We start from the raw sequence: 72,089 nt of genomic DNA on the forward strand, positions 1-72,089 counted from the left end.
GGTATATATTCAAGCACTGGCATGATGTTAATCCTTAAACACGAACTGGAAAATTGCAATATTCTTATACATGTATACTAACACATGTCTATGAAATGTTAAAATCCACCAATGAATATTATTTAAGGTAATATTTAAAGACTTTCGAAATAAGCAGATCTGTTTTAGATACAGTATGCCATTGGCACATGAGAACAGAAATAAAACATCATTAGATACAATACAGTCAACTGCTTTATTGAAATAAAGCTCAAGTACACATGTGCATAAAAAGCGCATGCTTTGCTAAATTATCTATTTATTATAGAAGAATCTTATTCTTAATCTTTTAACAACCATAGCGTTTTTGTAAAGGGTATCAAAGGAACATCAAAAGCAAATTTAAGTTTTTATGGTTTCCTACAAAAATATTTTTAGTTTCTTATAAACTGGAATTGATTTTCTATTCAAGCGCCTGTAACAATATTCCCCTCTTTAACAATATTAAATATTCTCGCCTGGAACAATATTCCAAAGTGTAACAGTATTCGCGCCTGTAACAATATTCCCACCTGTACCAATGGTCCCGCCTGTAACAATATTAGATATTTTCGCCTTGAACAATATTCCTATATGTTACAATATTTGCGCCTGTAACAATATTCCCGCCTGTAACAAAATTCGCGCTTGTAACAATATTCCCATATGTAAAAATATTCCCACCATGAACAAAATTTCCATTTGTAACAATATTCCCGCTTGTAACAATCTTCCCGCCTGTAACAATATTTCCATTTGTAACAATATTCCCGCCTGTAACAATATTCCCATGTGAAACAATATTCCCGCCTGTAACAATGTTCCCATTTGTAACAATATCCTCGCCTGTTACAATATTCACATCTGTAACAATATTCACGCCTGCAACACTATTCCCATCGGTAACAATATTCCCGCCTGCAACACTATTCCCATCTGTAACAATATTCTCGCCTGCAACAATATTCCCATCTGTAACAATATTCTCGCCTGCAACAATATATCCATCTGTAACAATATTCCCGCTTGCAACAATATTCCAAACTGTAACAATACTCTAGCCTGCAACAATATGCCCGCTTGAAATAATATTAGATATTCTCCACCGTAACTATATTCCCACATGGCACATCGTTTTTAATTGTGCTATTTAACACTTATTTTCTCACTTTTTCAGACGACAACAGTTAGGGGTCATATGGTGACTTTCAAGTTTTGATGGTGGAGGAAGGCCCTAGATGCCACTTCGTAAAACATTAAATGCATGGGTGTGCACCTGGGTAGAACCACTGACATTCTGTGAGCCAACTGGATAACTTCCTCACCTGAAAGAATTCTACACCCGAAGCGATTTTTGGACTAACCGCGATGTGGGGCAAGTGATTCAGTGTCACCCTTATTAACATGAATTTTCAGACCAGCATATATAATTATGATAAAAGGTAACATTTTACCTCCAACACCGATTTTAATCAGATTTTTTGCTATTTAGTTCCTTTTGTATGTTTTCTTTTAGAGTGAACGCTTTAAGTAAATCAATACAACTACAACTTCTTTCCGTTATTTCCATTGTTTACCATAATTTGTGGCTTTCGTCACCGCTTCAATGTAAAGTAAGAAGTTATTTACAGCACCTTTCATATAAGGAAATAATATATCGTTCAAACCAAGATTCTGGGAAACTTACAGAATTAAAATTGAAACTAATAAATAATTTATTAGATGAGAATATAATCATCATATGAAATGAACCAAAACTATTTGTTTTTTGTTGTGCATACAAATGCACAAATATTATTTTGTTTGTTTTGGGTTTAACGCCGTTTTTCAACAGTATTTCAGTTATGTAACGGCGGGCAGTTAACCTAACCAGTGTTCCTGGACACACTTGTTCTCCGCAAGTAACTGCCGAATACTCCACATGAATCAGAGGTGGAGGACAAATGATTTCAGACACAAAGTATTTTATCAAATCTTCACAGAGAACATACGCCACGCCCGAAGTTCGAACTTGCGACCCAGTTATATGTAGATCTGCGCTCTTCCTATTGAGCTAACCGGGCGGGTTACAAGTATTGTAATATTAAATTTTCTACTCATATTTACACATTAAACGACTGTTATACAAATACATATCGTATTAAACTCATGGAATCTCTTTGATTTTACTTTTGTGGTTACAATGACAAAAGATACTAAAGATCAAGAAGGTGCTTTTGTAGAAAAGCGCATGTCTCCCACAATGCATAGTAGTAATAGACAAAAAGTCTATAGGGAACAAGAGCGAAAGTCAAAGAGGCACTGATGGTTGGCTGCAATAGGGATCATCTATTCCGCATGTCCAATTATCCCAGGAAGTTTCAACATTCTGAGCCTAGTGGTTATGGATTAGAAACTTTCGCTCCTGTTCCATGTTCTGGCCCCTGTGACCTTGACCTATGATCGAGTGACCCCAAAATCAATAGCGGTCATTTACTCTGCATGTCCAATCATCCTATGAAGTTTCAACATTCTGATAAAGTGGTTCTCAAGTTATTGATGGCAAAGTATGTTCCATGTTCAGGCCTCTGTGACCTTGACCTTTGCTCAAATGACCCCCAAATACAATAAGGGCCATCTACTCTGTAAGTCCTATCATTCTGTTTGAAGGTGCTGGGTCAAATGGTTTTCAATTTATTGATCAAAAGCTGTTTTCCATGTTTTGGTCCCCGTGACCTTGACCTTTGATCAAATGAACCAAAAATCAATAGCGGTCATCTGCTCTACATGTCCAATCATCCTTGAAGTTTCAACTTTCTGGGTTAAGTGGTTCTCAAGTTATTGATGGCAAAGCGTTTTCCATATTCAGACCTCTGTGACATTGACCTTTGCTCAAGTGACCCCAAATACAATAAAAAGCATCTACTCTGTTAGTCCTATCATTCTATGAAGGTTCTGGGTCAAATGGTTCTTAATGTATTGATCAGAAACTGTTTTCCATGTTCTGGTCCCTGTGACCTTGACCTATGATCAAGTGAACCAAAAATCTAAAGCGGTCAACTGCTCTACATGTCCAATCATCCTATGAAGTTTCAACCTTCTGGGTCAAGTGGTTCTCAAAATATTGATTACAAACGGTTTTCAATGTTTAGGCCCCTGTGACCTTGACCTTTGATCTAGTAATCTAAAAAATATTAGGAATAATATACCCTTTAAGCCCTATCACCCTATGAAGTTTGAAAGTTCTCTAAGTCAAACGCTTCTCCAGTTATTGATCGAAAATGAAGTTTGACAGACGGATGGCCCCTGTGACCTTGACCTTTGATGGAGTGATCTACTCTATAAGTCCTATTACCCTTTGAAGTTTGAAGGCTCTAGGTCAAATAGTTCTCAGGTTACTGATCTGAAATGGATTTCCATGTTCTGGCCCCTGTGACCTTGATTTTTAATAGAGTAACCCCAAAATAAATAGGGGTCATCTACTCTGCATGTCCAATCATCTTATGAAGTTTCGACATTCTGGGTAAACTGGTTGTCAAGTTTATGATCGGAAATAGTTTTCCATGTTGAGGCCTCTGTAACCTTGACCTTTTATGGAGTGACCCCAAAAACAATAGGGATCGTCTACTGTATAAGCCCTGTCATCCTATTAAGTTTGGAGTTCTGGGTCAAATGTTTCTTCAGTTATTGATCTGAAATTAAGTGTGACGGAGGCGTGGGGATGGGAGGGTAGACATGAAAGAAATATGTTTTTTAGTTACACACAAAGAAAAGAAAAGAAATGATGTACCAAAATTATTTCATTATCACAATTGCTGCGATATAATCGCTTTAAGATGCCGTTGCGCCTCCAGTAACTTGGTGTATAACGTTTCATAATAAGTCATGCATCACGGTAAACAAAATAATATATACGTAAACGATGACGTTAGGACAGATTTAAAAGAATATCATTAATGACCTGCTTATTGGTAAATTAGACAAACTGAACAGATATTTAAGGAGGTGTACTAATATTATAGTCTCACTTGGTGATTATGATGATGACAATAAAGGTACTTCTCTTTTATACGTATTAGCTTTTCTCATTTATATCTTTAACTTTATTAAAGACATCTGTAAAATGAATTATATATTTCTCAAATGGCTTAAATACACAAGTACATTATCAAATCGTTTTTATTAAGTGCTTCATTCGTGAGGCACAATATTATGATATACGGACTGTGTGTGTGTGATTGTTTTAATTTACAATTCCATATACGAGTTGAAAACATTTAACAAAATAATTGAATATATAGGTATAACATACAAATGCTTCAGTTCATTGTTTTTATCATCTGATGATATTATATTTTGATGGCATTAGATATACAGACATTTCAAGATAAAACCTCTATACATAGCAAAACGTGTTATATGTTAATCAAAGTTAAAAAAAGATCGATGTAACATATAAGTTAAAAAAAGATTGATGTATAAATGTTCAAGTGGAGCGTTGGCCTTAGTTAAATCAGTACTGGTATTTCTAGGAGCTCCCAGCCTATCACAATCGAACTACAAATCAAATGAGTATAAACTATCAAAAACTTTTATATAAATTTTGAGATTACATCCTGAACACTAATTTTGTAAGTGTAAGGGTGAATTTTGCAAAAATAATATTGTTCTTAATTTTGACACCCGTGATGCTTACTGAAAAGGTCACTGCTATATAATATTAGACTTTGTTACTTTGGTTTTAAGTTTTATTTCGTCGTTATATAATTCGTTCATTATATGTATTTTTGTTTTTGTAATTGTATTATTTTCTTCCTTTACAAAAAACTGCTACTCTTGTTTTCAGTCGATGTTTTTCTAGGAGAGAGAGTGTTAGCTTATGTTTTAACAAAGAGATCACGCGCTGTTAAAACACCTTTTAAATATGCGAACATAACAGGCACGGCCCTGTTACGCATAATTAACAACCGATCCCTCGGGATTCTGCAATTTTTATGAAACGAAAACAACATGTGTCATCTGTACATTTTTGTTGCGTTTCATGCTGTTATTATTTTTAAACATTTTCATAAGCTAAATATTTTTTGAATACAAAGAAATAAACGTTCGTTTATTTTCGTAGAAACAACATTAGTGCAATAATATCAGAATGCCCTTTCCGCGAGATTGCATACAAAATCTAACGTCATTCCCCAAAACTCATTAACAAAATTGCGTCGTTTGAAAAAGTCTTTTAAAACTCGGACACTAAATTGTCTTCTAGCATAAAACTGCTGTTATTGTCACTTTTTGAGGGTGTTTTAACAGGAGAGAAAACGTGTTTTAACAGAGGGATTCTCGCGCTCACGTGCTGTTATAACACCTTTTTATATATGCGCGTTCCATGGCAAAGCGTAAACGGCCCGAAAACGGATAATTCAAAAGGAAATGACGTCAAAGTGAAAAACAACGCAGACGTTCCCGCGCATTTCATGGAAATTTACGGGCGTTGAAAGACAATGTATTCATTTACATGGTTTTACGCGTTTTATGCTATAATAGCGTTAGCGCATGTTCTTTTCGTGTTATAACATCTTAGGAATCCCTCGGGAATTGTTGGTACCCTCGCCCTACCGTACTCGGGTACCAACCAGTCCCTCGGGATTCTGTAGAAAAAACATGCGTTATCCCTACAAAAGAGAGCATTTAATCATAACTAAAACTTATTTTTTCTAATGGTAATAATGAAAACTAAATCGCCAGGACTAAGTGTTTTACTGCATTTACAAATGTTTCAAATAAGACACAATAACTGTTTTTATGGAAGGCGAATTACAATTAGAAACAAGCTTTTAGCTTAATGGATTATCCATTTGGAACATAGTTAAAAATTTTCATTTTTTATATTCATTTCCCTTTTAGGTGTGTGTGTGTATGGGCATATGTATGAATGTGTGTATATATATGCATGCAAATATATTTATTATGCATACACGGAGTAAAAGTAAAAGTACGCTATTAACTTGGGGTTTTATAAATTTAATTTATATAATGTCTTGTTTTAAGTGGTGATTCTTAATATCTGCCACTTTTGTATGTGACATTTAAGTTATTTGTTTGTCTTGTTTGTATTGTGTACTATGTCCTAAAATAATAATAATAATAAATATGCATCTCCGGCTGTTCTGTTTAGATGTTGAAGCAATATAATATTTTGATTTTCTGACGCTCACTGAAAGAAAACGACTTATGTCTGTAGCAAGCAGCAATAAAAATGTATACGTACTTATATATGTATAAGGATAGCATGTTATTTTGTGTGTTTGAAGTGACTAGTGGAGTTGCAAGAAGTCCAAATGAGGCTAAGAACCGTCTAAAAGCACCAAAATTATATCTTATCTTTAGCATTTAGCCTGCAGGCGGCAAGTGATTCTGCCTTTGCGACCAGTGCAGACCAAGGCGTGTAGGCTGATCATGGTCTGCACTGCTCGGTATTCAGTCAGTTAATTTTCAGTTAACGCCCCTTCGAACAATAACTGGTATTTCCCAACCAGTTCATTTTACAAATTCAGCATGGTGAAGGTTAAGAAATGAGTTGTTGTTAGTTTAGTTTATACTAATCTATTTTAGCTCAATTATGATTAAAGCTTAAAGCTTATTTGAACCACTCTCGAGTCCGCTTCCTTGAAAAACCAGTACTGGTGTCAAAAGAAAAGTCATGGGCATGACCACAGTGGGGTTCGAACCCATGGTCCCCGGGTTAAGCGGCCGACACCTTAACCACTAAACCACTGCTACCCTCGTTGTTATCATCGTAACACGGGTGGCGATACTATTGCACTATAGTCATGTTTTCCTGTTTTCGTCTATTGCCATACTCTGATGCTATTATTATCTTTAGATACTATCTAAGGTTATACTTTGTTTATAATTACTGTAAAATCATTTAATTTCGTGTGCATGAAATTTCGTGGTTTTGTTCAAAATGGTAATTTCGTGGAGATATGAATTCGTGGATTCCAACTTTTAAACATAAAACGAATAGGAATTTTACTTGTTCGTTGGGATTAAATTTCGTGGATTGACTCAACCACGAAATCCACGAAAATTAGTCCCCCACGAATATTAATGATTTCACAATACATTAGTTATACAACCGAACTACTTTACTTTCAGGTATTTGTGTGTATCAGCTTCCTATGGGCTGCTGTCCACATCAGGGAAGGCAATGCACTGGTTGAACCCCTTGAATATTTACCACAAGATCTACAGGATAACCTGAATATATGTCAAGGTTCTGGCGATTTGACACAGCAGTCAGGTTAAGATTTATTTTTGATGTTTTCATTTATATCTGTTGGCTATTACGCACATATCAATACAGGGGCCGCAGGGCCGTGCCAAACACCAAAACGAGAGTTTAAAAACTGTATTTAAAGACATACCACAGAATAAATATATTCCGAAGTTTTTTTTTCGTTCATGACGGAAATTATACATGATTTGCTACATAAGATTGAGAAGTACGAGTATTTATTTACAAATTGACAGAGACATATATATTAGGCCGAGACAGTATGTTTAATGTCTTAACATTTTAATGAATAAACGTACCGCTGGGCACAGTACAACGTGATATAGATATTTATTTATGTTTTATAAACAACCGAATACGTTTAAAGATGAAGTTGTGAAAATTCAACAATTCGGGAAGGGTCTAAATTGACCACCTGTCGTCTTGTAGTGTAGCTGTATTACACTTGTATTATCAAAACGACTTTCATTGCAGATTTGGTGGGTAGGGGGTGGGGGACAGAAAGTAGGTCACTAGGTTGTGGTGGGTATTTTAGTATACACGCGCAATATTTTACAATTACGTCTACTCAAAGTCAGACATAAAGTCGTACTAAATTGTCACTAAAATAAAACATTGACCCCGTCTTGGAAATTTAAAACGATGGTAACACTTTTTTTTCTAAATTTTAAATGTTAACATATGAAATAACTCCATTGTATTTTTAAGTCTCAAACGCGTACGGCTAAATGTTGAAACCCTATATAAAGTTATATACTCTTATCAGTCGGCTGAAATAGGTACAAATTATTCCACAGGTGCTCGTAAATGCATAAATCTGTTCGTACTAAAACGTATATTTTTCACGTCTGCGCCATTTATAATCATATTTCGTTTCTTTTTGATACTGGGCAAACAGCTCAAAAATGTGCACGCGGACATACTTTAAAAATCACGTAAATTTATAAGCAGCAAATCTATGAGAATCTTCAGTGTAGATTTTTCATTTGCAAAAAAAAGCAACAAAAGACACACAAAAAAAAACCCAACAGAATTTTTTTTCTCAGTCTAGCAAAATGAAATCAAGCAATCTGCTATGTACACTCCTGTCCCCTCTAAAATTATATATTGTAGAGCATTATTTGATTCAAAAATGCAGAACTACCTTTTAACCATATTAACGATCGTATTTGATTTGAACATACAGAACTTCCTTAAAACAATTGTTTTGCATGCCAATTAGGTGTGAGACATTTACTGTACGGATATGTATATATTATAGTGCACTTAAAAAAACAACAAACATTTGCGGTTTTCCTGTTAAAAACCTTTAATTGATGATTCGAGGATTGAAGTTTACATCCCATTAAAGTCGTGACTGTTATACATAAAAGAAAGTTTATAATAATCTAAAACCAAAAAAAAAAATAAACTTATTTAAAATTTTATTTCCTCCGTAACTGACGAGTATGTACATTAAACAATACTTGAATGAAAATTGATTCATAAAGTGTACATAAATTAATGGATTTGAAAACTGAATTTTGCAGACATTAATAATATTAAACAAGAACTAACGTTTGTGATTGTGTACGTGTTGAACCTATTCAGTTGATATTTTGAACACATTTTGACAATTTGAACGTTTAATTGATTATTTGAACACATTTAACTGACGATTTGAACACATTTAATGGATGATTTGAACACATTTAATGACAATTTAAACATGTTTAATGACCGATTTGAACACACATAATTGGCGATTTGAACTTAACTTTAACTCATGTGAGCAGAACTGAACAGAAAAAAAACTTAATCATTTCTATGATAAAGTAAGTACTTACAAAAAGTTAATATGTTGCTAGGCTGTATACATTAAAAAAACACCCATTTATAAATCCACTTTATTATCAGTATTTTAAGACATTTTTTCTTTATAACTGATTAATAGTGATGTTTTCCTTTTAGTTTTTAAAACACTTATATATGTTTGTCATTGTAGGTGAATTATGTCTTTGATGTCATATTGTCTCTTATAACTCTGCTTAATGTGGCAATGTACTTTTGTATAGATTCATATTATAATTATGATGTTTTATATCGTGTATACATTGATGAGACGTAAATAAACACTAAAATCTACCCGTAAAGTCTCTAACGTTAGCCATAGAAAGAGTGAAGCATGCTCATAAGATATTTATATAGGTTATTAGCTTTGTTTCAAGAAATAAGTAGGACTTCTGCTACGAAGATACTATTCAGCGAACGAGTGAATCTATTGTACTCGTACCACATGTATTGAGTGTTAAACAGCAAACACAGCACCCGTTTTAACAACTGTGACAAGTAGACAAATCAAAATAATAAGAGAGAGTAATGTAAGGCCTCCGATAGATTTTAGTAAGGTGCAAACTGTACGTAGATTTTAAAGAGTTCTTTATCAGCTTCGGAAATGACCGTGTAGGGCTTTTATGTCAATGTTTGTATGAGCCGCACCATGAAAAAAAAAACACGAACAGAATACATTTGCAACCATCATAGATTCAGACCAGCCTGCGCATCCATGCAGTCTGGTCAGGATCCATGCTGTTCGCTTACGGTTTTTCTAATTGCGATAGGTTTTGAAAGCGAACTGTATGGATTCGCGCAGTCTGGTCTGGATCCATGCTGGTCGCAAATGCACTACGCTGGTTTTCTCATGGTGCGGCTCATATGTAATGGATAGCCAGTGAAGCTCTTTCAATACGACGGTAATACAACCATGGAGGGAAGTACTTGTAATGTATTCTGAGCTAGGAATACAAATTTACAACGCTTTGCTTTACTCTTGTAATTATTAACGTTATTAACGCTTGAAAAAGACGTCTACTCTTACTATAATTACCGTCGTTTATATAATGGAAAAATGTTGAAATAGGCGTTAAATCCAAAAACACACTTACTAATCACGATTTCTATCGTTTATATGACTAAAAACTTGACATGTTGAAAAAGACTTAAACCAGAAAACTCACGCTCTTTTCATGGTTAACATTGTTATGAGTGAAAAAAAAATACTGAAAAAGACGTTAATTAGACCCGAACATACACACCGATTGCCGTCGTTCATATGGCTGAAAAATTGTTGAAATATAAACATTAAACCCGAGCATACACTAAGAAAGTTTTCCATTATTAATGTTAAAAAGACGCAACACATACCCTAATTATAATTACCGTTGTTAATATGAATGACACTTAATGTGAGGAAGCCATTCAGCTGGCTTAGGTAAAGTCGTAGGTTCTACCCAGGTTCCCGCCCGTGATGAAATAATGCACGGAGGGGTACCCTGGGTCTTCCTCCACTATCAAAGCTGGAAAGCCTTCATATGACCTATATAATTGTGTCGGTGCGACGTTAAACGCAACAAAAACAATAACAGCAATAGAATAGCAAGTTGTTGTAAAGGACGCTAATCATTTCAAAAAGAATTTGGTGGCATAACTGGTCAATACCTTTTAATGTGACATATTCTGCAGAGTTGTGCATATAAATAAAATCTGTAAAGACCTATACTGAGTTCAACCAATTACAAGAGACATAGATTTGGTATTGGTTATGCTTCGATAATGCAATTCAGTTGCAAAATAACAAACATTTTTATCTAAAAGTTTAGGAGTATATCAACAAAACACAAATATTTCATTAACAAACAGCATTTTTGACGGACCGCATTTACCTAAAGTGGTAAACATGCATATGACGTTTTATTTAAATATTTCAAACCACTTCCTAGATATTTCCCTGAACGGACGGACCCGGGAAGACCCGTTACTAATGTTGCGAGAACTTGTGGGTCGACCCTTTTGCCTATTATATGTACAATTGACGTAGTTATCTGTTTATATATGTATATATTGGCAATAAAATATGTTTAAACTAACGGACGGACGAAAAGACGGACAGAAAGACGGACAACGCCAAAACTATATCCTTCCGCCTTCGGTGGGGGATAACAATTGCTGAAAATTTCGTACCACCTAGTGATGTGAAATTTCAGTACCGGGATATTATTGCAAATACATCAAAATGAAGATATGTAACAGTTCTTTGAAAATAGTCAGTTTTCAAAGGCGTTGAACTGTCCGAAAGTGTGGCCCCTTTATGTAGTCCTTTTTCCGGAATTCAATGTATATATCAGTATACTGACAATTGTTTTGTAGAGTAATTTACATGTTTTGTATGCTGTTTAATTTTCCTGTGAAACAACGCTTTCTTTCTATGATTTGGTGTTGTTTTTTTTTCTCAAAATGTGAAGCTAGGCGTTAATCCGTCCAGTGTATCATTACGCCTACAGATCAACAAATTAATGGCACGGCCTTGTTGAAGGGCTTGAAAAATTTATGAGACCACATCTTTTTAACATTGGCCAAGAAAAGAGAACAAATCATTTAAGAGCAAAACCAGTTCGGAAGTGTCATATAATATACATTTATTACAGAACTTTCTTTCTTTTTATCTTTAACAGCTAGAACGGTGTTTTGGACTTCAATTAATCAGTTCTGCTCAAAGTTTGTACACAGCAGACCAGACTTAACGCCACGCCAAGCTGCCTACTTAACGAATTCATTGCAAGACGCCTTTGCTCCATTCTATCCCAATACCAATGGAAGAGTGAAAAGGCAAGCAGCTCTTGCACCCCGAACAAGGCAAGAAATACGGACATTGTCAGACAGGCAGCGAAGAAGTTTTTTTGCAGCAGTAAATGCTATGAAACGAAACACGGTATGGCTACTTTTCACATTGCATTTATCGTGCGGTCGCAATCTTCTGAATCATGCCGGCTATGAAATCCGATAAGGATTAGACAAGAATTTCTCATAATGAATTTACATATAAAATAATTTATTTTGTTTTGTTATAGAAGTAATTTCAACATATATGGCATGACAAACGTTACATTTTTCTATTTTCGATACATTTATTTAATTCAAATATATTTACCCAAAATAAAGCGTATGCTCAAACTGAATAATATTTATGCTATCCGATAAATACCTGATTACAAAAATATTGCAGTTTATTAACCCGATAATAAGAAAAAAATCCCTAAAAACAATATATTTATTTGATAAGAATATACATTTTTAGGTTAGATAAGATAATGTGGAAAATAGATCTTGTACAGTTAGCTTTATTCAAAATCAATATAGCTGCTCTTTTGCCGGGACTATATTCACGGTAAACGTGTCCGTAAGATGGTATAATAATAAGAGGGGGCGAATTTTCATTTTGACCATGTCTTTTATCATGTCCGGGATTCGACCCAGCATTCGGGACATATATACCAAATCTTACTCAGACCTACAGGTATATCCCTTGGCTACAGGTCGAGACCAGGGTCGGTACCAAGGGTAACCTTAGCGATCAGTGAAGGTCATACATGGAGATGCTATACTGTGGTATTAAGTACATTTTGCTGTATAAAGACTATTTTACATATGACCCTATCGCGATTCCCCAAGTTGCGGTAACCTACACGCACTTTATCAAGACGTGTAGACAGATATATACGTTTTATTGCTATTTAGCACATATTTCGCATTTTAAACTCAGGGGTGGTCACGTAATATCCCTTATATAGTGTCGGATGGTGCGGATTACTGATCTCGTGTTCGAACCCTAGTTAGAGCAGAATAACTAAATTTAAGTACTTTTGCATTTTTACGAACAACAGTTATCTGTTTGAGTGTTAATTCTAGCTTATAGACAGTCAACGTATGTTAACAGACATTCTCGCGCTCACGTACTGCAAAAACACCGTTTTATATATGCGCGTCCCGTCGCGAAGCGTTAACGTATTACGTCCCGAAAACGGATAATTCAAAAGAAAATGACGTCAACGTGAAAATACAACACAGACTTTCCCGCACTTTTATGGAAATTTAATGACGTTGACAGGCACTGTATTCATTTATTAGTTTTCACACGGTTTATGCTAGAATAGCGTTAGCGCATGTTCATTCTGTGTTGACATCTTCAGAATCCCTCGGGGATTATGCAGGTATTACAACAAGAAAAAAAAGCATACGTAATCTCTACATTATACTATGCATTTTTTTTCAGCTTTTGCCGCCTAACGTCTACGACTTCTTGGCAGATTACCATCGAGGTAATAATCTTAGAGCTGCCCATGTTGGACCCGCATTTGCATCTTGGCATCGGCTATATTTGTGGATGTAAATATATCTTTTTTATTTCATTAGATGCTAGCAGAGCTATTGACCTCAGACATATTCATAATAAGTGTTTGTTTAGGAATACACTCTAGAAAATCAAAAACACAAATTGCTTACAGCAATTATGTATTTCTTGCAACTTGTATGCAAATATTTTGATAGTCACTTATTAAAATTTTCAACTGGCTGTTTCCTCTGCGATACCTGAAGCATAGGCATTGTCACCTATGCACGTAAAACGCATGTTGTAAATGGTGACATACAAAATCAAAAGCTTGCGTTTGCAAAACAAATATTTTAAGTTTATCTTTCTAAATTTAGTTTATGTTTTTTAAAAAGCTGTCGCTTTTTTTTTTGTTGAACAGATTTTACGCCACAAAATCAAAACACCATTCAATTATTTTTGTATGAAAGTATCCCTGGCAGACTGATACAGGGAACACCAGTATCAACATTTTTCATCATGTCTGCGTCACATACGAAAGCGTTCATGCAATGTAAACTGAAGTAAAACTTTTTTAAGTGGAAATCCTAGTCAATTTATGTAACCCCTTATCTTCTCGAGTAGCGGCTTATATGGGTATAAGTGTTATTTATCGGGACAGTGTATATCCGAATATCAGTCTAATCTGAATACGTGTTTCACGAGCTGCAGTCACGCTTCAAGTAACGCAAAAATAATCATTGCTTAACATTATTAATTATGCATATAGGATAAAAATATATGATAAATATACACAGTAGGAAACTCTGCCTATGACAAATCCTTAAATGAGACGATTTAAAGATTCTTAAGTGTATATAAAATAGGGTTATTATAATAGTAGCTTGATCTGGGATGCTGTATTCGGCTCGAGTTGATTTTGCCAGTCCGGATCTCACGAGGCGCGCAAGCGCCTAGTTTGATCCGTCCTTGAAAATCCACGACAGCCGAATGCAAAATCCTGCTGTTGTAATGACCATTTTATTAAATAGCTCCACCTTTTTGTTTGTTGTTTTGTGTGCGCTATTCATAGAACTGTGACAGGTCGTACATATTAAATGAAAATAGTCCAGCAGCATACAATACAAAAGGTACAATTCGGATTTTTTCTGCCTGTTCATATTTACTTGTAAAATATAGGCTGTATTTTTACAGAATTTATATAGGTATATAATGAAGCTGTTTATCATAGGATTATTTCACTGGTGGTAGGTGCATATGGGAATATCCGGCTCGGGGATAACTGTTTTTGGTGGTAAAGAGGCTCTGTCGAGTTACCGCTTAAACAGTTACCCGAGAGCCTGATTTTTCCATATGCATAGATTGACAATTATAATGTCATTAAAACAACTTCTTGATTTCAAACAAAATGGAAAGCGACACCAGTGTAGACTGTTTATGAAATACAACCCCAAAACAGATGTTGGACTTTGTGAATTCGTGAATTCCATGTTTATAACTCAGGAATAAAACAGTTATGAGAACTTTAGCCTAGCATAGATCATTATGTTAAAGATTGATATAGTTCGGTCTTCGATCTTCGATCATAAACTGCATTTATACCAGTATTATATATCAAAATACCGTGCTTTTGATATTTAAGATTCGAATATTTCCTCCGACGTGAAGACCCAGCGGCCACACTTCCATATTGGGCATCAATGTTTGATAATGGTATAGACTTTAGAGAGTCGGTCCTTTGGCATGAAACGTTTCTTGGCAATGGAGATGGTCAACCACGAAATGGACCATTCCGAGACTGGCCACAACTGACCCCAGGAAGAGTGTTCACACGTAACGTACAAAACTTAGAATTATACACGTGGGACGGTATCGCAAGAATACTCAACCAAATAAGGAACGCGAACATAAGTTTTCCGACAGCCCCAGCAGATTCCAATTTAGAATCACAGCATGGAGGTCCCCATATCGCTATAGGCGGATCAATGAGCAGCTTAGATTTCGCCACTCGTGACCCTAGTTTTTTTCTCCATCATGCTTTTGTCGACGCGCTTTGGTGGTGGTTTAGACGAAATCAAACAAGAAATGGCATAAATCCTGAAACTGATTATCCATACAATGCTAACGATCCAAGATTTAGAAGAGAACATGCCCCAGATTATAATGCTGGCTTTGCAGGATTGAGTGGAGCTAGTACATGGAGGCAGCGACTAGGATTCTTAAATGAATTAGATCGACTAGTCAGATACCGACCAATACCAGAATGTCCATGCGGTAATTCACGATATTTGCGCTGTGATGATAGAACAAATCGTTGTAGGGCTATAACCATAGCTGAACTAGAAACAGCAAATCTGTTAAGTAGTTCTGCCAGAACAGCTGGGAGAAAAAAACGAGCACCTACCTTTAGCATACCTCTGCCACAGGATACCAGTTTTGATGTTTGTCCTAGAAGATCATATCTCAATGATATTGATACTAGAAGACTAGGCTGGTCTGAGCCAATGTCTAATAAAAATTCCGAAGAATGGTCCTATATTTCCGTGAAGGTCGTGGCAAAACGCGCGATGGAGTACCACGAGTTCGACAAATATTCATTGTATAATCAAGGTAGAAATGCACAATTTGGACAAAAAGATGAACTATTTAGGCCAGGTATACAAAAAAGGTACCAAAACTGCGAAAAGAATCAAGATGCGGTTGGTAAAATTACTATCGTTTCCCACGGTCTCAATTATCATGGTTACGCTGAAGAATATGCAATTTTAGATAATAGACTAGGTGTGTCGGAAGCCAAAGCGGTGATTCCAGTCAAAATGCCCACAGCATCCCACCCAACTGAAGCGATAATCGCAGCGTTTGATTCGTGCGGAAGAGCATGTAAACCATATCTAAAAAAAGGAACAACTGGTGCTATGTTTACCGACAGCCATTTTACTGGTGGCATCAGAGTATCCCGAACTGCACCTCAACAGTACGCTAATTCGTATAAAGATGCTCTTCTAAAGATGTGGGATGTCCCTTCGCAATCTTCCTGTCCAAACGTAAACTATGACAGCATTCCGCTTTCATTCTTCTGCGAATACACTGATACATGGATATGGGGTTCTGCCAATACTATGCCCGGTGGAGGACATGGTATGGTTGATCAAGGTCAGGGATCTCACATGAGGCCTTGGCAAGGATCTCAAACTGGGCTTGGGCAGGGATCGAACACTGGATGGCAAGGGGTTCACAGTCGACCTGGACAAGAACCTGATGTTGGACGTGGACAAGGATCGCTTACTGGATCTGGGATAGACATAGGCAGAATGCCACCTTTAAGACGAGGTGGTAGAGTGACAGGAGGTCGTAGAAGGCATGGTGATAGAACTTACTCACACGACCGAGTAAGACCAAGGCGGCCATCACATAGATGTAAGTCTATTTATAGATTGTATTGATCAATAGTTATTAGTTTTTGCTTATACGATAAATACATCCCTTAAAGATGTGCAATATTTTATATTTAGATACATGTATATTACCTTTAAAAGTAGGAACTAAATCTATTTTGACTAAATATACAGATAGATTGTGTATATAGAGCACATTCATAATTAAATGTCAAGTAGTAAAGTCGATTATTTAGAAAATACTTTCAGATTTTAGCCCACCTGAGCACAAGGTGCTCATTGTGAAATATTGTGATCACGCTTTGTCCGTCGTCCGTCAGTCGTTAACGATGGTATTTAAACATCTCCTCCAAAACTACTAAATGGACTTTGATGAAACTTAGCCTGGATGTTTCTTGAGTGTAAAACGGTTCCGGTTGGTTGCTTATAGGGGGCATCAGAGCTCAACCAGAAAACACTTCAAACGACATCTCCTCCTTAACCTCGGATCCGATTTTGAAATAATTTCACACAAATAGTCCTTATGTTTCCCCCTACCCAGAATTTTTTCAAATTATACCGATTCTTCGAAAAAAAAAACATGGCCGCCTCGGGCGTGGTCACTTTTCCATATATGTACATGTATGTAGTGGAAATTCAAAAAAAATCTTGTTTGAAACTGCTGGACCAGTAATTAAAAAAAATCTTGTTTGAAACTGCTGGACCAATTTTAAAATAACTTTGCACAAATGACCTTTGTGTGACCTTCTACCAAGATTGTGTGAAACTTGCTGGCCCGATTTTAAAATAAGTTTACACAAATTGTCGTCTTCGTATAATCATCCACAAAAAATATTCAGATAACTCTAATTCGTCAAAGCATGACCGCCAGAGGGCATGTTTTATCAACAACTACTTGAAACGATATCTCCTTAAAAACACGTGAATTGACTTTTATGAAACTTTACACAAATGTTCTCTGGGTAGCTCCCTTTTAAAATTTCTCAAATGGTTCTGGTTCATTGGATGTATGGGTCACTTTGGTTAAAAGTAGGTTTTCATCTATCAGATATTTGGCTTTGACTCTCTACCATAATTTTCCAAATTATTGCCCTAAAGTAAAAAATGGCCATGCCCCTGTGTGCGACATAAAAATCTTTGAAAAAAATGTTTTTTTTTTAATCAAAGCTTACTAGAGCCTTAATATTTGGAATGTGATATCAGAGTTGATTATTTAAAATTATTGTCCTAGGTTCAAAAATGTGTGCTCCATAGAAAACCAACATAGTGCGTTTGCGACCAGCATGGATCCAGACCAGCCTGCGCATCCGCACAGTCTGCTGTCAGGATGCATGCTGTTCGCTTTCAAAGCCTACTGCAGTTAGAGAAACCGTTAGCGAACAGCATAGATCCTGTTAGTTTTCACATGGTTTAGCTCAAATTATAATGCTAGGCAAACAAAGAAGAATTTCTTAACTTGTACCATGTCATTATGCAAACACACTAAAAGCCTTGTACACGAATGAGCGTTTTAGGGTCAAAGACCCTCTCGTTTAGATGTAGTACATATTTATAATGTGTGTAGCTATACATGTTTAGAGTGTGTACCATTCCAAACCTAATGTATATTTATGTAAATATGTATTAGTTCGTTAATTTTATGTTTACAGAAACTGTATAAAGTATTTGTTCATATTTTCAAATAAAAAATACGGGTCTAGTAATTGTTATAAAAATACACAATAAGTAGTAAAAAGTAAATACACATGCATTACTTACTAAAAAATAAAAGAATGAATATAAATTTTATATACAATTAACATGTTGTTATATGATTCACTAGCCATAGCATAATGATAAGCGAGAAAAGAAACAAAATAAGCCGCAGGTAGACTAGCTCCTAGAGTTATGATATATTGTTTTTTCAATTTTTATTATTATAATTGTGAATATAGCCAGTCTATATTCTATGTCCGATTATTATATTAAAATCAGCTCCAAAACAGACTGTCATTTGTCACTGTCACATAAAATAAAACAATAACAAAAGTTGATTTTTTGACAAATTTATCTTATCAGTCTAGTGGCTAGTCTAACCAACTGGAAATAACACAAAAACGCTAATAGTTAAATTTTCTAATCATAAATGCATTGTTGTAGCATTTTGCAGTTATATCACGAAAATTAATGATCTAGTCTCGCATATATGGAATACAAAATTATTACAAACCTGTATTAAACTATGCAACGATTAACAGCTGACCGGCGAATTATGAATTATGAGGAGTTGTGAAATAATTTCTCCCATACAACGTCCGATTTAAATTCGTATCATGAGAACTCTACAAAGTAATAACCTTTCATTAAACCTTACCCTGCTAAATTTCTATATACATGTATATATAATGGACTGGTCCATCATTCAATTTGGGCAATACCATTAATGATTTGAAGGGGTGTTAACTGAAAATATACTGACTGAATAGCGAACAGTGCAGACCATGATCAGACTGCACGGATGTGCAGGCTGATCTTGGTTTGCACTGGTCGCAAAGGCAGCATTACTTGCCGTCAGCAGGCTAAAGGTTAAATCAGTTGTCAGTGCATCTTTTGAAATTTCTTATACTCGTAATGATAATTCAAGTTCCTAGATAGTCAAATTTAAAAAAAAAAAATATAACACTTTAATAAAAAAAAAAAAAAATGATAAAAATAATGGAAAATAAGAATAATATTAATAGGCCTACACAGCATCTGATTTACAGGTATCCATAAATACTTTTAATATTATTATTATCATTATTATTATTGTTATCATCATCATCATCATCATTATACCTACTCAGTTATTACCAGTTGCAACAAATATCTACGATAAAAGAATGCCTGTTTTAACAGTTGTTACTCATCTTAACAAAACAGTCCGTTTCTTTCAGTATTAGATCTACATTTCCCCTGGAGTTCGCCCGTACCTCCAGTAAGACCCGGCGTAAGTGAGACCATTTGGAATAGTGCCCAAATTTGTATATTGTCCATGTCTTGCAAATGTTTAAATTCTCGGACCTAGAATCTATGAGGAAAAAAATGAATTTGATGTACAACTTTTCGGATACTTTAAACACAAAGGCCGGGGCTTATTTTCTACGTGTGGAATTGATAATAGACATTGTCTAAAATCATTCGTCGTCTACCTGATTCATGTGGTGAAGTTGGTGACAGCTTTGTACTGGTACATAATCCAGGAACACTGGTTAGGTCAACTGCCCACTACCCGCCGTTACATAATTGAAATGCTATTAAAAAACGGCGTTAAACCAAAACCAAAAACAAAAACCCAGCAAGATATATGTTTAGTTGTATTCTCAATGGCGTCTGTATGTTGCGTATGTCTGTTCTAGAAGTGCACGTGAAGTGACGTCAAAAGTTGTGACACGTGATCGGATTTATTTTTAGAATTGATTGGCGTAGAACCGTGAAACACGTATCAAGATAATAAAAGCACCCCGTTCAAAACTTGTATAGAGCGTATATTTATAGGTTAATGTTATTAGCCTTGTATCGGGAAATATGTACGAGTTCTTCCGCGAAAGAACGAGTGCGTATTTCCCAACATTTTTGTTACATACGCATCTACATGTATAAATATAATGTAAATATCATAAATTTGTTCAATAGCCTGAATAGGACTGACAATACTGAACTAAATATAAAAATATAATGCAACAACACACACTGAATTACGTAATGCACCAGATATGAAATTCAGGCGTCAGTGTATGGAAAAATATTGACGTTTCCGGTACCAGTGTAACTTAACGGGGAAAAGAGTATGTAATAATGTAATAATTTGCTCCTATTTCGTCTTACAAAGTTTATCATGAGATTGATTTATATAATGCATTTTTTTCTATTTTTTCAACACTGTAGTCCTTCCAACGATAGAATATGATTTATGTAATAAGTTATTTCTTTCCCTTTATCGAAAAACATCAAGAACAAAAAAAAAATAGTTATGATTTGTAAAACACTTGATGCTAAAGATAAATAAGAAGATATTGATGTCAATATGATGGTTAATGCAAACTTGATTCTTACTGCACGCGAGCCAAATCTTGATTATACAATTTTACATACGGTGTAAATATTTTGTCATTAGGTTAGATTACATTTAAGCAGCCTGTTTCTACATTTCTAAAGCTTGCATATTCAGATGATGCGACATGTTGTGTTTATGTAATTTTCAACTGCTAAATTTCTGGCACACAAATTGTTACAAACTGTATGCTAAATTTTCAAAACTAGGCCGAAATGCATAAAGTTGAGAGCTGTGAAAACATTCACGCATTATGAGATAACTAGACAAAAATGTGAGCCAATATGAAAAGGTCGTCAATCACGATATAACGTAGGCTTAAATAAAAATGTAGCTAAAAAAAGTCGGTAAATATAAAATGTCGTCCAGTATGGAAAACTAGGTCAAAATAAAAAAAGTAGGTCAATATAAAAAAAATGCCTTCACATATGAAAAAAATCGTCTAGTACGAAATAAGTGAGTCAGAATAAAATTGCATAGCTCTCATTGGGTAAATAATTGCTTTGCAGATCTAGAGAGATGCAATCCTGAAATGGAGATCGTTTTCCTTCACAGAGCACTGACCAGATATTTTAGAATTTTGGCCTGTTACTACAACAACTTTTTCCTGCCGTGTAAACGATCCTATCTACGACCTACCACATAGCTTTTAAATTTTACTAAATTGTTATTTGAGGTTATTGGCAAATGATTTAATAAAGTAAAATAGGATTTGCCCGTGCCGAGGCCAAGTAACAAACATTTGAACTCCATATATTTAAACTGACCTAATTATTGATTCTCTATGGAAATCTTCCAACTGTTAGGCTAAAATATTTTCACGTCAATTGAATCATTTTTGACGTCGTTTAACATCTCAACTTCTGACGTCACGTGTGTGCACTTCTTTTTCTGGGTGTTGATAAAAGCTCTCCATCGTTTGCACCAGTCGTCAATTTGTTTAGTGTGTGTTGTAGATCATTTTGGTAGTCGCTTACAGCACACTACCGTATGCGTACAATAGCATAGATCAATCGCTTACTCCAGGGTCAAGGCCATTTATGTCTTACAGACAGTGGTTAATAAATCTTTTGTCTATTATCTTTGAGTTTTTCGCATGTCGTATAAGAAAACCAGGTTGTATACATTAAAATGGCACTGAATCTGTTGGTAAATGTTTTAACCCTTACCCTGCTAAATTTCTAAAATGGACTGATTCATCATTCAATTTGGGCCATACCACTTATTATTCAAAGAGGGTCAATGAAAAATTACTGACTGAATAGCGAGCAGTGCAGACCATAACTGGTCGCAAAGGCAGAATCACTTGCCGCCAGCAGGCTGAAGGTTAAATGAATTTTGTTTTACCTCATACAAACTAAAAGCATTTCCATTGGTTAAAAAAGGGGGGCCAGATCGAGACTCCAAATATTTCTGTAGATCAACAGATTTTCATGTCGGACTTAGCTAATATCAATAGACAAAAATACAACATTTACTGGTTTTACTAGTGACTCTCTGAGAGAGTATGGTTAATATGGGGACTCGGCAAACGTCTCATCGCTATCATACTGACTTTGCATATTTCCATTTAGGGTCACCAACAAACAAAATAATCAATAACAGATTTTCGATAGTAAAAACTTAATGTAGCTTGTTGCTCTAGATTGCACCCAACCTGTATCATCTAGAAGTACACATGTGGTGTTTCAAAATATGTAGAAATGCCTTCTGCTGCACTTGTAACGATGTGAAATAGAGTTCGAATACTTTTTATCATAAAGATAACTACAAAATATCACTCTATACATGAATACTAGTAGTAGTATTTTTGAAGGAGTAGCGATGACTTTTTTATTTAATGCGAAGACAATCTGAGTTCATCGTTATTTAATGTTTATTCAAATTAAAACTAAAATGTGTATAAATTGTACTTAACTCCGTATGTGTTTCGTTACAGCCGGTATACCACCATTTAGAGGCTCGTCGAGGTCCACATCACTATCTAGAGATTCCTCGAGGTCCACATCACCGTCTAGAGGCTCATCAGGATCCATACTTCCCCTACCCGGCCGTTATTCCGGGAGAACTGTTCGGAGCCGGGCCGTCTGGGTTTAATTACGCAAGACATCCATGTATATGGTGCTTTAAAATATTTAGATAAAATAAGTTAAGATAGTGTTGTACAAGAGGTACTTGTATATGATTTTTTCTTTTGTTTTTGTTGTTACTGTTGTTGTTGTTGTTTCTGTTGATGTTTTATTTGCTGCGCTCTTTTTTGAGGAGTTAGAAAAACAAAATCAAGTCTTTGAGTTCTTATTTTTACCAGACTACTATCATTTAGTTCATCATTAATTGATTTAATTAATTAAATTAATTAACTGATAACGCTGTCTTAAATAGAAAAACGTGTATGCTAGAATAGATTAGTCTTCCGTGTAAAGCGAATGTACTGCAAATAACAATAATAATAATCATAATAATAATGATGATAATAATATGTATAATGATAAGGATAATAATAATAATGGTTATAATAATATAAAGGTTCATTTAAAGAGGATAATATTTTTAGCTATAGCTAGTGTAACATATTGACCTCGAACATGACAATTTAAAAACTCTGTTCATAGTATGTAACATAGACAGTGAAGTAAAAGACGTGAATGAAAATAACGTATTCTGAACAAATTATTCCTTAGCGGCATATGCAGTATGTAGTACATTGAAAAGACATTTTAAATCGAGGAAATATCAGAAGGTAAAATTATATACAAGTTTTTAAAGAATAAATGTTATTTGTAATCCGCGGACCCGTGAAAACCCTAAAAACTTTTATGTGAGAAATGTACGAGAAAGCGTTCGATCGCTTTTAATAAAATGATAACTTATTTCTGTACAAACAATGACAAGTCTGTTTTGCGATCACGTCGATTTTGTGCTTACTTATTCTTCGTAGAACCAACTTGCCAAATCTAATACATGTATTAAAAGAAACTTTCACTGGTTGAAGGTCGAGATGGAAATATCTGGCTCTCGGGTGCAAAAGTGTATCAGATATTTCCGTCCGCACATTCAGTCGTGTTAAGATTCTTTTTCTTGCATGCCGTATTCTTCGGATAATAGAAGAAATAAAGTAAATCAAATCTTTTTCTTTAGGCAATATTTTATTATGGCAGCGTATGAATTTACGCATTCATTCACAGATTACAGCGCGTGAGCCATTTTCTAGTACTGGCAAAAAACATGGGAAAACCCTGTCCTGTATGCAAGCAAGTTATGTGCTCACTGTACATACGATTCACAGAAAAACATCACACAAGATATACATGTTGTACTGAGATACTTTATTTAAATTCAAATAATAAAATACGGCTAATTACATCTTCTATTCACTTGGGATTTTTTTACTTATTAAAACGAATCGCCTAAAATTAGCATAAAATGCACACTATATCTATCATTTTAATTGGTTAAAATTTTGCAAAAAAGCAGTTCCAGTTTAAATTTTCGTGATGCATGCCTTGGAGGCAAAAAAAAAAGGTCAAAGAGGTAATTTAACAACTTTTGAATATTGCAGAATTACCCTAAATTACCCTATACGTTTATCTCATATCTGAACTGCTTGACAGGTCTACCCCCCCCCCCCAAAAAAAAAAACCCCAAAGATTGCAATTTCTTACTTTCACGCGTAGATACAGGACTGCATTAAGCGTCAGCGGTATAAAATACGGAATAGCATAATTTTCACATAATTTTAGTCGTGCACGTGCAAAAAATTAAAAATGTACTTGTTAATCCTAAATCTGGATTCTTATAATTACCTTCAATGTAATTTATATCTTCTATTTGCGGTTTCAGACTACGCAAATAACAATCTTTTTATTTCGTAGAGCACCGAAACTTATTTTCGTCGGTTTTCACATACGTCAAAAATTCCCAGGATAAAAACAAACAATGGCGACCGCACATTGCGGCAAGATGATTTGATCGCAATTTGTATGTTTTGGTTTACAAAGTATTTATTATTTTTCCACAGAATCGTTAAAAGGTTTCGGTCACGGTTTCTTAAGGCATTGTTTACACCCGGAAATAGACGTCTGCGCATGTGCCGAGGTTAATGTACTATTTTGTAACTGCTTGTTGGTTTCATGGTATCCTACCGAATTTTTTGAAAACACGATTACTTTTCACTGCTTCAGTATACATTTGAACACGTACAAAAAGAACGTTTTTTATGGAACGAAATTAATTTGTTTTATGGAAAGTAGCTTTAAACATGTAGCGAACAAGTGGATGTTATTGTATCGTCAAAATTTGAGCTGACACGTATTATTATTATTATTATCATTATTATTATTATTATTCATAGAGATTTGCATCACACACGTGTACAGTTATGGAATCGCATCCTTCCTTGTTTTTCCAAATTGGCTTTAAAAAAACAACAACACATTTTCATTTTAGATTGCCTGAGGTCATTTTATTCCGGCGTGTTACGATGGCCGAATAGGACAAACTACATAAAACTAGCATACATTTCGTCAAAATGGTTTCAATCTTAGTAATTTTTGTTCGTAAGCAGGTTAAGGCAAATGCTCCGAAATCCAACACGTGTTGATAACCTCAAACGTCAGGTTTCATGACTTTTGGGTACAACTTTTCAAATTTATGCCATTTTTTTTTACTAACATTATTGTAAACGTTTTTCATGTAAACTGGCTTCTCTTGAACTGTTGGACAGAATTATTTCAAACTTATCACAAACTTATATCAGCCTTTTTAGTTAGAAATCTTAGGTCAAAGCTTTTCTATGCAATATCAGAAATAGCTAAGAAAGCTATCTTTGTAGCTTTTATTTTGATTATACAAAAGTGGTTTATACAAACATATTTTAACTCCATTAAGGTGTGACTGGTGATCAACGTTAAACAGTTAATAAAGTCTTCAAACTAGGTGTGTACTAAATCTGAACGGTATTATTGGTAAAACTCGACCAAGGTTAAATTAAGTATTGACCTGGAAAAGGTCAAGGACAGGCTAACTAAAACTGTTTTACTCAGATCAAACTACAGAAGTAAGATATTGTTCCATTAGACATTTTTATACTCATAAAATATCCATAGTTTTATACATTGTTTAAACATGCAACATTATAAAGTAACACAAAAAATTGAACAGTACTGCCATTAAAGTTGTAATTTTTTGTTGGAGAGTACCGAGACAGATAAGTTTTTCATCCTTTATTCCAAAACGAATTTGGTTTTAAATCTAACGCTGTGAATAAGAAATGGTACCTCATTATATACATGTAAACCAAAGAGAAATAGCTTTTCATTTTCTGTAGAAATTTTATAACTGGGATAATATTGTTCCATCTCTAAAAGAGCTTTTCATACCAATCAGTTTAAAATCATTTTGAAGCAGTTCTTAGGTCCGCAGTCCGTTTTCCAGTCATCGTTTCGACTGATACGAATCTTTAGTGGCGTCTACCATTTACTACAATAATGTTTAGATAGCATATTGACACTTTATTTAAAAAAAAAATAAACAAATTTAAATATTCAAAAAAAGTGTAATGATACTAAAATTGCCAAGTCTTTCGTTTCTGGGAACTTTTGAATACACATGCATTGAATTTGAATGAACGCCTTATAATAAGCTATTTTGTTTACTGAAATGCCTATGTATCGAAAACAGTTTTTTGTAAATGTGATGTTTTACAGAACGAACTATTAATGACGTACATGTCATTTGTATTTTAGAGCACTAAAGTTAAACTGCATTTGCCTTTCTTTCAATGCAAATGAGACAGGTTAAGAACCTTACAGAAGACTGTATGATGTATGAAAGATCGCTACATAAATTATTACAAAGGCCTTGTAACATCCAGATCTTTCACACTCAGCAGGAAAAGAATGTAATTAAAACGAGACGGGCAGGATACAAACTTCCGTCTCTTCCCATTAATATTACTTTTATTGTTTCATTTTTGTTATCAGTTACACTGCAGCAATTACCGACTTGAATAAATTGAATAAATTATGCAAACTTAATGAAATCAGATCAATTTTATTGTAAGACATTTGTATAATGATTGAATATTCATAAACACAAGATTGATCATGCTATTTTAATGTGTGTACTTTTTTACTTTACTATTTTTGCGTTTTAACGTCAGACAAAATAATTCAGAATGATTTTTTTAATAATTATAATTTAATAAAATTATGAATGTTGATCGAATGACACATACTATAGATTTATTGCCAAACAAGGTAACTCCTGCAAATATGCATGTAATACTATGTCAGTGCTCGAGTGCGAGCCTGCCTGCGTGCCGGCCTATCTGCGTGCGTGTCTGCCAGTCTGTCTATTCTGGCTGCGTGTCTGCCTTCGCGCGTGTGTGTGTGCGAACCTGCCTGTATGTCTGTATATATGTATGTTTGTATGTATGCATGTCCGCCTGTAGGTTTACAGGATTGTATGTATGTATGTATGTATGTACGTATGTATGTATGTACGTACGTATGTATGTATGTATTTTGGTGTGCATTATTACATGCTTATTATTAACTGCCCTTGTTTGTTTTTTATAAATATTATATTTAATATGTTCTGCATTCACGAATTACATTATTACAAATTAATGAAATGCGTATATTTACAAACCGAATACCAATACATATAGTTTTTCTTTCATGTATGAAATACATGGTTTATGTTGAGAGTACGCAGTTAAAAACTAATGTTAATACCTCAAACTGAATGCCATATATCGCATGTATGGATGGTGCATGTCATCTCTAAAACTTCCGATAGTTTGTGTAATTGCGAACATCCTAACGGTGCGCCACAACGCACTTTTTCTATGGGCAACATCCGATGAAGTGCAAGTAATTCATTCGAACATATCGAGTGTTTTGAACTTAGGAATGTTTTGCCGTGTTATATACAGATTCATCAAAAAACTTGGGAATGTTTTGCCATGTTGTATACAGATTCATCAAACTGAATGCATTTTGACTGTAAATATGCACGTTTTTCAATTTGTACTGTCTCAAACCGCATAATAACATAACTGCATTTTGACAAATTAATAAATTGTAAATATGACTGAACGTCTTGTTATCACTTTGTCTAAAACTATGTCCAACATTGCAAAGACAAAAAAATTAACATAATTTTATGCCTTTATCTCGTATCAGAGAGACTGCTAACATGTTTTGTATACTTTGACATTTGCGGCCTATTCATTCGTGCAGTATTAAGTGATCTGTAGCAGGAAAAAATAGTTGAAAATGCAATAATTTTGTTTTATATGAGAAAGGTTGATATCAACAAATTCGAAACCCCAGTCGGCAAGAATAAAAAAAAATCGTGCCCCCGAAATTAGATAAATTCAAAATACACAATGGCGCGTTTGGTTTGTCTTGAAGGAAGGGAATACTTTGTCTGGATTGTTATCTCTGAGTACCAAACTTGTACTGTGAATTAAAATGCATTCAAAGTTTCTTAAGCATGCCTATACTCGTATATAGTAACATCCGAAACCTCGAAACCTGCAGACCAAAAACTGCATTTATGTTTAGATTGAATGAAATATCGATTTTATTCCTTAATTCAGTCGAATGACAATGTAAATACCTCTTAAATGATGTATGGTAAGTGGTGTCACATTCCCTGAAAGAGGGTCTGTGTGATCATCAAAAGTGCTACGACCGGCGTGCTCCAAGAGGACGTAACATAGAAGACTGAATGATCTAACAAATTCATACCCAAGATAGCATATTTGCTTTAATGCATTTGAAAGGAGATATGAATACATTTAATTTAAAAATGATGCATGACAAGTGATGACACATCTATGGAGTGTTCGAAATACTCAGAGCGGCGTTCCTTCCTCAATACTTAAAAGTGCAAGATTAAACCATCTACCCTATTTATTCCAAAGATAGAAACGTCAGTCTGAATGCATCTAAAAAGACAATATAAATACTTTTAAAATGATGTAATGCAAATGGTGTCACAATCTCTGCAAGAGGGTCTATGGGATGTTAAAAAGTGTTACAAACGGCTTTCTCCAAGATTAATTAAGTTTAGAAAGTGAATGATACCTGCAAGATAGAAACATGAGCCTTAATGCGTCTGAAAGACAATATAAATACCAGTAAAATGATGTATGGCAAGCGGTGTCACATTCCCTGTAAGAGGCTCTGCCGCTGTTCAAAATGCTCCGAATGACGTTTTTCAAAGAGTACAGAGGTACAAGATTTAATAATACACCCTATTTATCCTCAAGATAGGAATTTCCACGTGAATGTAAATACCTTTAAAATGATGCATAACAAGTTTTGTCACCTTCCCTGAAAGATGGTCGTTGGCTATCTTAAAGGTTTACGAACGGCGTTCTCCAAAAAGACTTAATGTGGAAGATTTACAGATATGCCACATTCATCCCCAAGAAAGCACTTTCAGCATAAACGAATTTGATAGGAGATATTTATACCTGATATAAATGATGCATGACAAGTGGTGTCACATTCACTGAGTGTCTATGGACTGTTCAGAATGCTCCGAACAGCATTCCTGTCCCAATATTTAATAACTTTGCTGATGCTAAAGTAACGTTTTCTGTTTATATATAAAAATTAAACCAAATTTCGTCCGTACGGAAATGTATTGTTGTCGTCGTTCATTCTTAATGAAAACAAATGACATTTTCATCAATCAATTGTGTTTATAATAAACAGAAAATTTAAGATTTCCAGACCTGATGAATAAGGTTTTTGTTTTCATCTTATGGTATGAACAAACTGATATTTTATGCGTTGCTACGCCACAGGTGAAATACTTTTTTCATACCCAATCAAAGAACTTAAATAAAACCATATTCATGAAACAAAATCTTGATTTTACTCTATAAACGCTTACAGTATTTATAACTGGGTCAAATGGTGGCATTTCGAGTTTTTGATGGTGGAGGAATACTCTAGGTAACACTCTGGGCATTATTTCCGCCACATGGATAGAATTTCAATTTTTCCGTAAGCCAGCTTTATGGCTTCCCTACATGCAAAATTCTACATCCCAAGTGAAGCCCTCGTAAACACGTGGCCATGCAGACCCCTTCATTATAAATTAAATCTTAAAGACAGCTTTTCACACAAAAAAGATAGAAGGTCATATCGAAGCAACTCACAAGGTTGTTAGTTGCTTGAAAAAGTATTAAAGGATATTCCCCTGAGTATATCTACCATGTAAAGTGATCTCCCATTGGTGTGCAATGTGTTTGATGTGTTTGAAAACTATCTTATTTCATAAAGCAAAGTTCTATTGCAAGATTTCTGGTTAAAACCATACAGAATTGTACATTTTGTGTTAAAAATAGGCATGTTTTACCAATACAGCATTTTCATGAAAAATAAAAAAAGAATCACTGCCAAACTATGGGTAACCAAGTTCAAAGAAAAACGTTGTCCGAATGTGACGATCAACAGGTACATTTCTTGCAGTTTTTTGATAGGTCTTGGATCATTCTTTATCCTGAATTGGCGTTTTCAAAGGTTTAAATGTTAGTTAAGGTCCAAGACCTCAAACATTACAATGTTGGCCTGTGGAAATTCAGTTAGTTCCCTTTGATCAGAAATATATACGGAAGTAAATGGAATACACCGGTTTAACAATGTTAGTCCATGAATTTCGCACCGGAGCGGATTTTATTATGAAAAGGGTGCTATATCAAATTCAGCCGCACCATGACAAAACCAACATAGTGCATTTGCGGCCAGCATGAATCCAGACCAGCCTACGCATCCGTGCAGTCTGGTCAGAATCCATACTGTTCGCTAACAGTTTCTCTAATTGCGACAGTGTTTGAAAGCGAACAGTATGGATCCTGACCAGACTGCGCGGACTATGTTGGTCTTCTCATGGCGCGGCTCATATTACTTATTATTACTCTTATTTTAGTGAGCAATCAAAAAAATAAATTATGAAAAGACAGCATGGGTGAAATTAACGGTATCATTTCGAAATTTTAAAATTCCTCTCATCTGACTGGTCGGTAAATGGCCACATGGAGGTAAAGAGAAAGTGATATTCGCCGCATAAAATGATATTCTTGTTAGCAAACGTGTTTACTATGTATATTGCATTTGTTTCATATTCTGTACAATTAATCTTTTTAGACCCATTTCGAATTTCCAGATTAGTGCTTAATATAGGTGGGTTGCCTGTCTGGAAAATATCTTACACTCATTTTTTATCAGATACTCACGACATTGTTTCTTAAGGGTATTCATAAGATCGGGTGTGGATATCCAATTTCATGTTGCTGACCAAGAAGATGTTCACCTCGTCCTATCGGCTTCGGTGAAAGTCACACTGTTCAGGTCCGTAAAATTCGGATATTCATCTCAACATCATACAATAAGTGTTTATTGCTTAATACTTGAGTGCAACGTAAAGATCCTTACGGTAATTACCTCACAATAAGTTATCGGTGGACTAACTGAATGTTTGGCTTCAATTTGAAAAAAAAAGATGTTATTTTAAATACGTATAAGTCATCGTTGTCACAAGTGAGAAGATGGAGGAAAATTTAGATAAATCTGTTTTATCTTACTTTCAAGAAGTAAGTGTACAATTCTCATTAGTTTGCTTATCTGACCTACGCATGACCTATATATGATAAGTTTGGAAAACTTACGAAAATTGCAATAAAATGTCGTATTTAACTTTTCTTTTTAAATGTAATTCATCTAACCTAACTAGTTTCATGTTCAAATTTTTATCGGATAGTTTGTCACATATTTTCGCGACTTCACATATAATCTTATCGTAACTAATGTAGCAAGATTCAATTCAGTAAAACATTAATAAAGTATAGATATTTGTTGTTGTTTGAAAGTAAAGATAAATCCGTGATTAATGTCTTGAAAAAATACCAAAGCGTCAATGTCATGTAATATAGTAACGGAACGCAGCTATTCATATAATATAAAATGTTTTACAATGATACAATTTTAATATTGATACTTTTTCAATTTCTGTATAAAGGATTCACTTACCGAGGATAGTTCTGAATACATGGTTTTGTACTGGACTTAAGAATTAGTACCTGGTTTAAACGACCCTTGGGTTTTTGTCATTTGCCGTTTTAAAGCGGTACCCATCCCCCAGTCCGTGTTCCTTTATTTATTGTTTTGTTTGCTTTTTGCTCAACGCTGTCTACATGGTGAAAGTTGCTTTTGTGCATTTTTTGTACACACAAATCATGTACGCATGAATAGATGTCACAAAAGCTAATCTGAACACTATCGGCTCGGTACAAAAAGTGAATAGAAAACACTAAAGAGAAAAGCACTATTTTAAAAAGGTACTTTAAACAAAAAGTCCAAATGACCTTACACCCATTTTCCAATTCGAGCTCCAAAAAGAGACAGCATCACCTGTACAAAGAACAGTGCTGTGTAAATCAAGTCTTTATGATGAAGGTCATCCTATATCTAATGCCACTAGGATTTTCCCATCTTGATACGCCCTAAAATGAAACAAGCAAATTCGATGAATTGATATCCCCCACGCTCGACTATTCAACAGCCTTGTCAATTGAATGAATATTTAAGTCGAAAAAGGGGCATAATTTTGTAAAGTTATAAAACAGGGTTATGGAATCTGTACAACGCATATCAGCTCATGACAATGTACACTTGTGTGAAGTTTCAATTCATTCTCATTAGTGGGCACCAACTTACATACAAAAACGTAACCAACAAACTGCTAAGGCAAAAAGTAGTGATGGGCCGACAATCGGCGACAATCGAATAATCGTCGGCGTTGCATTCATGAGCGCGATCGCCGACTTCACTTTTCCCTGACCGATTAATTACTTGTCACCTTAACGGATAATTTAGTTGTTTCTGACCTTTTTTTCTGTTATTTACGGTTCTTTGGGGCAATTACGTCAAGGGAAACTACTCTACGTACTCTGTCAAAAGAAATTGATGTTATCTGTGATCACCCAGATTTTGGAAGATATATGTCTTTTACAAAATTAAGCCGGGAAAACCATCAACCTAAACTCTTGACATTAGTATGGCAGTATGCAACTAGAGTAACCGATTATCCGATTATATCCGATTAATCGAATCGGTTGGCTTGTCCGATTATGCCGATTAATCGGTTGGCAAATCTAACCGATTTGCCCATCACTAGCAAAAAGAGAGGCATAATTTTGTAAAAATGCAAAGTAACGTTATGAAACCTGTGCACTGCATGTCAGATCATGACAATGAACAAGTGTGTGAATTTTCAATCCATTCCCATTAGTAGGTATACATACAAAAGCTGTCCTGTGACTTCACAACAGCGGGTGTTAAGTGCTGTGTGGCGGCCGTAAAAAGTCGCCCCGACTTCATCTCAGTGTTGTTATATTTTCTGGTCCTTCGGGAGCATTGATTTCAACTCATTTAGATTTGAAGATTGAATACTGCTTGAGGTTGCGTGCGCAACATAAAAACAAAGAAAAATATCAAACAGGGAATGCCATGCACCAAAAGCGCAGCCTCCTCAAAACGAACCCCCCAGCACGCAAACGCGTGCACCACACATACACACACTCAAAGCTTACATATCAGGACAAAACGAACAACACACACACACACACACACACTCAAAGCCAACACATAAGGACAAGACGAACAATAAGCATACACACACGCGCGCACACAAAGTCAACACACAAGGACAAAACGAACAAACAAAGGAACACAGTGGGGCACCGCCTTGGAACGGTCAGTGGCAAAAACACCACTGGGGAGCTTAAACCGCTTTACTGCTTAAGCCGGTGCTAGGGGGCGTGGGCAGTGTTGCATTTTCCATTACTGCTCATGAACAGACTCAATCAAACCGAGTCTGCAATTTTCACTGTTTGCCTTGTTCTCGGTGCTTCCGAGGGATCTACTTTTCAGATTTTATTTGGATCATGGTTGCGGTAAGAGTGAGGTTAGATGCACCATAAACCGGTTTAAGCTCCCCAGTGGTGATTTTGCCGGCGGTGCCCAACTGTGTTCCTTTGTGTGTTTTTTTGTCCTTGTGTGCTTACTCCCTCTCTCTCTCTCTCTCCTTGTCTCTCTCTGTCTGTGTGTTGTTCGTGTGCGCGTCCGCGTGCTGGGCTTACATTTACCTTAAATAGAGAAAATAAGATCGGCGAGATTATCTCCCATTGATAAAAAAACAAAGAAAATATCAAACAGGGAGTGCCACTAGTGATGGGCAAATCGGTTAGATTTGCCAACCGATTAATCGGCATAATCGGACAAGCCAACCGATTCGATTAATCGGATATAATCGGATAATCGGTTACTCTAGTTGCATACTGCCATACTAATGTCAAGAGTTTAGGTTGATGGTTTTCCCGGCTTAATTTTGTAAAAGACATATATCTTCCAAAATCTGGGTGATCACAGATAACATCAATTTCTTTTGACAGAGTACGTAAAGTAGTTTCCCTTGACGTAATTGCCCCCAAAGAACCGTAAATAACAGAAAAAAAGGTCAGAAACAACTAAATTATCCGTTAGGGTGACAAGTAATTAATCGGTCAGGGAAAAGTGAAGTCGGCGATCGCGCTCATGAATGCAACGCCGACGATTATTCGATTGTCGCCGATTGTCGGCCCATCACTAGTAATAAGCCTACTGAATATTCAAAGAAACCCGAATAATTATTACATAATTTAATGCAACACTTGATTTTATGATACATACCCCTAACAATACATAATAGTTTACCTCTAATGCCAGTTTTATATGGTTTCAGCTAAAGGTCATTTCTATAAACACAATTAACTGTCTCTTAAACACAATCAAAGGCATTTTTAAAGTAAAAAAAAAATACACAATAGAAACGCTATTCATTATTAATGTAAACCTGCACAACAGACGATAACAATAAATTCAAATTAAACATCTGATAATTTTCTTCACAATAGTTAGTAATTCTTTTATTCATAATAGAAGTAAATATCTTTGATAGACAACTTACTAAAGTTATTCTTCAATAGTTATTGACATTTTATCTCCCTTTTTTGTGAAGAGGAACGATTACTCATTCTGTCAAATTATCTTGAAAATACACGCTCTCAAGTATTGTCTTAAATATATTACATAAATGAGACGACAGAATGTCTACTAACTCGATAAAATATTCATTTAACAAAAGGTTGTTTCCAAATGCCTTTTCTCTTTCCAGTGATTTTACAACATCTACAATTTCATTAACAGATATTGAGTGAAATAAAACATTCATCAGCATCATCGAGACAATCAAACTCACGAGAAGAAAATTCTTCAGACTTCTGAAAAATACCATTTCCTAGCTCCAAAAATATTTGTAAAAACTTCAACAGAAAGGTTATTATTGGTAGTACTTTCCTCTAGAAATACTTCCAGAACTCCTTTGGCTTATTAAGTCTCAACTTTTCAATTTACTTTACTTGTTTTAAAGTTACAAAAATCAAAGTTGTATACAAGTGTATATTAAAGTCATTGACTCAACTTAGCTTTCAAGTGTTGACTTTGAAACCATGGCGAGAGCCAAAGATGAGGTTACAAGCGTAGCATAATCCGGTTTAAATTCACCATTGGTGTGTTTGCCACCAAGATACAAGACGGTGCCCAACTGTGTGACTTATATTGTTCGTTTTGTACTATTAGATATTATTGTTTGTTTGTTTTCAGATTCCTAAGTCTCACTAATTGCGTCATCTCTATGAAACAAACATGTTTTTAAAAGTCTATAGTCTGTAATACCCTTACTCTACCATTTTTTAAGTTAATTAAGATGGTTCTTCTCAACAATACACAATGCTCGATGTAGCTTTATACGAAAAATCCATGTATAGGTTATAGATTTTTTATTGAACTTCTAATGCAATTAAGTTTGCCGAAACGGAGCGTAGCGTAGTGAAGGCAAAACTTAATGCATTTAGAAGTTCAATAAGGGTATCTATAACCGGCTTATAGTTTAACGTCCCGTTTCATTTAACTGAGGTCAAAACTGCAAAAAAGCTCTCACTGAAGTAAACTAACCACGCCTTCTGTTAATTCATTGGCTAGTCTTATCTTCACTGATGATGGAGAAGTACATGTTTACTACAATTTTATACAAGGTCATTTAGTCATTTTAGTGTCAACCTTTAGCAAAACAGCGGTTGATCCAGTGCTCGAAGATTTTTAATTTAATTTATATCATAAATACATAGTAGACGACTAAGTCTTATCGAGTAGTTTGTGGAACACAATTTTATGTTCTTATTCAATGGAAATATAATATGCAGGTTTAACTCGTAATGACTTAACAGTACAATTTAAGCAACTACATGTATAAATAAAACATGACAAAGTAGAATCTAAGTGCACCCTGGTTTATTTTTAGACCAGTAGAGGTGAAAGGTGCAGAAAGGTCAAACTTGAACTATGAAAGTATAGTTTGTATCAAAATGAAACTAAAAACATAACTTGATATTTGAGCCGCGCCAGACGTCTGGTCAGGATCCATGCTGTTCGCTTTCAAAGCCTATCGTAATTAGAGAAACTGTTAGCAAACAGCATAGATCCTGACCAGACTGTGCGGATGCGAAGGCTGGTCTGAATCCATGCTGGTCGCAAACCCACTGTTGGTTTTCTCATGGCACGGCTCATTTATCTATTACATAGACACATTATTTCTTGTATGCAGTCCCTGCTTTGGTAATTGCTCCGCCTCCTAGAATGTGGGAAATACATAGTAGGCGGAACAATGAATACTCATTAATTTTGAACTACTTCATGATTAAGTGGATCAGATTCTTCAGTTATGAAACAATATGAAAATAAGTTGGTTACGTTTTTGAAAATCCCTCACTTGTCATTGGATAAAAACGATGTTTGAACTATAAAATATTTAAGATTTTGCAAATATCTTTTCCACACGGTTGTTAGCCAGCATTTCTGTACTTTCAGTACTTTAATTTTGTTTTGTTTTAGCTCACCTGAGCTGTTCAAACGGTTCCGCTTGGTTGCACATAGGGGCCGCCAGAGCTAAAGAAGAAAAAAATCTTCGAATCAAACGACATCTCCTAAACCGATGGTTCGATTTTGAAATAATTTTACACAAATGATCCTTTGTGCGGCTCTACTAAGATTGTTCAATTTATTTTGATTTGTCTAAAAACATGGCCACCAGAGGGCGTGGTCACTTTTTCCTATATGTACATATTTCCAAAAATTGGTCCTTGTGTGGCCCTCTACCAAGGTTGTTCAAATAATTCATTTCGACAAAATGCATGGCTGCCTGTGGCGAGGTCACTTTTCCCTGTATGTAAATAGTAGAAAATTAAAAAATCTTCTTGTATGAAACTATTAGCGCTAATTACATACAAGCTGTCCTTGTGTGACATTCTACAAATTTTGTTAATAATTTTCTGATTTGTCAAAAACATGGCCGCTAGTGGGCGTGGTCACTTTTCATCAACAATTTTTAAAGACATCTCCATCCAAACCATTGAATGGATTTTAATGAAACTTTTCATAAATGATCTCTGAGTAGCTCTCTTTCAAAGTTGTTCAAATGGTAACGGTTCATTGAACATATGGTTCTTTTTGGTTAAACATATGCTCAGTACATCTAGAAACGGAACATTTTTTCCCGCGACTTTTTCATACTTACCTTGTACATGTATTTGAAGTTTGTGTAGTAGTATTGTAAAATCGTGTAGAAACCTGATTATCATCCCCCGCCCCCCCCCCCCACCAAAAAAAAAATCAAGTGCTATTTTCTTGTCAATCATTAGGTTAAATAATATTGACTGTAAACCAAGTGTTGTATTTGATAATTGGCTTGTGATATAAGTGTGTGCGTGTGTGTGTGTGTGCGTGCGTGCGTGTGTTCGGGTTTAACGTCTTTTTCAGTCATATAAACGACGTCGTTGTAGCAGTGAGCACAATGCCTAACTTTATAGTGCTGCCTCACTGGAATATCACGCCGTAGACACATGGCATGATACCCCACCCAGTCACATTATACTGACACCGGGCTGACCAGTCCTAGCACTATCCTCTTGATGCTGAGCGCCAAGCGAGGAAGATACTAGTACCTTTTTTTACGTCTTTGGTATGAAGCGGCCGGGGATCGAACCCACGACCTCCCGCACTCAAAGCGGATGCTCTACCACTAGGTTACCGAGGCGATGTAGGGTTTTACTCTTTACCGTAATTGTCCAAATTATTGCCCTAAAATAAAAAAAAATGCCACGCCCCTGTCTGTGACATATACCTCTGGAGTTGTACCATTACGTTATACAAGCACACTGCGATATATGACCATTTTGTGTCGATTCGCCGTAAAACCCAACTCACTCACTTAAAGCATTGTACACAGGTCAGCGCTTTAAGGTCAATGACCCTTTTGTTGTATTTGTTCGGGCTAAACGTCACACAGGCACAGTGTATGTCATATCGCAATTTTCTAGCTTTTGCTCGTGGAGGAAGATCCCAGTTGTCGGTCCAGGCACTATATCATCACGTTCGGGCACCTGTATAGAAAAAAACAAAGACAAATATCAAACAGGGAATGTCACGTACCAAAAACGCAGCCTCCCCAAAACGAAACCCACAGCACGCAGACGCGTACACCACAAACAAACACACACATACACACACGCGCGCACAAACACAAAGCCAACACATTAGGACAAAACGAACAAACAAAGGAACACAGTGGGGCACCGCCTTGGAACGGTCAGTGGCAAAAACACCTCTGGGGAGCTTAAACCGGTTTATGGTGCGCACCCAACCTCACTCTTACCCCCACCAGACACGGGACAGTGTAAATAAAAGTTATCCCCTCCAGGTGAATCTCTAACACACGTAATGGAAACAAAAAGGCATGGCATGTAAAACACAAAAATGCTCGTGTATAAATATATAAAAAGCAAACCTTTGGAACCAAAAACGTATGTACTCAATGCCTTTTCAGAAGACAGAGCAACAAGAGAAACACCCTTAAGGGCCCGACGAAACAGGCCAGAAGACAGATATCAAAACAGTTCAGTCCTGGTAGGATTTAAAAACTGCTCCCCCTCTTCCGTCAGACACAATCAAAGAGGGAAGCGTAGTGTCCAACTGTAAACGGGTTGAACACTAAACATGCGGTATGTCTCAATACAGTTGGGTCGTAACCTCTTTTTATAAAACGTTTTATAATTTTACCAAATACTGGAATCGAGGTACGGAAATGATTATTTTTTATGAATTAATGACAACCGGTGAGTAAATTTGTTACAACGGCAACGTTATTATCTTTTATATACGGTGGTATGTTTAGGACACGCATTCATTTTTTAGATTAAATTATCTTGTGCGCACGACATCTTATCTCGGACGCTCTACATCTTATCTCGAGCGCACGACATCATATCTCAATCGCACGACATCTTATCTCGATCACTCGACATCTTATCTCGATCCACGACATCTTATCTCGATCGCACGACATCAAATCTATAAAGGCCCTTTGTATGTATTTAGGTCATCAGTAAAACAGATAATTTGGGTCCCGCCTATTCAGTTGTTATTTAAACCTCCCACAAGTACATGTACAATTTTATCACATCATTTGGGAGAGTATTGTACATAATTGATCATCCTATCTTCAAAATTAAACGAACATAATCAATGATGCTTACTGCATGTTAGAATAGCAACAAATTGCAGTTCAGCTGATAAATTCGCGCATTGTCAGAAAAGTTATAAAATAGCATGAATGAATTAAGGGGAAACGGGGAAATTCTTTGAAATATGGGCGAAGCCTACATACTATTTTTTTTTTTTGGTCAAGGACTTAAATTTATTCCTTTGCGTCATCACTGAATTTTTGCTGCGTTTTTTTATCAGTTATCGGTTATAAGTATAATCGAAACAAAAGCAAAAACGGTGGCAGTCGTATGTTTTACTGATAATCTGAATTCACGCCTTAATGTATATAAATAAGATGTCGTGCGCACGAGATAAGATGTCGATCGCCCGAGTAAAGATGTCGAGCGCTCGAGATAAGATATCGTGCGCTCGAGATAAGATGTTGAGCGCTCGAGATAACATGTCGTGTGCACGAGATAAAATGTCGATCGCTCGAGATGAGATGTCGTGCGCACGAGATAAGATGTCGAACGCTCGAGATAAGATGTCGTGCGCACGAGGTATTTCGAGCGCTAGAGATAAGATGTGGTGCACATGAGATAAGATGTCGAGAGCTCGAAATAAGATGTCGAGAGCACGAGATAAGATGTCGTGCGCACAGGATAAGATGTCGAGAGTTCGAGATAAGATGTCGAGAGCTCGAGATAAGATGTCTTGCGCACGAGATAAGATGCCGAGCGCTAGAGGTAATTTAATCTTTTAAAAAATAAATGCATGTTCTAAACATACCATCGTATTTAAAAGATAAAATATGATATTAAAACATTTTAAACATTGAAAAATTCCAGAAAGGTGTCAAAAGCAGCTTGAAATTCGCGGATCTGTTCAATCATGGACAGTTACCTCAAAATATGCGCACGGACTTGAACATATTATTTCACCATATTATAGAAAACAAAGACAAACACCAATCAGGGAACGCCACGTACCAAAACCCCAGCCTCCCCAAAACGAAACCCACAGCACGCAGACGTGCACACCACAAACACACACACACACATACACACACGCGCGCACACACACAAAGCCAACACACGAGGACAAAACGAACAAACAAAGGCACCGTCTTGGAACGGTCAGTGGCAAAAACACCACTGTGGAGCTTAACCGGTTTATGGTGCGCTCCCAACCTCACTCTTACCCCAACCATGTTCCAAAGACACGGGACAGTGTAAATAAAAGGCCATATGTGTATTTACATATCTGAGAAGTTCATTAAAATCTGCATTGTAGAAAAAATCACATTCGCGAAAATGTTATCAAAATTGTGATTTTCCCGTAGACTCCAATTATTAAAACTTGTGTAAGGTCATTTTTAAACTACTCTAGCAAAAACATCGAACACACGACCTTATCTTTTTTATTGCCAAATTGTCTAAAACGAAAATGTGGAATACCACAGATCGCCCAAATATTATCTTTAGTTTTGAAAAATCAGGGCTTAATCAATTTCTACTTTGTACAAAAACGTTTGATCCGAAGCGTGCAGAACTACCTTGAAGCAATGCAAACATGCTTTATTTTGCCTACATCAAACGTTTTAAACACGAGTGTCAGGATGAGAGGCACGGCCCCTGTCTACATATCTTTTGCCGATTGGTGCTATAGTCACTGACTTTAACTCACTTGCTCCTTACCACAGAGGGTTCAAAACATCGCCACAGAAGGCGAATGAAAACTTTACATGTTGGTAGTTCTGACCTGCTAATGACTGGAGTAATATTCGCAGAGGCAACACTGAGCTGAAAAGTTGCCATTAGATTAGAATTGTGTCGATGTGATGTAAACCGCATGTGCAATACAAAGAAATTAAATACCTCAGAACTTTACATAAACTTTTAACATGATGAAGCAAAGACAAAGATGAATGCAATGACTGACTTACAGTTTGTCCTTGAACACTTCTTTGAATATTATGTTTTTTACAATCTACTAGACAAACGGTTTGTATCATCTAAAATAAAACGGAAAGAATGTTTAAGCTCCATAACTCATATCTTTTGAACAAAAGCATGTCCTTTTTTCCTTTTAAACACAAGCGAGTCTTTCATAACTGAAACCCATAAATCTTGCTGCCACACTGACGACTGGCGCATCTATTTTTAAAGAGAAATAAATGTGGTGTATGTCCAGATAAACAAATCCCACATGTGTATGAATATGAAATTAATTGTGCACGAAACGCAGTCTGACTTTGTGCGACCTTACTACCAAAACTGGGGGAAAATGTAACATAATTCACATCTTCATACAGAAATATTTCCTTCACAATGATTTATTAAAAATGTAACATAATCCATCTGTTCGTACAGAAATATTTCCTTCACAATGATTTATTAAAAAGAAGAAAGCTGGCAGATATCGTTTTGATCAGCAGGAGACAGTAAATTTCAAAGTTCAAACAAATGTTCTTATACACCGGTGCGAAAAAATCACAAAAGTACAGTTTTAAGAAATGTTTGTTTGTTTTGAATTTCAACAGTATTTAAGTTATACATCTACGCAATTGTTCATGGATTTTTAGCATTGTTTCTGGATTCTGTACCAGTACAAACCTGTTCACCTCAACTAACTGCCAACTTCCCCACATGAGTCAGAAATGGAGGACGAATGATTTCAGCCGCAACGTCTTCTATCAAACCGTAAATTAGATCATACGCCTCGTCCGAGGATCAAACTCGCGACCCCGCAATCCCTAGGTTTTGATATATCATAGTAGGTTCCCCTCCTCTCTTGAAATTAACCGGATAATCAAAACTTTGGCAAATAAAAGAAAAAGATAGGGTCTTGTGCCATACACAAGTCTACAGCTTTGATTAAATTTCGCAAATAGATTCTTTTTTACAATGCAGATTTGTTTTTATGATTAAAACGAGCAAAAATGTTGGTTTCAGGAACCGTAATCTTGATGCTAAAAAATTGTCACTTAGCGAAACCTGTCCAATATTATCTGCAAATGACTGATCTTAAATAAATCATGTGACCAGATTTATATAATGATAAGAAAGGTGTCTCATAAACGTTACTTTTTTTCGCATATTTTAGCTGAATCAGGTTGGATGCATGACTGTGTCTGTTTTGTCTCGGGTAAGACTTTAGACCCGACCGTCTGCACGGAGTAAAGCCTTTATATAATTTACACAACAATTACTCGTCCGTGGAAATATTGGTTCTCTAAACATCTTAACACCGTGACGAAGAGAAAAACTAATCAAATGTATGGGAAAGAAAATTTATCAAAAGTATAGGAAAACATGGCGACGTTTTTTTTTTTTTTTTTTGTTTTCGGTTCACCTGAGAAACACATAACAGAGTAAGTATGTTTCCCCAGATGACCCATATTTGAACTTGGCCTAGATTTCATCAAGGCAATCATTCTGACTAAATTTTCTGAATATACAGTGTAAAATACACAAGGTTTTTCTTTAATTTGATCGTGTGACATAGTTTTTGACCCTAGATGACCCATATTCAAAGTCGACCTTGACTTCATCCAAACAAATATTCTGATCAAACATCATGAAGATCCGGTGTAAAATGCTGCCCCTATTGCATACATAAGGTTTTTCTTTGATTTGACCTAGTGACCTAGTTTTTGATTCAAGATAGCCCATATTCAAACTTGACCTAGATTTAAACAAGGCAATCATTCTGACTAAAATTCATGAAGATCAATTGAAAAATACAGCCTCTTTCTTATGCATACACAATGTTTTTCTTTGACATGACCTAGTCATAGTTTTTGACCCCAGATGATCCATATTCAAACTTGACCTAGATTTCATCAAGGCAATCATTCTGACCAAAATTCATGAAGATCAATTGAAAAACCAACCTCTAATGCATACACAATGTTTTTCTTTGATTTGACCTAGTGACCCATTTTCAAACTTGGCCTAGATTTCATCAGGGCAATTATTCTGACCATAATTCATGAAGATCAACTGAAAATACAGCTTCTATCGCATACACAAGGTTTTTCTTTGATTTGACCTAATGACCTAGTTTTTTAACCCAAATGACCCATTTTTAAACTTGCCTAGATTTCATCAAGGTTATCATTCTGACAAACTTTCATGAAGATCAGTTGAAAAATACAGCCTCTATCGCATACACAAGCTACATGTTGACAGACGGATAACAGACAGACGACGGACGCCGGACATCGAGCGGTCACAAAAACTCATAGGTGAGCTAAAAAAATGGAAGCTCCAAAGGTCGCTCAACACAACAAAAACGAAAATGTTGCAGGCTCGTTTTGATAGAGCCCGTTCATGGACGGTAGTGGAAATACATGCTACCGTCCACGCCCTCTACCCCCGGGTTGAGCAGAACTCAACATTACACATGCTACAAAAGTACAAAAACAATTTAGAGACATCCGCAGATGTGTTCATACTGCGGTGCACATTGAACCTTCAATGTACATTAGTGTGTAATTCCATGAAAAGCGGCGTATGGTTAAAATAATGGGTTTGCCCTAAAGGAAACAATAATTGGCAGAACTAAACAAACTGGAATTTAGAAAGGGGATTTGAGGTTATGGAGCCTGCATATCACAAGAACTGCTAAAAGACAAAACTAAAAAGCAGGCATCATATCAAGGGGTGATAATACAATACCCAAAGCTATGAAAGCGGGAGTATTGGAACCACCCAGGCCGAAATGTTCATGCTGAGAAACTAAACATGACATAAAAGTCCTGCTGAACGATCTGAGAAAAATAACAGCCCTGATTGAATGTACGGGGAGATTTTTTACGGCCGCCACACGGCACAAACAACGTTGCTGTAACAATAAAATAGAAAAAGTGGAAACTCCACAGGTCGCTCAACACAACAGAAACAAAACGATATTGTCTTCACTTTGTATCAAATATTTTTATTTGATTGGTTTCTTTCTGTACTTCAAAAGGATTTTATAACATATTTTTTTACAGATATGAATTGAATAATGCATTTGGTTTTCAGATATAATGCGTAGTGAAATTCTCTGGGTAATATGGCAACATATTGAGTGAGTCTGAAAGCAGCCAATACATCGTTCCCTTGGTACATCTGATAAAATGGTTCTTTAAGAGACTTTCTTGATTATTTTCTGGTCACGTGATACTTTAAGTTTCATGAGAACCACCATATTTGTCGCGAAAATTTTCATGGAAACTTCCTCTAAGTAGTATCATTTCAGAGCACTTGGTAGCATGATTTCAAATAAACAAGCATTTTTGTGTTTTACAGTACATGCCTTTGATATTTTTCTTTGTTTCTGTTGCCTTTGCGTATGTAAGCTTTTCACTTGGCAGGGATAACTTTTATTTACACTGTCTGTGACTTTGGAACATGTTGGGGGGAAAGAGTGAGGTTAGGTGCACCATAAACCGGTTTAAGCTCCCAAATGGTGGTTTTGCCACTGACCGTTCAAAGGCGGTGCCGTACTGTGTTCCTTTATTTGTTTGTTTTGTCCTTGTGTGTTTTCTGCGTGTGTTAATCGTGTGCGCGTGTGATGAGCTTGCGTTGTTAGAACATGGCTTTCCCTGTTGGATATTCTTCCTTGTTTTTATGATAATTTTCATGAAATCCTTCTCTTTTACGTGAAAACCTCTTTCATTTCTGCGAAGGTTTTTATGGAAGCTAACTTCTACGTGGTGGCAGCTTTTGGGAACATATCAATAGTTTTATCCATAGAACACAGGTGCCACCACCCCCTGTTACTCTATGCATATTTTTGACGAAGTCGAGGATCATAAGTCTGGTCCGCCTGTGTGAAAATCCCAATGAAAACATCTGGTGCACAACTTGACCTGCTAAATACCAATTCTGTGAAATTATAACGTTTGGTCAAATACTGTTGATCTGTTTAAGATATGTGCGATACAAATTCGGACGGACGGACAGACAGACAAACAGAGGTACGAACAAGGGTAAATCTAACCCCCCCCCCCCCCAACCCCAGCAAAAAAGAAAAAATAACAAATTAAGGGATTAAGGGAGGTGGGCGGGACATTTTTTGTGTATACTTGTATCACATCGTTTGACTGGACTGCGTTTCTTTTGACACGGTTATTTCATTGTTCGTCTTTAAACTTTAGCAGTTTATATAAGACATATAGCTGCAAAGAAAGATCATCTGAACGCCGCAGTGCAAAGACATGAAATATCGGTAAAACCGATGGATACTCCCCGAAATTTGCATATTAAAAGAACAAAGTGGAATTTACTGACTGGCCACATAATAGTTTAAAGGGCAATATCTCACTGAAACTAATTCCATTGGGTAAAGTAAATATGCGCATCCCCTCTTAAGAGTGAAGCGTCCTATAGAAGTTAGTTTTTCATGAAAACCTTCGCAGAAATGAAAGAAGTTTTCACGTAAAAGAGGATTTACTTTTGCTAAATTACAGGCAGTGGTTTCTGAGAAATATTCCCACAATGATGGCGCCAAAGTTTACTAATGTTGAATAGTAAAAGGCCAATAAATCAATGATTATCATCCAGTCTAACCATGAAGATAACATGCGCATCATCTGTTGTTAGTAAAGCTTCCTGTGAAGTATCGCTAAATTCCAACCAGTGGTTGCTGAGAATTATTACGGACAAAAATTGTACTAAAATTGTATTATAGTATACTACTGTTGAATAATCAAAGGCCAATATCCCGATGAAAAAAATCATCTGATTGGAACAGAACTTAACATGAGCATCTGTTTTTATAGTGAATTATGAAGCTTTGACACTCAGTTCTACGGTGTTCCATTTGGACAATCGTGACTTAATTTAATACTTAACCGCGATGACGAAAACGCGATGGCACGATGATGAAACAACGACGGTACGATGGTGAAAACGCGATGGCATGATGGAGAAGTCGCGATGGTGCACTGATACGATGGTGAAATATCCGCATGAAGGCACACTCCCGAACAGTTATTGTGAAAAAACGCCAAACTTTAACTTACTACGTCTGTGATTCTTGACAACTCGCTTGTTTTTAGTTGCGAGGCTCCGGCGTCCGCTTCGAGGTACAGGGCACGGTAAATTGCGCCACGAGGTATCCGTCATGGATTGACACCGTGCCTGAGGAAAACTTTGAATAATCTACTTCTCTAAATTAGGTCAACATTCAAAATAGTTTGGCAGTTATGTTTCTTGGATGATCAAAAATATTACCTAATGAAGCTGTGAAATACCACTGAGCGATATATGTATAATGCGGTCCTCTTATTGTGTCCTTAAGAACCTGGGAACTTTATTGTTCCTTCTCTTGAGAAGGAACACTTAGATTCGGTAAGTCACACTTGACTGAGCAGCTGACCTCGAAAGCTGTTGTCATTACAAGCTGACCAATCAAACTCCGTGACCTTTATTATAACCTCTGACGTTAAAATTATTTTCTCCTATTTGAGGCAACTTTCTGGCTGAACGCGTTCTGCGGATAACATATTACTAAATTCGAGGATGGAAAAATGGAGTTGTTGTAACAGGCCAAACATATCATTTGTCACAAAGGTTTAAATATATCGTTACCTTGGAATGCATGTGAAAACAAACCCCACTGCGACCCCTCGTGTGAAACAAATTCACGAATCGAATGCCTGGATGTCACATTCACGAGATTTAGGACAGATACTACAAGTTGCAGCCATGATACTTGATCAATGACCACTAAGTTTGTTGTGTGCGAGGTCGTAGACTGTTAGCGCAGCAAATCACTCGTACATTAGGATCCCACCACATATCTAGCAAAAACATGACTTACCAGCTTTGAAGGTGTGAACATTTTACATTTTAAGAAGTAAGGCAAAACATAACTCATAAAATCAAAACTTCCGTGAAATATTCATTTTACATGTTAGAAAAAAAGCAAGTTCCGGAAAAAATCCACTATTCACTTTTAATGTCCGCTACTGTCATAGTCTGTTGTCATCTCTATAAACTTGTCAAAACGTACTGGTGAGTTAAACTTTTTCAATAAAACATGGACATTTTGGAACTGAGTTTAAATCGGGTCAATGTATACAGCCAGTGTTTTCTCAACTGAAAGTGGTAACGGATTTACTTTGTTGTTGGGTTAGCGTAAATACTGTGGAAATAGCGGACTTGACATTTTTCAGGCAATAGAAAACAGCATAGATCTTTTTCAAAATTATAGTTTTTTTTTGTTTTTTGTTTTTGTATTTTGTTGCAGAAATAAACGCCCCTTGATGCAAAATGTAAAGCCCCGGGGCACTTAAACGGGTGATACAGAATGTCAGTAAGGTAGTATGGTCTTGTCATTGCGTCCAATCCTAGGGTTCCACACACTGATTACCAATTTTTAAAACAGTCATTGCAACCAAAATTTTACAAGATGATCATTATATATTTATATAGGTGTGCCTTCTATGGCATGTCAAACGTTGCTAAATTGTGTATGTATGTTATTATTATTGTATGTTTGTTATTGTTATTCAATGTCTTGTCATTCATATTCTAAGTATTACCATTGTTATTGTATATGTCGTTATTCTTATTGTATGTTCGATATTCTTATGATAAAAGTCATTATTGTTATTCTTATTGTATCTTTGATATTGTTATTCAATGTCGTCTCATTCATATTCTAAGTCTTACCATTGTTATTTAATATGTCGTTATTCTTATTGTATGTTCGATATTCTTATGGTAAAAGTCATTATTGTTATTCTGTATTTCGTTATTCTTATTGTATCTTTGATATTGTTATTCAATGGGATGTCATTCATATTCTAAGTAATACCATTGTTATTGTATATGTCGTTATTCTTATTGTATGTTCGATATTCTTATGGTAAAAGTCATCATTGTTGTTCAATATCTGACGATTCTATTTACAAAACGTGTCATTCTTATTCTATGTTATGTGATTGTATAATTTGTATAGCGTCCCTGTGCTGTTTATATCGCGTGTGCTATTTATATCGCGGAAAATCCCACATACAATATGAATATCAAGCTTACAAAAACAATAATGAATATACAACAACAATAACGTCTTTTACAATAAGAATATCGAACACACAATAAGAATAACGACATATAGAATAACAATGGCAACACTTAGAATATGAATGACACGTCATTGAATAACAATAACAAACATACAATAATAATAACATACATATATAATTTAGCAACGTTTGACATGCCATATTAGAAGGAACTTTTGCTATGCTTTAACTTGTTTAAATTTTGTTTGATCAGTAAGGTGATCATACGGGCCCCTTTTCATTGAACGATGTGGGTTGGAGCCTCACTCGTGGCGTTGAATTCTTCATGTGAGGAAGCCATCTAGCTGACTTACGGAAGAGCGGTGGTTCTACCTAGGTGCCCGCTCGTGATAAAATTATGCACGGAGGGGCACCTGGGGTCTTCCTCCACCATTAAAGCTGGAAAGTCGCCATATGACCTATCATGTGTCGGTGCGACGTTTAATCCAAAAAAAGAATTTCATTGAAGGTTTCATGTGCACCGCCGTTTGAGCATCTGTAGATGTCTAAATTCTAATATTCTTGCATAAAAACTACTTTTTTCACTGGATCCGCCCATGTATTAACGGGAGAAAGATCGTGTGCAAACAAGGCAATTCACGTGCTGTTAATACCCGATTTTTATGTTTGAAATGCTTTCCCAGGGCCGTATATGTAATTCTGCGCAGATTGACATCTGGTATCTGTGTCTTTTTTTTTTCATAAAACCCTCTTCTTGAAGCATTAAAGATGCAATCTAAACCATAGAATGTTTTTTTACTGTATCAGTAACTAACGCCAAATGCGCTGCCCGCAACATTGTACGTACTCGTTTCTTCCTTTGTTTACTCCCCTTTTAGAACTCTGCGTCAATCCAGATTTTGTAGACAACCGTGAATGTTAAAGAATCGCGTGTTTACCTGTGCGATTCTTTGTTTTTAGGTATCATATTTATGATTTTGGTAAGTATCAGTCAGTATGTTTTTATCTAATTTCTCCAAGAATTTATATAAACAGCTTGGAAACTTGACACTACGTTCGTACTCATCCGTACTCCAACTGCGTGTCCGTACTCGATATAACTCGAATGTAAAGTTATTATTCTTGAAATTGTAATCGAGTCCACCAAATTGTGAAATGATATGAACAATTATTGGTAATTTTATGTTTGTAAAAATGAGAGATAAAAAAATCGCTTAAAAACTTTCAGGATGTGCTTTTGATAGTGTTGTTTATTTCCGGGCCCTGGATACGGATATTTAAAACATGTTTACCGTTTCCAAGAACAACTGGAATGGTAAATAAAAAATGTACCGGAATCGTCAAGTCATCACATATGAAAACAATACATAAATCGTCGTGAAATATATTTTATGCAAGAATAGCGACAATACACGTTTGTTTTGTGTATTAACGTCTGCAGAAGCCCTTGGGATTTGTTTGTGACCTCGACCTTCGGTCTCGGTCACAAACAATCCCGCGGGCTTCTGCAGACGTTAATACACAAAAAAACGTGTATTATCCCTACACTGATGATGTTCTTGCAAATAGACCAACTGAAACTCGTGTAGTACCTATTCATATCAATGTAGTTTTAAAAATATGTGAAATACAACAGCAGTCTATAATAAATAAATTAATTAAATTAAAAACGACAGTAATATATTCAAATCGTGACACACCTGTAAAAAACACATCAAGTTTCCTTTATCAGTTCTTAAGTGCATAGCTGTAACATAAACAAAAATACAATAGTCCATATGTAAGGAAATGTCACAGTAGTACCATGTGTCTTGCTTTAAACGATAAATGTACTGTTGGCATTAAAAGCATCTGACAGAACATGACGGCCATACGACTGTTTTATTTACTCTTGGAAAGATGCAAGTTAAGGTAAAGATTAAAGGAACTAGAGAATAGTAGGTTACTGTTAAAATTGTTAGACGAACCGAAGAAAGTGTGACAGCTGAGGCTTAGAATTTTATGTATTTCAAGAGTAAATGTTAATCATCTGGCATTTAATGGAACAATAACATTTTTATGACAGTAAATTTGAAAACTTGAAAAACAAGCACATGTTTCCCCCCCCCCCCCCCCCCCCTCCCCCAGTGCATAGAAGTAATAGGCAAGGAGTCAGTAGAGGACAGGAGTGAAAGTCAAAAAGACACTGATAGTGGACTGCAATAAGGATCATCTACTCGGCATGTCCAGCCACCAACAAAGTTTCAACATTCTGGGCTTAATAGCTTTCAAGTTATAGAATGGAAACTATTTTCCATGTTCTGATCCCTATGACCTTTGATCGAGTGACCCCAAATAAATAAGGGTTATCTACTCTGTATGTCAAATAACCTAATGAAGTTTCAACATTTTGGGTCAAGTGGTTCTCAAGTTATTGACTAGAAAGTGTTTTCCATGTTCCGGCCCCTGTGACCTTGACCTTGGTTCAAGTGACTAAAAAAACGATACGGATCATCTACTTGGTAAGCCCTATTATCCTATGTAATCTGAGGGAATCTCAAGTTATTGATCGGAAACCGTTTCCAATGCTCTTGTCTCTGTGACCTTGACCTTGACCTTTAATCAAATGACTTAAAATTCAATAGGTGTCAATTACTCTACATGTCAAATCATCCTATGAGTAAACAATATTTAACGAAATATAATGGGGAATGACAATGATAATATAAATATTAATATTTTCATTACTTTTGTATAATTCGTTGAATGGAAAAGATAAAAAGCTGGACAGAGCCTCGCATATATATTTAATTATTTTATTAATCTTAATAAATTTCTTAATAAATTCATTAGTTTAAAACGGTATCAAGTCAACTCGTCCCCCAGTCAACTCGTCCCCGATTTGGTCATTTCGTCCCCCAAAATTGGTCATTTCGTCCCCCTCATCATAAAATTTGGTCAACTCGTCCCCGATTTGGTCATTTCGTCCCCCAAAATTGGTCATTTCGCCCCCTCATTATAAAATTTGGTCAACTCGTCCTCCGTTTGGTAATTTTGTCCCCCTTAATATTTTAAGCATTTTTGCATTTTTATGATATTTTTGACTTTGAAAACTTGTATTTAAAATCATCGTGAGTTTTGAAGGAGTTATACTGGAAATAGTTAACTTTAAATAATGAGGTTTGATAAAATGATAAAAGAAATATACTGAAAATATAAGACAATTAACTGAAATAAAATATAAAAAATAAATACAATGCTCTTAGTATTAAAAATATAATATAATAGGAAATCTAATTAACTTTTTAAAAATCATAGTAAGAAAATAGAGAGCAATAAATCGTTACCCCTGGTCATAATAAAAGAAAGTTTAATTTAGAAATACAATAAAGAATAAATAAAATACCTGTCACATGCTTATATTAATTTTTTGTCATTAAAGTAAAAAAGAAATACTTCAAAAGTAGGGAAACAGTGGTTTCTAAAAAAGTAGAATGAGCATATACCTGCATGCGAAAGGTGTTAAAGGTTAATCACATTAAAAGGCGTTGATTGGGCTGATTGGAAGGTGTTAATGGTATTTAATTGCATGAGAAGTTGTTGATTGACCGGATGAAATGTGTGAAAATTTCCCCCAAGTAGAATTAAATGTGTTAGTAGTTGATTGGAGTGAGGAAATCATTATTATATATTATAAAAAAAACGTTTCATAAAAAGTTTAATATTATTCAAGAGTTTGAAATAAGCAGCAACAAATACGGACTTTTAAACAGCTATCATGTTGTCCAACATAGCAGACTACAAAAACAAAACAGAAAAAAACCCTGAAAATCCTCCTTGTTAAATCGATCACTTTTAAAGCAAAAAGCTCTTAAAACAAACTTGAAGCATAGATATACTTATTTGAAAGAAAAAAAAAACAGATTATTATCATACTTTGATTATTTTTTTTTTTCAAAATACGTTTTAAAAAGGGGGTGGAAAAAGGGGGGACGAAATGACCAATTTGAAATCGCCGAGGGGGACGAAATGACCAAATCGAGGACGAGTTGACTGGGGGGACGAGTTGACTAGGGGACGAGTTGACTGTAAATCGTTTAAAACATATTTTATTTCTTTCGATCAAGTAACATAGTCATTGTGAAAAATACATTTATGAAATGTTGGATCAGAAAACAAGCAGATAAATGCCTAAAATAATTCCTTTCCAATGAATTCATTACAAAAATACAATCATTTAATATGCTCTATTTAAAATAGTTTCAGGTTCCTTTGATATTAATAATTTCTGTCTTTTGATAGCATTGAACATTTTCGCCGTCATCTAATTAATTAGAATTACCCCCTTCCTTTCATGCGTAATTTTTGTCAGCGTAATTTTTGCTAAAAAATGCATACATACAGAAAGCTGAATATGCAAATTAAAAGAAATAAAGGTCATTCAAAGCTTTAAAAACCTGGAACACCTCTCCATTTCTCCACACGGATTTGTTCCTAGTATGGAATGACAATGAAGGTATATTTCAAGTTTTTACTTTTTTACAATAGTATTTGCTGCTGAGATTTTTTTTTTTTTTTTAATTTTATTACATGCTTGTCTTAACGATAATTGAATATGAATCAGAAATATATCTGATTTACAAAGGGTTAATTTGAATTAAAAACTTTCCGTGTTGTAATGTGCACACTAAATCATGAAATGAAGCTTATGAAACATGTCTTTTCAAATCAATTATGTATATGTAAGAACACTAAAGCTAACAGTTTTCTAAATTTAAGAATGTTGTTAATATGAATTGCCCAAACCAATTCAGTAGCAAAGAGTCCAAAATTAAGTCTAGTTCTTAATATTGTTTTTAACCCTTAGCCTGCTAAATATCTAAAATGGACTGGTCCCATCATACTATTTATTATTCAAAGGGGTGTTCACTGAAAATTTAACTAAACCTGATAGCTGAACATAGCCAATGGCAACTCAGAACTTTTAGACTGCCTACGGATGTCAAGGCTGATCTTGGTCTGCACTGGTCGCAAAGGCTGAATCACTTGCCGCCAGCAGGCTAAGGGTTAACGATATTTAAACTTGTGTTGTTTCCCAATATTGTGTTTTTCATTCATGCCATTGCATTTCTATATGTCGCACAATTATGTAAATGTATAGTCCGGATCATCGAAAATAAATAATGTTTGATTCACAAATTGCGTAACAAAGATTTTTTTTACAAAATACTTTTTTATTCAAAAACTCACTTTTTGTCCGGCTGTTTCGACAGAATATGAACGCTAAAATACAATACCAAATGTTGTTTGTGTTTTATCATGCTCGTGAAATAACCGTAGAGAAAATACTGGAATCAAATTTGAAAGTTTTATTTACTTCCATCCGATTTTCCCGTAAAAATTATAAATAAATATCGACTATGGCCTACATCTGTAAAATTCAAGAATTTGTCCCATGAACAGTTTACTTTGTATATCATCCATTTAAGGCAAACACTAGACACTCAGTAAAAAAATATAAATAAATTCGACTATGGCCTACATCTGTAAAATCAAACAGTTTGTCCCATGAACAGTTTACGTTGTATATCATCCATTTAAGCCGAACACTAGCCGCTCAGTAAAAATCATGAAATACATTCGACTATGGCCTACATCTGTAAAATCCAAGAATTTGTCCCATGAACAGTTTACGCTGTATATCATCCATTAAAGGCGAACACTAGACACTCAGTAAAAGATATAAATAAATTCGACTATGGCCTACATCTGTAAAATCCAAGAATTTGTCCCATGGACAATTTACTTTGTATAGCATCCATTTAAGGCGAACACTAGCCGCTCAATAAAACTTATTTTCGATAATACAGATAGAAAATTTTCAAATTACCATATGGATATTCTAAAGCTTTCTAGGGCTGGACGTATGAACATATTGTATTTTGAAGATATCATTTAATCTGCATTATAAGGATATTTTAATTCTAACACATGACACGAAAATTCGAAACGAAAGACATCAATATTTTGATATTCTGGAAACAAAGATAAGAAACCTGAGGTAACATTACTAGAAAAAGTGCAACCTTAAAAATATTGGGTGTCCAAAATGGCCGAAACTTTCAGCAAAAAACATCCCTTTCATTAGCAAAGTCTAATTTGAAATTACCTATACTGATTTTAAACCAAATATAAATAAATATTTTTACCTGGCAATCGTCATGGAACATTGCTTCGTTCAATATTTTTATGATCTAAAACTTGCTTAAGGTGAATGGCACCAAGATAACAGATCTGTTCGCAGGGAGGAAATTGTTTTTTTTTTTTGTTTTTTTTTTTTGTTTTTTTTTTTTTTTTTTTTTTCCTTGTCGAATAGGTCATACTCGTTTGACTGATTCTTATCTTCTGAAAAGAGAAAAAGAGAAGAACAACCTGAATATGTACAATATCAAACAGCACTTACTATTAACATGTTTTAATCGACTGTGTGGACTCGCTCCACAGTACAGTACATACTATGATGTTCAATCTTTAAAAGAGGTATTTGAAAAAGTTTCATTCGGCAATATTGTATCCTTTTATATGTCGATCTGAACATCAAATATTTGAGTCACATATTTTGCAATATTGGTTGCTACATATAATTTGTTCTCGTCGATATATGATATTTTTGTGTCGATTTGCCGTTAAATCTAACTCATTCACTTGATATCGAATCTAGTGACCAAGGTTGTGCATTTCCTTTCGGTAATTTGAAATTATATAAAGCTATATGACTTTTGACCTCGCTCCAATTTTGACCTTGACATTAAACCTAGTGAGGTAAACAACTGATTTTAGTTTTACGAAGTCTTCCAACGGTTAACAAGATATGGAACTGACAACTGGTCAAACTAGTCTACCTTTGAGCTCCAAGTACGACCGTGACCTTGGACCTGGTGGTCACACGTGATTCTTGTCGTAAGACGATGATGATGGGTTAAATTAAACGATATTTATTTCCAAATATCCATTATATACAAACATGTATTAACGTCATAAAATAGAGGAGTAAGCTACAAGCTTTATTAAAACCTCTTTCTGATGACCATTTAATTTTTGTTGTTCTTTTCGAATTTCGTTGATATAAATCCGAAAGGAATTACAGTCAGTTTCTATATAGCGCCACACACTTTGCACCTGGGAATATAACAAATTTTTAAATGCGGTTCGAGTATTTTTTTATGAAATACGGTTGGACAGGAGTGCATTGCACATTGCACGATCCATGAATATCACATCCAAATTAAAACTACAATATCGTATTTCTACTCGTTTCAGGTTTTTCAGATACTCGCATTGTTGGTCGTGTTGGCTGCCAAGTATGGCCAAGCCAAGGTGGAACCTCTGGAATGCCTACCACCGGATCTCCAGCACAATCTAGACATCTGCCATTCTGCCGGGGATCTCAGAAACCAATCAGGTATCCCATAACTACCACAGAGTACATAATTGAGCCGTGCCATGAGAAAACCAGCATAGTGGGTTTGCGACCAGCTTGGATCCAGACCAGCCTGCGCATCCGCGCAGTCTGGTCAGGATCCATGCTGTTCGCTTTCAAAGCCTATTGCAATTAGGGTGCGCAGGCTGTTCTGGATCCATGCTGGTCGCAAAGCCACTATGTTGGTTTCCCCATGGCGTGGTACATATAGCTTTAACTGTAAAAATATTTGTACACCAGTATTTGCAAACTAAATTCTACTTTGCTTTACTATAAGTACCGCATATTATTATGGCGTTTCTTTTTTAGCATTAAGTATAAATAAACAAACAGTAGGCCTAGTGGTCTCGTTAAAACACAAAAATTAATTATGACTGTAAGAACTTTAATCAATAGCTTGTTGGCGCAGTGGATGAGTGGATGGAAATGTTATCATTTTGTAGTGATCATTTTGACAGTTTGAATCTTTCATCAGTCCAAAGATTTTATTTGTTTTTGCATTACATACTTTACGTAAGTTTGTTCTACGGTTTATTATTCATGGTTTTGTTCTCATTTTCTCAAATCAGAAGCGGTATCATTAATTAATCCGAAATTAAGGCCGGTTTTTAATGTGAAGTATAAGATTGCGATAAAATTTATAAAACCATCCCGTTGTGCTTTAAAATATCAAAGATGAGCTTCAAAAAACATTACATCATTATTATATCATTTAAAGTGTTTTTAAACATAATTACGTATTAGCAATGATATATTTTAGTTAATTTACTAACTTGACAGGTCTTAGTTGAATCTTATTGAACAATAAGAAATAATGCGCACTTTCCAATATATAATTATACGGGTCTGGGAATTGAACTCACGGCGATAAAGTACGAGACGGAGCGCATTACCGCTCGGCCAACTAGAATTTAGAGTTTACAACGGAAACGTTGCATATGTTATTCTTTTGTTTGTTTACATTTCTATACGTGCGACATTTATTTAGCATGCAATGTTACGAATAAACTTCGTGGAATTCCGCGCTGCTCTGCGTTACTTATAAAATCACATATTTTCAAATTTGTCAGTTCATTAACAAAGTTGGAAATCGTCACAGAATTAACTGCTTATTCATCTTCACCCTGTTTTGTGTAAAATCTGAGGCTGAGAAATAATTCTGATTTAATTGAAGTCTTTAATTGCACATGCAGATGTTATTGTCTAGAAATCAATACTGAAGATGTTTATTCCAAATTATTTAGCTTCTACAAATACCAGTAGCATTACAAAAATAGTAATTATTTTATACACATCTTTTACGACACCTTTGATAATTATTTAGAGATATTATTTATAGATTTCTAAATATTGAAGGTATACTAAAGAGGCAAGCGGATTAATTTTAGATGCAGACACAATTTTACCTTCCTATGTGTCCTAGTTTTTAAGCAAAATATCACGGAATTAAATACTAATAGCTACATTTTTCGGCTTTTATCAAAAATATGATTTCTCTCTTACAGAATATCTTATTTAACTATTTCTATGACAGATGTTTTCTTATAAATAAAGATTTCACCTTTTTGTACCTGTTAATTATTTAGATACCATATTTATTAAGATGAACTAAATCTACATTTTCTCAATGTATAAGGAAATAAATTGTCATTTTGAATTATGCATTTTGGAGATAAATTCTGAAATTTTATACAAAAGAGAGCCATGACTGTTGATTATAAAAAAAACTAGTAAACGTTATCACAAGAATGACCTTGAAACTATAAAGACAAAAGTTGTATTTAAATGGGTTATTTCTTTTCATAAACATAATTGTAATTAAGCATTATTATGTGTTGTCTCAACAACAATTTATGCCCTTTGTATTTCTCCATAACTCAAGTCTTTCCATTTTGTGGCGTTGTGGTGGTGGCAAAGTTAAAATCACCATACCCACAACACACGAATTTCCATTTTGTGACGTTACGTCGTTATACGATGCTGCAACATATTGTAAGTGCTTTGGTTTGGCATGGTTACAAGTCCACAATAATTGATAATTTTAATTACCTGTTATAGAAGGCACTATTTGACTTTAAATAGTGTTTTACCTTGTAAAATTACTGCCGCAAGTTGCTTTTATGTTATGAACAGACTCAACAAACCGAGTATGCAATTTTCATTGTTTATCTTGTTCTCGGTGCTTCCGAGGGATCTGCTTTCCAGATTTTATTTACTTCACATCAGCGGGTGAAGATTAAATACTGCTTAAGCCGGAGCTAGGGGCCGTGGAAAGTGTTGCATTTTCCATAACTGTTCATGAACAGACTCAATCAAACCAACTCTGCAATGTTCATTCTTTGTCTTATTCTGCTTCCGAGGGATCTACTTTGCAGATTTTATTGAATATGACTGCATCATTGCTATAGAGATTATAATGTTGCTTCTGTCAATTCTGAGTTTTATGACTATTTATCACACACTTTAAAATTATTGAGTCTAGTACTTAATTATATAAAATGTATATTTATAGGTCAGATAGTCTTTTGGACATCCATAAATCTGTATGTATCGAAGTTTGCTGACTGTGTTTCAAATATGACCATGTCGGAAAAGAAACTGTTTGAGTCAACGTTGTACGAAATTATGCGTCCTGTATTAGAACCCTCGTCAAGACGTAAACGACAGGCATCGGATTATAGAATTAGAAAAGAAGTTCGTGCCATGACAGATACTGAAAGAAATAGATACTTCGCTGCCGTAAATGCCATGAAGAATGATCGGGTATGTTTACAACGTTTTGTTTCAGAGAAACCGTCCCACCGGCCACCATCCCCTCCCCCGCCCCACACATTTCTGTGAAGATTTCTGCCTGTAAAGAAGTATTTCCAATAATTATTTCTATCAAATGAAGTTTGCTTGGAAATACGAATCCCAATCCCAATAAAATTAAAGAACGTACTTTGGTTTTTATATATTATTGATCTTAGAATTTCGGAATTTAGCAGCAGATAACGTAACCTCAGAAAGCACTTAAAAACAACAGCTTTAATATTTTCATATAAAATAAATCAAGGAAATATTACTGTTCTTGGACATGCGGAGCAGAAACATCAAAGGGACATACTATATTGGATATTGCTTATTAGGGTTTGTTTCCTTTTACATTTAATAGTGATTTTGATTGCTAAACAATGATCCATTATACAGTTAGCTAAAAATACAGAACATATGGAACAGTCCGATAACCTTCAAATACATGTTTTAACAGAATGTTCTGATCAGGACTAGAACCAAGAAACTCCAAAACTTACCGCAGACGCCCCGCCACTTCGCCACAACAGCAATGTCTATAGATATGCAGTGTAATTGCACCCTTATTCTCTACCCGACTACATTACGTAAACTGGAACAGTTTTGGCATGCTATTTTTAATGGAATATGTAAAACTTTCGTTTTGATAACTTTCTGTATTCTTGTATGAGAGTCCTGATCTTGCCATTAATTAAAAGCACAAAACATGCACGCAATTTATAGAATGGCCACCCTGATTCTGCTCATTAGGGAAGTGCAATATTGCGACACGCTACATGTAAGCCTGGCCGTGCCCAAAATTTTCGAATCTAAGTGTACCCTGCTACCTTAAGATATAACATAATCCGTGTCTCTCGAGTCAAGGAAACAAAAAATTATCGCTCTCGTGAAGCCTCTCTCATACCTGCCTGTTCTATGTGCTTTGGAGTCGATTTCTATACGCTTCTTCAAGATATTACTGTTACTGCACCTTTACTAATCCTACCTGGCAGGTGTTACAACCTGTTCGTAAATGTGACTTTCTTTTACAAGCAAAACTGCAGTAACTTCACTATCATATACTCAGTGACATTTTCATTTTATTATCGTCTTGTTTAAAGTTGTTGTTTTTTTCTATAAATAAGCTGAAGAAAACATTTGAATGAGTCATTTAAGGGTAAATCAAACATATATGAATATATTCTAATTGTATTGTCTTAGTTGTAAATAATATGAATTTTCATTTTCCATCAATTATGTAATTGCAAGGGAGGTAACCTTATCACTGTAAGTAGTTGCCTAAGGCAAGAGTTGTTATTCTTTGTGGTAACTGCTTTAAATCAAATCTTCATTTATTGGTGTAAACAACACTTTCAAAAATACCACATTTGTAAAATTATTTTTTGTTGTTTGAAGGACTTAGAAATAAGTTTCAAGACTTTAATGTCTTTTTATTAGCTCACCTGTCACAAAGTGATAAGGTGAGCTTTTGTGATCGCGCAGCGTCCTTCGTCCGTCCGTCCGTGCGTAAACTTTTGCTTGTAACCACTCTAGAGGTCACATTTTTCACGGGGTCTTTATGAAAATTGGTCAGAATGTTCACCTTGATGATATCTAGGTCAAGTTTAAGACTGGGTCACGTGCGGTCAAAAACTAGGTCAGTAGGTCTAAAAATAGAAAAACCTTGTGACCCCTCCAGAGGCCATATTTTTCATGGGAACTGTATGAAAGTTGGTCTGAATGTTCATCTTAATGATATCTAAATCAAGTTTGAAACTGGGTTACGTGTGGTCAAAAACTTGGTCAATAGTTCTAAAAATAAAAAAACCTTGTGACCTCTCTAGATGCCATACTTGTGAATGGATCTTCATGAAAATTGGTCAGAATGTTCACATGATGATATCTAGGTCAAGTTTGAAAGTGGGTCACGTGCCGTTAATAACTAGGTCAGTAGGTCAAATAATAGTAAAACCATGTGACCCCTCTAGAGGCTATACTTTTGAATGGATCTTCATGAAAATTGGTCAGAATGTTCATCTTGATGATATCTAGGTCAAGTTTGAAACTGGATCACGTGTCATCAATATCTAGGTCAGTAGGTCAAATAATAAAAAACCTTGTGACCTCTCTAGAGGCCATATTTTTCATGGGATATGTATGAAAGTTTGTCTGAATGTTCACCTTGATATCTAGGTCAAGTTCGAAACTGGGTCACGTGCCGTCAAAAACTAGGCCAGTAGGTCAAATAATAGAGAAACATTGTGACCTCTCTAGAGGCCATATTTTTCAATGGATCTTCATGAAAATTGGTCAGAATGTTCATCTTAATGATATCTAGGTCAGATTTAAAACTGGGTCACGTGTCTTCAATAACTAGGTCAGTAGGTCAAATAATAATAAAAAACCTTGTGACCTCTCTAGAGGCCATATTTTTCATGGGATATGTATGAAAGTTGGTCTGACCTTGCTGATATCTAGGTCAAGTTCGAAACTGTTTCAACTGCGATCAAAAACTAGGTCAGTAGGTCTAAAAATAGGAAAACCTTGTGACCTCTATAGAGGCCATACTTTTAATGGATCTTCATGAAAATTGGTCAAAATGTTCACCTTGATAATATCTAGGTCAGACTGGAAACTGGGTCACGTGCCATCAATAACTAGGTCAGTAGGTCAGATAATAAAAACCTTGTGACCTCTCTAGAGGCCATATTTTTCAATGGGTCTTCATGAAAATTGGTCAGAATTTTTATCTTGATGATATCTAGGTCAGGTTCAAAACTGGGTCACATAAGCTCAAAAGCTAGGTCACTATGTCAAAGAATAGAAAAAAACGACGTCATACTCAGTTGAAAACTGGGTCATGTGGGGACAGGTGGGCGATTCAGGACCATCATGGTCCTCTTGTCTTTAACAAAACATAGTTTTTTTCTACATTAAATGAACTGATCTACAGCTCGTACGACAACAAAGGGAAATCAAAGCCTTGAAATGTTTGATGGTTGCGGGTTTTTTTTTATTTTTGGTAGATTTATTTTCTGTTTAAATGCCAGTCTATGAATATACATGAATGAGAAAAAAATTTAATGTGCTTCATATCTAAGATGAACTCTGCCTGATCCAGCTTGTGATGTAACTATGGACTGGAATACCTAATCATTGATAGATCTTATATAATCTAAATGGTCAGTGTGAGTGGATACAGGTTCAATAAGAACTGCTGATAATTCACCCGCAGTGTTCATGATTGGGACTATTTTGTGTAGCACATGAACATCCTTTGGATGTGATTCGGAATAAAATAAAGATGTTATGATTGTCAGAAATACACTTTAACTTTGGTAGCGGGATAACCCCGCAACCAAAAAGTATATTTTGCGATATCGGGACATTTTTTTTGTAATATTTCTTTAGAAGGCTTTGAACCTAGCTTACTGATTGTATGTTACGGAAACAAATAAGAATTAGTTGTTTTTACTATCTTTTCGTCAAAACTGAAAAACTCGTAACAGGGTACAGCATGTAAAATGCCTTTTAAAACTATAAAGCTTTACACATTCCTCTGAAGTATACTGTCAAGATTATAGAAAAGGTTTCATTGCCGAGGCAACCCTGATTTGATTCCTGACCTAGATAGCATGATTAAGCTTTTTTAAACATAGCATAGAAAACAAAGCTCTGGTTCTAATGTTCATAATATGACCAAACTTAAACTTTCAAAGGCAGCAAAATGCCCTTAACTTTTACAACCTTGGTGTTCTGACTTCAGAAAAGTTATTTAGTACATCGATGTAGTCAAACCCAACATTAAACCTATTTATATGCTTTACCTTATACAATCCAGTATTCGTCTACTAATATTATTTATAACTTATATCAGCAGGAAGTTTCTTCATCTACTCTGTCTTATCTATTTAGTTGAGAAAGAGTAAGTCTGAGGTTGGCATACCCCAAACACATTTAAACTTTATCCAGGTTAGTGACAGTTCAGATAGTGCCCTGTTTTCTTTTCAACTTGCTATCTATCCGTTCAGTTTTATATGTCATGTATATAACCCTGTATCCTGGTGGTATTTATTCCTTTCGACCATCCCGCCTTGATGCCCTCCCTTTTGCATGCGCCACTTATCTGTGATAACCTGTCGAAGGTCATTTGGTGTGTAAGTTGCCATGCCGGTTATAAAAGGCCCTTATGAAGTTTGAGGGTTCTAAGCCAAAGTGTTGTCCAATTACTATTTCTAAACCGTTTTCAGAACCAACGCCGACCTTGACCTTCGACAAACTTACCCAGCAAGTCAGTGCGGATCACATACTGAGCACAAGATATTTTATGAAGTTTGAATGTATTAATTAAGCGGTCCTCAGTTATCAATGGGAAATTATTTTCAGTTTTGAGTTTTTTCACATTGGTCTTTGAACCTCTGACCTAAAATCAGTGTAGTTATTTGTTTATCGCCGTGAGCCATCCTATAGTTTGCCGGAAACCCAGGTTAAATAATTGATTTAACATTTTGTTTTCATACGCTGGTATCTTAGCAAACAAACATAAAAATAAATTGAAAGTTTACACACCTGTTTACCTTGATGATCTAACTTACAATGCAGAGGTTCATAATTGTATTTTTCAGTTTCTATCTCCCTTTTTCTACTTCTGGTTAAATTGTATCTATAAACGTACTAGTGGGACTGGATTGAATACTTGTTCACTATGATTATCTGACATAAACTGCACATGTTCCATAACTCATTTTGTACAAAGCTTCTTCAACTCGGCAGTTTTGGTTAAGTTTTTGAATGGAAGCTGGTAACCACAAGTGGGAACGTATTGGGACAGCTTCTGTCAAATGTGATAATGTGACATACACTGTTTACGTTCCATAACTCTATTTTGCTTTTAACAATTTAATGCATTTTTCTACTTTTGGTTTTTCCCCATTTGAGCCGCGCCATGAGAAAACCAACATAGTGCATTTGCGACCAGCATGGACCCAGATTAGCCTGCGCATCCGCGCAGTCTGGTCAGGATCCATGCTGTCCGCTAACGGTTTCTCTAATTGCAATAGGCTTTGAAAGCAAGCAGCATGGATCCAGTCTGGATCTATGCTGGTCGCAAATGCACTGTGTTGGTTTTCTCATGGCGCGGCTCAAATATTTTTATCTAATGACAAAGCTTTCATGAACAAACTCAATCAAACCGACGCGGCTCTTTCTAAAGGATCTTCTTACAGATTTTATTTCGAATAAACGAGCGTTGCTATCCACCGACAGCTCTTGTAAATGTTTTAAAAACAACAAATGAGCCGCATGAGAAAACCAACATAGTTAATTTCTGACCAGCATGGACCCAGACCAGCCTGCGCGGATCCTGATATTCGCTTACGGTTTCTCTGATTGCAATTGGCTTTGAAAGCGAACAGCATGGATCCTGACCAGACACCGCGGATACGCAAGCTCGTCTGGATCCATGCTGGTCGCAAACGTTGGTTTTCTCATGATGCGGCTCAAATTACAAAAGTTAATCCCATATTAAAATTATTATTCTTCACAGCAGATATAAATATATGGATTAAACTGTAACGTTGTATAACTCAAAATGTAATACATTTTTCTCCTACAACAGAGGTTAATATATGAATCAAAGAGTTAGATATTTATACGTTATTAGCTTTGTATCGGGAAATACGCACGAGTTCTTCAGCGGAAATATTGTGCGACTTTAGGAGCGCAATATTCTTCCGCTGAAGAACGAGTGCATATTTCTCGATGCAAAGATAATAACATTTTTATTACATACGCATCTACACGTATAAATATAATGTAAATATCATAAATTTGTTCAATAGCCTGAATAGGATTGACAATGCTGAACTAAATAAAAAAAAGTAGCGCAACAACACACTCTGAATTACGTCACGCACCCGATATCAAATTCAGGCATCAGTGTATGGAAAAATATTGACGTTTCCGGTGCTAGTGTAACACAACGGGGAATAGACACGAGTATGTAATAAAATTATTATATGTACTCTTCAACAGATTTTTGAGTGTGCATCAATCATAAACACATGCGTTTACTTAAAAATATATCGATATATGAATTAAATACTATAACTGGCGTTTAGTACGGCATATAGTTATATATGAACCAAATACTAACACATGTGGTAGACTGGTGCCCGTGTTTACTCTCTACGTTCCATAAATGATTCTCGATATACAGTCGGGTACCAGGCTACACATGTGGATTCAGTGTTGCTATATTTTCTGGTACTTTGGGAACATGGAGTCTTTGGGTTTCGCTTAAGCCTGTGCTGGGGGACGTGAGAGATGTTGCACATTTCATTACCTGTCATGATCAAACTCAATTAAACCGGGTCTGCTGTTATTCTTTTGTGGTACCAGGGATCTTTTTACAGATTTTATTTTCTACAACATATACTAGTATTGATATATGAATCACATAGCAAAACAATGTCCTATTCTTCAACAGAAATGTATATTTATTGAATAATGCAATAGACTAACATTTATTATCACGGCTACATATATTTTGACCACGAAGTGGACATATTTTGAAATGCGGACCCGTGTATCGTATTACAGGCCACATACTCCTTACTTTTGTCCGTTACCTTTCTATTCTGAAATTGTATATACAAATAAAAGCCGTATAAGGACCATGTCGGCATGACATAACTTTGCACAAACACTTTTGTTATACCTTGACATGTTGGAGTATCTTCCATAATTTTATGCCATTTTTAACTTGGTATTCATTCATTAATTTTATTTAGTAGTGACAATGCTTTTGAATAGCCGAGCACTGCTGTCCGTCAACAGCTCTTGTTTATATGTTTTACACAACAGATATTTAAAAAATCGAAAATAACCGATTTGTTTTTCAAATAGTTATGCTACAGCAAATGTAAATATATGCATTCAGTTGTAACTTTGAATGACTCAAACTATGATATAGATACACACACACAGAGAAAGAGTGTGTATTTCTACAACAGAGATGTTTACTTATTGAATTACCAGAGCCTCCTTTTGGTTTGTCTCCTGATAACCTATGGATAAGAACTGGGTATGCATGTAACCAGCAGACGTGGTAAATCACATGATAAACCACAGCAATGTCTAACATTTAATATAAATGTTATGATGAGTTTACACTGAACTACATTCATCCGAGTTGTTATTAACCGGGTGTCATAAGACATACCATCGTTAAACGCAGGAAATACATGTACAACGTTTGATTGAGTGAAAAAGAATCGCGCTACATTAGAGCAATATGATTTCTAACACAAAGATTAATATATTGATCAAACTGCGACTTTGAGTGTTTACACTTATGACTGTTTCTTACACCAGAAAACTGTTTATAGATTAAACATTATAAGAATCTTTCACTGGTCGCGGGTAAAGATGGGAATATCCGGCACGAGGGTAACTGTTTAGGCGGTAACGAGGCTTCCAGCCGAGTTACCGCCTAAACAGTTACCCGAGTGCCGGATATTCCCATCTTTACCCGCGACCAGTGATTGATTCTTTTTCTTGCATACCGATTTCAAGAAATAATAATAAAAATAAAATCAATCGAACGGCTTTCCTTTTAGAACTATTTCTTATAGCAGTGTATTTAAACAAAGCGCGGGAAACCAACGTCCGTAAACAGGAAAGACGTCATGACGTTTCAAAACAAATAACAATGTTTAGTTCCGGTTTTGTTTTATCAGTTGCAGCGTAACGTTATGAATGTTTGATAAAATAACGTGATTTGAATCGAGAAATATACTATCAGGAACTAATAGGAACAGTCAAGGTATTGAATTTTTATTCCGTTTTTTAAATAAAATATCAATTACTACATAAATCTTCTACATATATGTAGTTCGTAATACGTCATTTACAGCACGAGAGTCATCTTACACCCCGGGGTGTAAGATGGAGTTTTCCAGCACCGGTAAAAATACCGGAAATCCCCGTCTGGTATGCAAGAATAACTTATCTGTTTTCTTTTTCTTTAACAGAGATTAAGACCGAATGTATATGACTTCCTGGCGGGGCTACATCGGGGTCAGAATATTGGCCGTGCTCATGGTGGTCCAGCGTTTCCATCTTGGCATCGACTGTACCTCTACATGTAAGAAACAGACATTAGTCTCTAGTCATTTCGGCACCAAGTTATCTCGGCCTCTTCAGAACATTATATTCATAGATTACAGCTACATATGCTTTGACTGAAAAGTGGACACATTTAAGGTTACTTTCTCCTTTTGTCTGTTCCATAATGTATTCAGATGACATGTGAAGAGAAGAGTGCAAGCCGTTGTTTGGAATAATGCGTATAGGATCTTTTAAGATTTTTAAGATTACATTTACCAAAATAATTACCGTAAATGGACACTGTCGGCATGGCATATAAGTTTGCAAAAATATTTTGATTTATATTTTGACATGTTTGAGCATTTTACAATATTTCGCTGGACAGACTTTCTGGAGTAGATAAGAACTATCTTACGACAATATAAAAGTAAAACATGGGTAATATTCTAAGTGAAACAGAGATATGCCTGATATAAATCAACCTGATACCGAAAGGCACTGGTGCCTAAATGACTCAGATTTTTTTTTATATTTTTGTTAAATCATACTTTGTTTCAAAATTATGTTTGCCCTTGCGTGGTTTATGAACAGGCTCAATCATAAAAGTCATGCTTAACGATCTGAGACGATCGAAATATAACAGCTCTGATTTTCATTTTGTCGCGTTGAATCTTGTGTTTATTGCACTGATGAAATGAACAATTCAATTAATGAAATTTAGATTTTTATTTTTAGAGCCTATAGACTCAATAAAAAAACAAGATCCATGCCTATTTCTAGTGCGTGCGTGCGTGTGTGTTAATGTAAAGACTTTGACATTTTCTTCTTACAGATACAAATATATTTTGCGGCTATCTTTTCTGTTTACAGATATGAATCCATTTTGCGGCTATGGTATGATTCTGATGTCACAATTCCTGTGTGGGCTTCAGTCTTAGACAATGCAATGCCTGATCCCACTCAGTCTGTTATTTTTAGTCCTGAATTCTACGGCAACGGGGTTGGTGTTGTGCAAACAGGGCCTTTTATGTATTGGAGATTTCTTCCCGGTCAACCAATCAGAAGAAATATTGGAGGCAGTACTCGACGGCTTATGTCATATACTGCAGTGGAGAGAATATTAACTCGTAGAAGAAATAGCGAAATATTAACACCACTTGCTCGTCCTGAATTCAACTTAGAAAACGAGCATGGTTACCCCCATGAATTCGTTGGGGGAACAATGAATGTTCTCAATACGGCTGCATTCGATCCGCTGTTCTTCAGCCATCATGCATACATAGACTACTTATGGGAACGGTTTAGATGGCAACAAGTTGAACAGACTCCACAAATAAACCCAGAAACTGATTATCCTTTCGATGTAAATGATTCCCGTTTCCGTCCATCTCACCATCCAAATGCTTATGCAGGATTTGCATCTGTCGACAGCGTCACAGTTCTAAACATACAGTTAGGTGACCTCATACATAGAGTAGGGTATAGCAACGTGTTTTTCAACCTGGTACAGTATAGAGCCACTCCTGAATGTCCAAACTGTGACAATTCTCCTTTTCTGTACTGTGAGCCTAACATAGGTCGATGTGTTTCGAGATCTTCCGGCGTAAGATTACTTGGCGATAACACCACTCAAATGGCCTCGCAAGCTCTTTCCGAAACCCCTGAAGCAATTGCATTTTCCGCTCAGGCGGCACAACAGACGGCCGCAGATAGTGAAGTGATTACTAATTCTAGAGTCACATCAAACCCGTACCACCTAACTAACAACGGGGATAGTTGCGAGAGAAAGCCATTCATACATGACGTTGATACTAAACAGATGGGACGTTCGGATGACTGGGCCTATATTCCGGTGAATGTTGTCTCAAAGAGACCACCTTCTTTCACAGGCTATAGGGAGTATTCGCTGTACAAGACACAAACCAGATGGACACACCAAGCCACAGAGTATAAATATGAATTTATGCAAGCAGGCTGGCAGTACGAGTACGAAGGATGTAGCAAGAGGCAAGATGTTGTGGGAAAAATAAGTGTCGTTTCCTGGGGTCTCAATTATGACGGATATGCCGAAGAATATGTAATTGTCGACAACAGATATGGTTTGTCGCAGGCTAATGGGTATTTACCCGTTAAAAAGCCATCTGCTTACAATCCCTCAGAGTTTATAACCGTTGCGTACGATTCTTGTGGAAGGGTATGCAAACCCTATTGTAACAATCAGAATCACGGTCATATCAATGAGCATTTTGGCGGCGGTTTCAGAGTATCTATTGACAGTCCTAAGCAGTACTCAAATTCCTATGAAGAGGCGATGCTAGGGATGTGGGATTCTAACTCACCCTCTTTCAGTCCAGTTATAGATTACGGTGATATACCCATAACATTCTACTGCGAGTACACTAATAAATGGATATGGGACAAACCGCCGCCGCAGACACCACCACCAGCTTTCCACTACCAGACACCTACGAATGATGGACCCGGGGTTGAAGTTCCGAAACCACTAGCGCCTTATGGAGGCTCTGCGGAGCAATGTAAGTACATTGTAAGAGTAAGATTTAATCGGGGCTTTACTTGAAAAAGTTCGGTATTTTTCTGTTTTGTTTTAATTTTAGTTACAGACCAATACCAATATCAGTACTACCTTGTTCTCTGCATGTAACAGGCAATGCCTAATTTGAAACAAAGGTCGAGGTGGAGTCATTTTAGACATTATGATGTTGTTCGGCTAAACTTGAGGATGGATCCGGGGGATGCAGATTGTAATGAACAGACCAAGCCTGCTATATACTAGTATTTTTCCTAGGTTGCTTTCTGTGCATCCAAATGATCTTCGTAAAGTTTGTCTTACGTGGTAATATATGGGGAGTGGCGGGGTACAAATTGTGACAAACCTCCAAACCTAATCACATCTCTTGATAGTTTATTTTGATGTATCAAGTGTACTTTGCATACAAATAAACCAAAATATCGTAAAGAAACAAGCGTCCGTTTTATGCTGGGATGAACTATTCTTGTTTATCTTGGAGTTCTGATCAAGAGATCTGCCAAACATTTCAGTGTGACTGTTGGTGGATAGGGTTTGGACGTACCTCTAAGCAGTTTTGATATCCTCTACAGCATGTATGTAATTTTGTGTAGGTTGGCCATATTTTACTTTTACCGAACTGCAGGAAACTCTTTAAATCGACTACTTTTCAACCATAGACGCATTTTTTTGCAAAAGAAAAAACTTTATGCATAAGTAAGATATGTTACCACAATTATTCGAATTCATATTTACTGTTTTTGTTTCGTAGTGAAATGATAACTAAGTGCACTAATTTGTTATATATGTATTGTTTCTCTCCTTTTCGTGTAAAATCAGAAATATTTGATATTCAAAAACTGACCTAAAAATATCTGAATCAAAATAGACTACTGTTCTTCATTGATTTTGGGATTTCCCCCAGATATAGTCTATATTGAACGTCTCCACAGACAGATAAATTCACTAGAGTATATTTTAAGTTTTGTATACTACAATTTCAAAGAGCCTTTGCTGAACTTTCTCTAGTCTTCCCGAAAACTCGAATTCCAAGACTAGCCAATAGTCTCACACTTGTGAAAAATTTGAGTAATAGAGAATCTCACGCTCTTTCTTTTAACATTAAAACGTTATAATGTAAACAAACGTAATAATCTTTTTAGTACATACTCATATACACTTAAAATTATTGTATACCAGTAAATGATTTAATTTGTTATTAAGCCTGAGTGAAATTGAAAATACCGTCATTCTGTCAATAGTTTATAGGAAGTTAAAATATCTTAATTCATTTGAAAACTATTAAATTTTAACGGAACCTAAAACGTCAATATTTTTCCATATTGACGTTCAGATTTCATATTAGGTGTGTGACGTCATTTGTGATGTTAGTTTCATTTATGCCGTCGAGTATAGAAATTATTTAACGACGGTATTGTCAGTGCCTCTCATGCTTAATAACAGATTTAAATCATTTATATAATATATTAAGTGTATATGTGTATGTAATGAAAAGATTATTTGATTTGTTTCGGGAAATATGTACGAGTTCTACAGCGCAAATATTGCGCGACTTTAGCCAATATGACTTTGTTCTTATATATTTGCATTTTTTATTAGATCTATTTGAGATTATGTACAATTGAAGATAACCTTAGGTTATATTTTGTTACATTCTATGGAAACAGTTTAAGGAGGTAGTTACCTTAATATTTGTATGTGCGCATGTCCAACCGGAAGCTAACGTGACGATTTATGACGACGTTTACGACAAACTAAATGTGTTTGTATATCCATTCTTCTGAATAAAATCATGAACCTGTCTCCGATCTGATGCTTTATGGTTTAATAATGCAGAAATAATGAATAGATTGCCGCAGAAACGCTTCAAAACAATGTTGCCTTAAAAATACGTCATTGACGTCATGACGTTACGTGTCAATTACCGCGCAAAATTAATAGCTTTTATTTTGAAAGTACGTAATTCTGTGCATTTTCGTCATTTGAACTATTTTCAAACAGCCATTATTTGCTGAAATACTTTTTATGACTCTTTTGCTCTGAATAATTTTATGTAGTTATATTGAAATATTATGCGGAATGGATGATGGTAACCAATGTTATTTGGAATATAGTTGCGTGAAAGGTTACTTTTTACGGCCATTTTCAAATAAAAAACTTGCAGTTTGATTTGTAATACCTATTTTTCAGTTTTCTTCGATGATTTGTTACTTATATACTAAAATTAAGCTCTAAAATTGTTCAGATTTCAGTAGAAAATTGTGATTTCTTGAATCGAATTGAAGTTACCATGGAAACGAAGCCCGTTACCTATATATCTAAAAGTAAAATTCAAACGCGTTGCCACTGGTCTATTTAAGGAACACAGCTTCGGCTTTATTTTCATTTCAACAATATCCATTAAAATAATAGCAGCATGCTGAACGATATTTCCATGAAAAATGCAAGACGAAGGGTACTGCTGTAAGCATTTTAAGCTGTGAAACTTGTTTGAATAAATACAAATAACACGAAAATATAACTTACGTAAGAAATAATATGTTTTGAAGCTACATTAACAAGAAAGATAATTTTATTCAATATTTTTTATAAGAAATTGCGACAAAAAGCAAGA

At 35.5% G+C, this 72,089-nt stretch overlaps 2 protein-coding genes across 3 annotated transcripts in view; both read left to right on the top strand.

The window, feature by feature from the left end:
* The first annotated feature begins 3,920 nt into the window (after window positions 1-3,920).
* On the top strand, window positions 3,921-23,697 carry LOC123533669 (uncharacterized). 2 transcript variants are annotated; one of them, XM_053519149.1, is made up of 7 exons: window positions 3,921-4,052; window positions 7,153-7,297; window positions 11,782-12,038; window positions 13,380-13,492; window positions 15,079-16,853; window positions 19,747-19,799; window positions 22,843-23,697. In XM_053519149.1, exons 1-7 carry the CDS (start codon window positions 4,035-4,037, stop codon window positions 23,044-23,046), a joined length of 2,565 nt encoding a protein of 854 aa, XP_053375124.1. In that variant the 5' UTR covers window positions 3,921-4,034; the 3' UTR covers window positions 23,047-23,697. The 2 variants fall into 2 exon arrangements, with proteins under 2 accessions (XP_053375124.1, XP_045171355.2); XM_045315420.2 differs by lacking the exon at window positions 19,747-19,799.
* A 29,326-nt stretch (window positions 23,698-53,023) lies between these two features.
* The window catches only part of LOC123534959 (uncharacterized), a 22,659-nt gene continuing 3,593 nt past the window's right edge, over window positions 53,024-72,089 (top strand). Inside the window, exons 1-5 of the mRNA XM_045317459.2 lie at window positions 53,024-53,082; window positions 55,887-56,028; window positions 58,559-58,809; window positions 66,852-66,964; window positions 67,798-69,461. Of these exons, the coding sequence (XP_045173394.2) occupies window positions 53,071-53,082; window positions 55,887-56,028; window positions 58,559-58,809; window positions 66,852-66,964; window positions 67,798-69,461 (2,182 nt within the window). The 5' untranslated portion in view covers window positions 53,024-53,070. The remainder of the gene's footprint in view (window positions 53,083-55,886; window positions 56,029-58,558; window positions 58,810-66,851; window positions 66,965-67,797; window positions 69,462-72,089) is intronic.

This window comes from Mercenaria mercenaria, chromosome 12, assembly GCF_021730395.1.
Source record: "Mercenaria mercenaria strain notata chromosome 12, MADL_Memer_1, whole genome shotgun sequence".
NCBI lineage: Eukaryota > Metazoa > Mollusca > Bivalvia > Venerida > Veneridae > Mercenaria > Mercenaria mercenaria.

Excerpts from the sequence above, each read along its gene's own strand:
- LOC123533669 (XM_053519149.1), top strand. Across the intron at positions 13,493-15,078 it reads CATCGGCTATATTTGTGGAT|ATTCGAATATTTCCTCCGAC; the intron begins GTAAATATATCT and ends TTGATATTTAAG. Across the intron at positions 16,854-19,746 it reads AAGGCGGCCATCACATAGAT|TATTAGATCTACATTTCCCC; the intron begins GTAAGTCTATTT and ends CGTTTCTTTCAG.